Source organism: Amphiura filiformis, chromosome 4, assembly GCF_039555335.1.
Source record: "Amphiura filiformis chromosome 4, Afil_fr2py, whole genome shotgun sequence".
Classification (NCBI taxonomy): Eukaryota; Metazoa; Echinodermata; class Ophiuroidea; order Amphilepidida; family Amphiuridae; genus Amphiura; species Amphiura filiformis.
Window position 1 is genome coordinate 31,165,947 of NC_092631.1, and position 72,089 is coordinate 31,238,035.

Genomic DNA, 72,089 nt, shown 5'->3' on the forward strand with positions numbered 1-72,089 from the left:
AATTATTTTTTAAATGGGTGAAATAGAAATTGAATGTTGAACCACATATTCAAAGAATGGCAAGAATTTGAACTGCCATTGGGCTTGTCCAGTTGAAATCCATACACCCTCTATGGAAGACATGACCTTAAGGGCTGGGGTATGAACGTTTGGACAGTATTTATTTTAGGACATTAGAGCACATCAGACATATCAATTGCATTCTGAATACTGAAGAATGGCCTTCTGATATCAAATAATTTTGATTTTTGAAATTAGCAATTTAATACACATTTTATGGCAAATCATTAAAATTGATATTTTTGATATTTAACAGTACTTTCGAAAGTAAACTTTATAAATCTGATGATTTATACTTAACGTATATGTAGGTGGGATGAAATGCCGACGATCAATTGAAAATTTTGACCTTTTCGTATTGAAGATATGGATTTTTTCCCAAAACACCAAAAAAATTAGGTCTTTTGGGAAAAAATCTATATCTTCAATATGAAAGGTCAAAATTTTCAATTGACCATCGGCTTTTCCTCCCTGCTACATACACTTTAAGAATATATCATTAGATTTATATAATTTACTTTGAGGACTGTTATATATCAAAATTTGACAAATATCAAATTTTTATAATTTGTCATAAAATTTGTATTATATTGTGATTTTCAAAAATGAAAATTATTTGATATCAGAAAGACATGCTTCAGATTCAGAATGCAATTCGATAGGTCTGAGGTGCTCTCATGTCCCACAAAAATACTGTCGAAAACATAATAAACGCTCATTTTAGATCCCTTAATCTCTCACACAGGGAGTGTATAGATTTCAAACGGAGTAATCCATTCAGATAATCCCATTTGAAATTCACACTCCTATGGAAGATTCAGGTCATGTCTTCCATATATAGAGGTGTATGGATTTCAACAGGAATAGTCCATTTCAGCTAGATGCTAGTTAGGGAACAAACCAAAAGATCGATGACATCCTATAAACGTAATTAGTTTTGTTTCATAGCCGACCCCCTCCCTCCCTGCCAGAAACGTAATAATGAAATGTTTGAAATTTTGACATAATAATAATAATGACACATTCTTCAGACCGATGTTTTTGTACAAACGTAATCGAGTATTTTTACCCCCTCCCCCCTAAACGAAACTAGTTTCGTTTATAGGACGTCATCAATCTTTTGGTTTGTTCCCTTAACAGTAATAATTTAGAAGGCAGTTACAATTATTTCAAACTTTTAGAGTGGCAAGACTGCATTTTATAGTTGTTTTTTAAGCTACACTAATTACAAACGAGTATCCTACTGTTACTCTGCTAGATGTAACTAGTAGTGAAGACACTGGCTAAACTTCTTGATAAGCCCCTTCTGTTATCATAACTATTCAACAGCAGTGAGCAGTACATTTGATAAAATTTGGCAAACTTATTGTTACTAAAAAATTGAACAACTACAATAAATAAAAACTTAACATTGGTCAAAAAACAAAGTTTGTCTCCCAAACATTTTGCAAATAACTATATGCGAAGCTATGCATTTTTTTTTTTAGAAAAACAAGTGAAGTGCAATGTGGGTTTTTTTATTATTGTGTTAGCCCACTTGTTTTTGCTGCTACAAGGCCATTGTTTGTTCGTTTTTTGTTATAAGTAAAAAAAACCTTTCAAATTTATGCCCAGCACATAGGGCTATGTGCCAGGATGGCCTTCACATACTTATTTGCATGGGTTTGAGAAATAAACTTTTTTTTTGCCTTACACAGGTCATAATCAAAGTTGCATTGATACAGAATAAATTGGAAAGAAAATACATACATTGGTCTATATACAGGAACTTACATAATTATTTGCAGCATATTAAGCCTACGAAATGCATACTAGTGCTGTTATCGACATGTATCATGTCGACATAACAAATATCGCGACATGTCAACATAAATTGGGAGATGTCGCTATAAAAAAGCAGAAGTTGGGTAAAAGTAAGAAGTCCTAAAATTCTCAGATTGCAGTGTTGTATTGCATGGACCACAATGACCTCATCCCTCATGAGTGTGACTGCATGCCTAAATTGAGGCCCACAGCTTTGTATATACACCAGATATTAAACCAAATTATTTAGATTTTAATCATTTCATTAATTTCCTGATTATTAAATGTGAACATTTCTGAATGCACTGAACATCAACAATTAATGTTGACACATGACACATAGAGTTTAATTATTCCGACATGTCAAAATATCATCTCGATATGAGCACTAATACATACCATAATAGTTTTGCATTTATGTCAGTGTTTTGTGAAACTTCTCTACCAGAAATCATAGTGTAGTATACTCTGTGACCAGCTGTAGTGATTATATGTACTCATGTCTCCCCAAAAGACCCCACTCCCTTTATGCATAAGTTTGGAAAATTGTTAATTTTCCATTGTCAATATTATGATTTGAAACCTCATGCCTAAGTTTTCCTATCTTCCCTCCCTCCCTCACACAAAAGTGAAGTACTCCCTCCCTCCACCACAAGTCAAAATTACGAGGCATTTGGATCCTCAGATTAAACGGGTTTCATTCCCAATTATTACATTTAGAGCCTCCAATTTCATTGTGAGCATTATATGGAAGACATGACCTTAATCTTCCAAACCAGGAATGTGAATTTTGAATTGGGTTACCTGAATAGCAGGTGTATGGATTTCAAGTGGAATAGCCCATTTCCATACTTAAAGCCATACTATAACATTTGCTGAGGAGGACGCCCTCACTGATTTTTTTAAAATTCATATTTACACGATTATATTGTACTTTATTAAACCAATATACCCTGCAAAAATCAAGACTCTAGGTGCTGTAGTTTTGTCAAAATCCGAGATTTTGAATAAAACGCCGGAACCGGCGTTCTATTATTACGATGGAATTTACAGTCGAACGCATACACGATGTTCATAACACACAGTACGTACACGGCGTGCGGGACGGTGATCTACACAACAAAGGGTCGTACCATAACGTGACCGAAGGAGTGGTACGTATTGGCGACATATCTTTGCTGGTAGTAAATTCAATTTTCTTTGCTTTGCCGTGGTTGGTCGGCTCAAAAATAAAAGGGATATATCTGACAGTATAAAACTAACATTTTATGGCAAAGAAATGCTAATCTATTTTGTATGAAAATGTTATAATATGGCTTTAATTTTGCATCCAAAGCAAGATATGACATAAAATGGCAATTGTATTGACTTTCCAATATAGTGGTTGCATTATCTAGTTGATTTCATACTTACATAGCCAGACACATATACAAGATACAAATTATATACAAGTAGAATACAACATCGACTATGTTCTAATACAAAGTATATAGCATAAATTAAGAAATAATTAAATACAAACTTTAAAGGTTGCATCTGTACAAATGGAATGCATGGTCAAATCTACATGGACCACTCTCTTTGGAGCTAAGGCAAAAATGTCATATTGAATTGTATTCAACAGCAAGGGTGTATGAATCCAGGGGAGATGCGGTTGTTTGATGTGATCATATATTAGTTTTTTTAAACAAAACATGTACAATCCAATTTTAGGCTTAAACAGCTTAAAGCTGTATCATGCTAATGTATACGGATGCTTTTGAGTCATTTTCAACTTTAATTTTCCATCATTTACAACATTATTCACTTTCACAGCATTTTTTAACGCTTTTTCGGATATAAAATGTATCTATTTATGAAAAGATTGGTAGCGCTATTTAGATACTGAAAACTACTCTTTCGGGCTTTTAATACAAATAATTCCTTTTATTTTTTGATGAAATGTGTTTATAAAATTTCTTTGTTGCTTGTTTCACCTATTTCACCTGTTTTAATGCCAGTATTGATTACCTACCCCTTGCAACGTAAGAAATAAGATTTATGATAAATAGCGCTACCTATAGTTTGCATTTACTTAATAATGAAGCCAATTCTATATACATCAATCAACCGTGACTTATATTCTATGCTACTCTTAAGTGCCACTGAAAATTGATTTTATCTTTAGATATTTGGCGCTATATAAATTATTTTGAATGTTGCATATATTGTTGGACATGCCCTTGTCAGTAGCGTGGCTGGCTTACTAGTATTGCAAATTGTGGAACAGTATATATTACAATTTTACTATTTTGAGTTCTGTTAAAAGTGACATTGGGTCCGAATGGCCCTGGAAGATTAAGGCTTGTTTTGAGCATTGCATAGACCCACAAAATGGCCACTACCAGTGATATTTGGTTATAATAAATACAAGAATTGGTACTTTTTAATATTCAATCATGACTACTATGTAGGTTAGATGTAGCCTTTGCTCCAAAGTCAAGTGACCTACATGGTAATTATATACATCAGAAAGTGGTCCACTACTTCAGGTGGGTTCTATATGTGACCCCTCAGCACAACTGAGCCCGGAAGTCGCCAATCATCATTTTTGAGATATTAAACCAAAATATTCTGCTTGAAATTAGCTTTAAAATGATGTATATCATGTCTATAGTACTTGACATTTAAGTAGTGAAAAATCAATAAAACAGTCAATAAATCCTTTGTTTCCTATTGTTTATTGTTAAGTTCAATGGAGCATATCTCAATAGTGGCACTGGCGACATCCGGGCTCAGTTGTGCTGAGGGGTCACATATATTCTAAATTGCCTATACCGGTATGTACATTTGCATATATATGACAAGTATACGCTGAGCTCATGTGATGTCAATATCACATCAACCTCTTGGCATCTGATTGTTACTCTCATCCAGACATCCAGCTAGCTATTCCAATTGAAATCCATACACCCCCCTATGGAAAGCATGACCTTTCTCCTACACAAGGGGTGTAGATTTCAAATGGGAGTCACCATTTGAAATTCACACTCCCTGTGTAGGAGATTAAGGTCATGTCTTCCATAGGGGTGTATGGATTTCAACTGGAATAGCCCAATGATACCCAGCATTGCCATGGTGATTGTTAGTTTCCCATATTGTGCTGTCCACAGCACATACTATCATCCCTCAAAAGGCTGCATTGTGAGATTTGTTTCATTATCATATAATTGTGATAAGATACACTGTAAATTTAACTTGATATATTAATTTTGAGGTATTATATTTAATACAATCACATATCCATTCATAAAAGAAGAAGCATGCTTATTAAAATAACATGATGAAATACAACAAGGATGATAAAAATCACACAAGGCAGCTTTTTGAGATGTGACAGTATGTGATGCAGACGACGCTATGTGATAAAACTTATGTTATCTCAAAATTTTTAGGACATTGATGGTTCAAACAACAAAGTTTGTTTCATTCTGAAATTGTTTGGGCCTCAGATTTTTGAGTTTTAGCAAAATTCTGGGCCCTTAATTTTGAGTGGATTAGTTGTAAACTGTCAAAATGTGAAAATGTCAAAAAGTACCAAAATGGCACTGTGTATTTACAATCACATTGGTGCTGGTTAAAAAAACCCAGATGTGCGAGGTTTACAGTCTGGGAGGACTTATGGTTAACAGCTTGGTGGTCTAGTTGTTCTCATATAAAACTGCAAAGTAGTTATATCAAATTTTTCAAAAGATATGTACAAACATGTGTTGGTAGAAGATGGCAGCAGTCTATTATATTAAGGCAACCATGCTCAGAAGATGGTCAGTAACAACATGGAAGCTTGGAGCTGACGAGTTACAGCTTACTTCAATGTTCTGTCCTAGGTGGCCAGGCTAAAAACTTGCTTCACTGCTTCTATATGGTTTGCCGTCTGGTGTGTACAGAGACTGATGGTGGGAAGGATAACCTGTAAGAAAGAAAGAAGAGAAAAAGAAACTATTATTAACGATTTTATGTGTTACCACCAGCAAAGAGGATGATTGGATACCAATCACTCTGAAGAAGTATGTCATCCATCCCGGGAGGGTACTCAAGTTTGGTTTTGGTAGGGACGTGCCGCTGAGATTTTGGAAGTGGACCCATAAATATACCAATTTTTCAAAAAATTTGGACCCATTTATATACCAAAAGTCAAATTTTTCGGCCAAATTTAACCAAAATTGTCTTAGTTTTTACAAGTTTTCCAAAAATTTGGGGAAAATTTTGGCTAGATTACGGAAAAATTGGGATGTTTTCCGAAAAAATTAAGAAAATTTTGAAAAAAGGACCCATTCATATACCAAAATAGGCTTTGAAAAAGGGGTCATTGATATACCAGAAGGCTGAAAATGCTACCCATGTTTATGCACGTCCCGTATGGTCATTTGTACTGAGTACCCCGGGTCATCCATGACATACAAAACTGTCAGGTCAGTATCAAAACATTTTGGTTTTGTAAGATGAAAACTACAAATTATGATATGAATGTATAATGTAATCTCGTTTTGGGGCTACAAAACATATATATAGCCAATTAGGGAATTCATGGCCATTGATATACAGTAAACCAAAAAATTAAGGTACCAGTTGTGTTCACCCCTGTATATCCTAAATAACGACAAATGTGTCAAAATTAAAACAAGCAGCCGATGCCTCTGATTCAAGACCTTATTTGTTAAAATTGGTTGAGAATTAAAGAAACGGTAGTCCAAAACCTGATGAAGATACGTAATAAAAAGGTGCACTTTGTGTGTTCTATAAATCAATGAAAGCATGACACTAGTTTTTCGTGCTAATCAATGAAAGCACAGCGCTAGTTATCTTGTTCGCGAACGATTTGTGTACAATCAATAGGGCATGCAATGTGGCAAACTGCGACTTTTAAATTAGCATCTTCCTTGGGTTTTTGGATCGTAGTGTCTTTATTTTTTAAACAATGTCAACGAATGAGGTCTTAAATTCGAGCTAAAAGATGTAGCTATTGGCTGTAGGTTCCAATTATTACATATCTGCCTTTGTTTAGGATATACAGGGGGTGAATGTAACTGGTACCTTAATTTTTTGGCTTACTGTATAGTGTGAAGCTGTATGTTTAAAAGTAGATATGTTGTAATTTAATTAATTTACAAGTATAAGTTACCCAGTATGGTAGCTCAAACAAGTGTGTGTTTTGTGTATAATGATCAGTCTTCCAGCTCTACATCAGGATATTGGAAAATATATTGGACTTTTTAAAAAATGCTGATATATTTTAAAGATAGTGACAACTTATTTATAAATATGTTTTTATCCATTTTATTTATTTATTTATTTATTTATTTATTTATTTATTTATTTATTTATTTATTTATTTATTTATTTATTTATTTATTTATTTATTTATTTATTTATTTATTTATTTATTTATTTATTTATTTATTTATTTTCCCCACCTCATACTTGATAAGAAATCCTTCAGAATATGAAATAATAACGAATTTATCTCATCTATTAACCACCTGCAGCAAATCTTTTATTTGTGAAAAAACAAAATGCAGAAATCAATCTTATGCTTCCGATACAGACAGCTAAAATGCAGTAAATACTTGCACATACTGGGAACCATGGCAACTAATGGCAGGCTTAGATGAATGTTTCATTATAAGTATGATATCTGTATCGGATTTTGGGATTTAAAACGTCATTAGTCTTAAGATTTATATATTATACAATCGCATTTGCACATCATACAGACAATGTCAAGGTTCCAAGAACTGTACATATAAATTTATAGGGCTTGTTATTCTCTAAATACAGGCTAAAAACAGGGTTGTTGATTTTTTTTATTAAAAAAAATATATTAAAAAATCAGATTTTTTTTTATTTAAATCGGGATTTTTTTTATTTAAATCGATTTTTTTATTCCAAGAACTGCTATACCCCATGATAAAGTCAAAAGAGTACCAGTGGAATGCTAGTCATATGCACAATCCTACCAGGTATTTACAAAAAAGGGGGAATTTCTTTTTTTCTTTCCCCAGTTTCCCCTCCCCACACATTTTAAAGCCCAACCTCAAAAGTTACAAGAGTTTCCACCTTTTGCGGCAATTTTGTGTAAAATTTATTGATTTTGCCCACCAGAAATTAACTTTGCCCCCCCCCCCCCCATGCATGTTTTTATATAGACATGAATTACACATAATGGTTTTTAACAGATAGCTTTTTATGTGTGCGGGTGTATTGGGTCTGCTTTTAGCATACATGTAATACTGCAGGAAGCTGGACAGAGGTAGATCTCAACATGCAAGCCAAAGCATGATTGCAATGGCTTTCAAATGGTGCAGAAGATACCTTTAGCATTTATGGTTTAAGTTTTGGTTTTAGAATTTGGAGATATATTCAAAATTTATCCTTGGGGTTTTCATTTTTTCGTACTGTTTTCGTACTGCCATAATTTCAGAATAATTCGGCTCTCATATAGCTCACATTTTGTTGGCCGCATTCTAGCAACATCAAACTGCACTCCAATGTCAACATTTCAAAATTTCAAAAACAGTCTTTTGTGTCTTGTTTAACTGTGTATTTACCTCTTCTACCCTTCCCATAATTAAAAACAATTTTTATTGAGACACTTTGTAGTAACTTTTGTGGAAGGTGATTAATCATCAATGTATATATGTTAACATATCCTGAAGCGTTTCAATTCTAAATCTTATACACTGTTAAGTCAATCAATTATTCATAATATTACATAGCTTATTACACCTCGGACTTAACAGTATATATATTTTGTTGGATATGTTTAATGTATACTGATATGCTAATTAATGCTTGGAATTTTGTAAAGATGCAAAATAACTGTAGGCCCCCGAGTCGGATTAACCGTCCTTGTGGATGAGAGGTAATCCAACCCCGGGGGGGGGGGAGGGGGGCACTTCAATATGAAATGGATATAGGTGTAGGGCTGGCACTTTCGCACCAAGGGGCATTCGGTGAGAGCAAAATGTAAAAAATATGGGGTCATTGGGTGAGAGCGTGATTTTTGGCATTTGGTGAGAGCAAAATGTAAAAAATATGGGGTCATTGGGTGAGAACATGACCTTTTTTTTCAATGGAATCTTTGGGTGAGAGCCGAAACAGCGCCACAAAAACCTTCAAAATCGAAAATGGCTTCAAATGTCATTGTTTTCTCAAAATAAGCAACAAAATCAGTGAAAAATGAAAGTTGCTGTTCAAATTGAACTTGTAAGGGTCTTTGGGTGACAGATCAAATGGAAAAATAGGGGGTCTTTGGGTGACAGATCATGTGTTCATAAAATAATATGGGGTCTTTGGGTGACAGCGATGCTAAAAAAGGGGGTCTTAACAGCCCTACATACGCGTCACCTCCAAAGTTGGAGTGCCCCGGAATCCAACAGCATGTATGTCATCCAGCTCCCTCATACACAAACACAATTGAAGAATAATTATATCATTTGCAAATTATTTCACAAGCATAAAAAGAAGGGAATTGAGTGCTTCAGAAGTAATATGTTATAAAAGCACTTTTTATAGAGGGAAAATCATTAATACTTTGAAAATAATACGTAATGAAATGGTTTTAAATTTGACCTGCTGTACGTATGTGACCCATGCCCATAAAACCTGGAACATTGGCAAACATTTCATGATTTATATTTAAAAAATTGTAACATTGAATTTGGCATGTTTTTGGGTGTGTAGGCATACACTACCCATTACTAGATCAAAGCAGAACATTAATTCGTAAAAGTGTCAGTATTCACTCTTAGAACAAAAGGGTTCTAAATTGCGCCTCTGGGAGAACTCTCAAACCTGAACACTCAAAAGGGTCCTGAACATTAAGAACCCTTTGTATGATCATGTCCTTTATTATTATTATGTTTTACTATACATGTGAAGTCTATATGACACACAATCTGATCCATGGGGGCCAAAGGAGGCATTTTTGACAATTGAGTTAGGGCCTACTATTAATTATTATTATCTTAAACATCAGGCTATCATAAACTGAAAACACCAAAGGTCTAGCATACTTGGTTCTAAAGTTTTGAAGTTTTGTGATGTCTATTTTCTTTTGTATTTTATTGTGTTTTGCTCCATATGTTTTGCCTTTATCTCAATTTCAAATTTGCCACCTTGGCCCCCATGGACCAGAGAGCTGACCAGATTGCGTCACATATATGCTTACTTACCTGAAGGTTGTTGTACAGCGTATTTTTGCCCACCCCCTATTGTGTGATGGTCTCCTGATATGTACCCCCCAGCAGTGACCACTGTCAGCTGACCAGACCTTCCTGGCACAGGGTAATCAATCTGAAAGTTAAAAACAATATCTCTTTTCAGTTCAGAACTGGAGCACAGGGTTGATCATGCACTAATGTTGATTCCATTTAAAATCCATACACCCGCTCTGGAAGACAGGATCTTAACTGGAGATCTGGACGACTGATCACAAGCCAGATCCAGCCCTTGCCGTTTGAGGCGAGTGATCGCTCTCGCTCGCCACCGCTCGCCCAAAGTAATTCTAGTGAGCGAGAGAGAGGGTGCCAACAGTAGGTATAGGCCTAAAGTGTTGCATTGGTATGAATTACCTTTTAGACCTAGAGAATGATACAACCTTTACACACTGGAGAGTGACAGCTCTGAGAGTCATTCAACCACTCGCCTAGCATCATGCTAGAGAGTGATTGACAAATAGATCCATGTAAAGATGCATTACATCAAGGCTACTTTCAGTAGTCCAGTTGCTGCGATTTTTTCTCCATAGTTAAGAATTCACTTAGGAAACTTGAGAACAGAGGGAGTCAAGTACGGTCAATGAAAAGATCGGATGTGGAAAATCTATCAATTATGCAGAAAATAATTGAAATCAATGTGTATGATGGATAAGTGGAGAAACACAGAGAGAATGAATTTCAAATGGTGTTATGGGGTTGCCCCAGGTTTTATAGGTTTATGGGCACACCCCTGATTTCAGCACCTACCTTCTCATTGATTCATATAAAGTCCTAGATATTAATTTGTTGACTGCTATCCTTACCAGCATTTCCCTTGTTCTCAGCTCCTGTCCACATATTTCCCACCAGCAGAAACCAACTGCCACAAATGCGGCAATCAATTCAATGAAACCAACCACAGCAGCAAGACCATCAACTGTCTCACGACGTGACTGAAAACAAGATACGAGTAATAAAAAGTTATGCAGGATGCAACAGATACTTGAATTGATGTTATCTAAAAACTTTTAAAAAAATTGGAAGGGCTGACCCTGATTTTGGCCAATTTTGGGTCTGTCGGTGGAGGGCAAGCAAACAATTATTTTTGGAGGGGGGGTAGTGTTGTTGCTAACAATTTGTATCCAGATAGGCCTATATATTATTGACAAACCAAATTAAAGACCCGTTCAGTGATCCCAGCGCAAGTGTAAAAAAATTAAAATTGTTTATACATTGCTTAAAAAAGTGAAGGATAAGTCATTCAAATTGTCATTTGGTATTTTTGAAATGACAAATTTGGCAAAAAACGAAGAAAACAGCAGTACTGACAAAGTTGAAGCCCCATTCAAATACATGTAGCTAATTTAGATACTGTCAGTATCATCTAAATTACAGATTTGTGTAAAATGTCTTATTTTGTCTTATAAACACGGCTTTCGGCAGAACTACTCGCAGGCTATGTTAGCACATCTATGACAATGATAAAGGTACCAAAATCTGATTCGTCCGGATGAGCAACTCACTGAATGGGCCTTTAAGCAAAAATAGAATAAATAAATAGGTAAACAAAATGATACAAACTGCAGCTCATACACACTGTGGTCAAAGGCAAGATGATTAGAAAGGTAAAGACAGGGGAAAGGGTGGAGTTTGAAGATAACAGAAAACAGTTAATAAAACTTGGCATAGGTACAGGAAAGAACACTTAATTTTGAATGTACAATGAATTATAAACCTGTTCTAACTCTCTCCCCCTCTCCCTCCTCTGTCAGGTCTCCCTTCCTTTCTCATTTCTCTTGCTCCCCTACACCCACACTCTCTTTCTCTGTGTCTATCTCTATCTTTCAGAAAAATATGTCTTTAAGCTTCTTTACTGATCTCCAGCTGCGCACACAAGTTGGGAAGTTTTCACCCCCACACAAGTTTTCACCCATGCAGGGTTTTCACATACAAGCACACCTCATCTTAAATCACTCACTCATTCACTCAACTCACTGATGGATCACTCCCTCCCTCACCCACCCATCTCTACAAGGTATACAGCTAGATACTATAGCCTACAGTTAGACCAGAGTAGTCCCCACTTATGAATGGTCATAGCATTGTGCACAATAAACAATAAGCAATAAAATGTGTATGAACCTTTGGATAATTAGCTGCTGTATGATGTACTGCATGGTGAATCGGAATGATTGAGATTTGATGATTGAAATTTGTGGGATTCAAAAATGTGCAGTATCCTCTACTATGCAAACATGGTAAAGGATACATTTGAATGAGTGTCAACCATGTATAATGCTCTCCAAATTGAAAAGATTGCATATCAAGGTGTGTTCTGATCAACTGATGACACACGCTGACTGGCGCCAACTTCAGGTGAGCGGAACATGTCAGGCTATACAAACACTGCGTGATATTCAACTTTTCAAATTGCTTCAAATTATGTTTATTTATTAATTTCTTGACTCATTCCAATTTGTTTTTACACAAGTGTGGTATCATTGCTTTTAATTATGTGCTGTTATGACCACTCAAAAAAGTGGCTGGGGAATTTTGTGATGTGTATATTTAGATACTTGCCATATTCTGTTAATCCAATGCATGCGGATAGATTGTGCAAAAAAATAATAAAATAGCAGTGATATATTATATAAATTTGTAAGTTTCTTTTAAAAGGTAGGCCTTAAATTGATAAAAAGCCATGCATGATGCATGCAGTTGTGACACTCACTGACAATTTATGTGGCGTTTCCAAATTCAGTTCCCGGCAAAGTAGCTGAAAGTACTATAGTATCTGGGGGATACATGCAAGTGCTTCATGCAAGCTTCCAAGAAAGATATGGACCCTTTACTACTTTTGGGTCCACAACGGGATTTTAAAAGGTAGGCCTTAAATTGATCAAAAGCCATGCATGATGCATGCAGTTGTGACACTCACTGACAATTTATGTGGCGTTTCCAAATTCAGTTCACTGCAAAGTAGCAGAAAGTACTATACGTATCTGGGGGGATACATGCAAGTGCCTCATGCAAAGCTTCCAAGAAAGATATGGACCCTTTACTACTTTTGGGTCCACAACGGGATTTTCAACGTTTTTATGTCACAGAGGCTCACTTTTAGGAGAACCCGGGCATGATGAGCATCATGACATGTGAGCCAAGTTAAACACCATTTACATTACTATACTTACCACATCATTTATACATGTTGCGCAATACTCCCAAGACCACTCAACTGAGGTTGCAATTGACAGCAAAATACATTGGCCGACAGATAAGCATATAGACACCACAGATAGCACTAAATACGTCACACCTGCATGGAAGATATAGTAGATGATTGATAGGTTAATCAACAGGGTTGTGATTCAAAAATTACCATGGCAATAGGAAAATGTGTACCAGGGAAGTGAGATATTACTTCCTGATATAACAAAAGCTCCAATAGATAGGCGTATTATTGTATACTGGAGGTAGCATATTCCGCTCGAAGTTTACTCGTCTGGTATAACCATCATACATGTCATAATCATATGACCATAAGAAACCTTTTGTAATTAAGTTCATAATATGGATGATATGATTTTCAGAAATAGTTGCTTTCTACTGACGATAGCAGATATGTACTGTTATTCCATGCCACACACATCTTTGTAATATCAGATTGAGTGATCGTCATTTAAGGTTAGCAACTATTTTACACTCTTGCGATCTGGTAGTTCACAGCATCTTGCGAATGGTAGTGAGCTTTGGCAAAAATTGCATTGATCATTTCATAGCGAGTGTGTAGAAGAATTCAAATATTATAGATATACTTTTGTAGGTCATATGTTCTTGAGTTATGTTGTAAAGAGTGTTGTAAAGACACTTTTACGTACATAACTCATTAACAACAATAAAGCAAGCAAGTTTTCAAAGTATTATGATTTGTAGAATGAACTTTTGTAAAACATCAAAGTGTAGTTGTTGAGAGTTAACTCATTTTTATAAAACCAACTAGCAATATTCTTGAGATAAATAAATAAAGAAATGTTATAAACACAATTAAATACCGGTATATTAAAAAAAATGATATAATTAACGGATACATATCTGAACATATATTATTAAAACTTCAAATTTCAAATAACAATTGAGCTACAGCGCCATTGGTGCTCTTGTTCAATAATATATTGATAGCTGCTTCGACCAACAATACCTACAGTCTGTCTTGTCTGAAGTACAAAGTACCGACGCGGACGCACACATTGTGCCGACTTTGAAGGCACGCATACCTGCAGCAGAGACGCAGCCATGCGCACTGTGTACGCGCGCGTTGTCATTTTGTACTTCAGAGTGGACAAACTGTAGTCTACCCTGAAAGGAACCACTTGGGATTACGACATTATTAGCAGATTGCACATCACTAATATACATCTGTTTGTTCTGCTTGCTTGATTGATTGGTTGATTGATTGATTGATATGATAGATTGATTGATTGATAGAAATGGAAAGAGATACGACAACAGTAGTCAACAATGTACTTAAAAAATGTAACGAAAGCTTCCACAAATAAACACTTATACTATCTACTGAAGATAGCAAATACTGTCCAGCAGTTTCCATTAGAATCTGTGTAATTACAAGGTCACATAGGAAATATCAAGAGTTTCAATTACTTAGGTTTGAATGTAAGCACGCTGGCATGGAAGAAATGAATCACTTTACATTTATTCCAACGTTTTCTTAACCTTTTCAAATGCTCGTATTCTGTACCACTTGAGAAACAAATCGTTCACGATCATCATTGGCTTGGCCAAGTTGGCTTAGCTGATTTTTTATTTTTACGATTACTATAATCATGATAATAATGAGCTAAATATTTGTCTGTTTTTCTTGTATTTTTTTACATTTACATGATTGTTTTACATAGAGTGTTAATTGTTCTATTCTTTATTTTGTTTTATAATAAACCCTATAGTACAAATTTGCTGGAATATAAACATCTCAAAAAAAGTAACTAACCCTCTTAAATAATGGCCATTATTCAAAAGCGGCTATTATTATTACAAATCTGTAAAATGCGTTGGAAGCAGAATTTATTTCTGCGCATTTTGACACCTCATTTGATACGATAGCCCGGAATACAATAAAACACCTTTTAATTTAATGGAGTGAAGTCCTGATTTGAAAGTTGCACTTACAACAATACAAAAACACTCGGATATCATTACACAGATTTCCTTCCATTATACTGAATACAAGTCAATAGAATTTACTGGAACTTTCAAACTTTGGGTTACATTGATTTAAATATGTATACGCTGTGACGTCAATATTTAGTCAATTGCTACAAATGAGGTGTCAAAATGTGCAGAAATAAATTCTGCTTGCAACGCATTTTACAGATTTGTAATACAATCGCCTGTTTTTTAATAATGGCCATTATTTAAGGGGGTTAGTTACTTTTTTTGAGATGTTTACTGTATTAAGTTTACTTACCCCACATGTGTTATCCCCATCAACTTGAGCTAAAACTCCAAACACACCGGTCAGTAGATACACCTGAATATTGAACAAAGTAAAATAATACAAAATTAAATATAAGAACATAATTTTTTATTTTCCATAGATAAAACATTTGTTTTACCATGGTTATACATTTGGGGTCAAATCTCAGATGATTTTGTTATGTTTTGTTTTACTGTGTTTGCCATTATCCATCTATAAAAACATTCGTTACTATGGTTACGTTGGGGCGAAACTAGTAGATATGATTTTATTATGTTTTTTGTATTTTTAGCTTCGCCTCTCTGTTTTCCCCCTTAAAGGCCAAGATACCGTAGTCTGAGCGACGTCTTTGCGGGCAACGTCCAGGTCTCCCTTCAATATTTACGCCAGGAGGAGTTGGAGTTTTAAGGGGGAATCCTATTTTTTTTAGGGGGATCTTGAGAGAAATTTGAACTTTTTACGAGAACCATGAGGGGTAATGTTAAGTTTTAAATAGAGAAAAGGAGGGGAGTCTGAAAATATTTAGCGGACACGAAAGTAGCCCCTATAATAAATAAGAGCCGCCGTGCTGCTTCTGTCGCAACTGACATCGCCCTCAAGACGTCGATCTATTTTTATTCAGTCTGCATAATCTAGGCATGGTCGTCATAATATGCAGTCACCACGTCGGTAGGGGCGTAGCCAGGCTAATTTTGAAAAGGTAGACGTTTTGGGCCGTTGGAGTCCATAGAGGACCGTACCCAGGGGTGTTATTTTTTAACACTTATGGCTGTTACTTTTACACTCTTGGTGTCATTTTTGACACCTGGAAGGTATAACAATAACATCAAAATTGTTAAAAAATAACACCCCTGCCGTGCAGTCCTCTATTTACTCCAGAGGATGATTTAAGGAAGCCCCATCATGCACTGTAAAAGTGTCATCACTAGAGTTTCAACTGCCACTTTACTTTTCAAATCCCATTGAACTCTGTGCAAAAGATGTTGTTTTAGAATTGCCCGTGTGTCATTATTAGTTGGTCGATTTCAGATCTAAAGTGATGTATGCATGAAGGATAATTCACACCTTCTGTAGATAACATAAAATGTGAAATCGACCAACCTTTAGAAGGTGTTTTTATTGTAAATATATCTGTCCAAATTCAAATTTAACCATGCACGTGTGTATGCAGTGGGCGGCAGTGGTGTGTGTTCACTCACACAGCTGTGCTAACCGCAAGACTTGCTGGGAAGTGCTTAAATCATCCTCTGTATTTACTCCAACCGGCGTTACTTTTAACACCGGAAATGTTGCAGTGTAACGATTTTTTTCCAGACGTCAAGGCATTAATACTATCATTATGGTAAAGCTGACGGGTTGGCGCCTAGATACTGTAAACTCAAGTTCAACCTTAAGCGGAATTAAAAGGGAAATAAACAATAGGACTACGTGTATTTCAAAACATAAAAGTACAACTGAACCATCGATCACTTCAGTTCTTCATCTTGAATATTTTCCTACAAACGTTTGTTGTAACTCCGACATGTCTGAGACGATACATTGTCATTTGCACTGAAGATGTTCATCTTGAACTAATTGAACGTGATTATAGTATTATGTTATTGTCTCATTTTTAATCATCTGGGCCTGATATAGCCAACCTTGCTCAGCGGCACTGCCAGGTCCAGGCATAGGTCTATTTCCTAGTATGTTCTGTCTTTTTTATTCCATTGTGACCGATTGTACTTTTTGGGTCTTGACAAAAACAATTGCCTGTATTCCTCCAGTGTAATCACGTTAATAATTTCCTAATTACATTGAGCAAAATCACTACAAAGACACAAGTTATATCATATCCATCATACTTCGCTTATAAATACAGTATCATCCCGCCCTGATTTTCTTGTTTGTTTGTATGTTAATGTCATCTTTATTTTATTGCGTGAGAAGTGCGCGATTTTGAAAATGCGATATAGAAATCAATACATCCAGGGATTTATTCGCATGTGCCCAACCCAACCCTAATTAATAGGGCGATAGTATAGCGCGCTGCCAAACTCATTGGTCGCACACTTGGCCGAAATCATTCTATAAACCGGCATTCCAGGGATGCGCAGGTCGAGATCAGCACAAACCCTATTCGACCTTCATATAAACCATCGCAACCAGGATCAGATCCCGCACGAGTAGACTGGGACAATTAGCGTTAAGCTTTCGTGGTTTAGGGGAATTTTAATCTGTTTCAATTTGCCACGAGAACAGAATTTGAAACTGCGGTAGTTCGACTGCCGTTGCGAAAGATGCAGCGACTAATTTGCCGTTGCAGTTAATATTCTCGGTAGAGTCTTCCGCTGAAGACGTTGAAGGCGGATAAAGCCTTGAAAAAAATGATCAGAACAGCGGACAACCAAAAGTTGCTGCGAAGACGTTTGTGGCAACGGGAAAAAAGTCAGAGTAGTCGCTGGCCTACACGTTCTAAGTTGAAAAAGCGAGTCAATGTACTTGTTTCAAATGTTGATCTCGTTCAGTGAACTGTTTTGTCTGCAGTTTTGTCTACAATATATCCAAAGGATGCTCAATAAATAATACTGACTTGTCGAGAGAGGATAATATGAATTTGCTATCTGATAAATCAAAGTTAGTTCGTTCCATTAGCTGCAAGATTATCTATATGTTTAGATTTATTGAAACGCTTGTTTTTAAACCTTTTTAGCAGGGGCGTAGCCAGCTTTCTTGGTCAGGGGGGGCAAAATAAAATTTTGGGGGCACAGACGAAAAAAATTGCAGTTGCATCATACAATACATAGAGACTGTATGTCTTCGAGCTTCCCGAAAAGGGCCTTATTGGGATGATGTGCGCGCGTAGCGCGAAGAAAATGGTATTTTACACTATTTTCGCCCATTATCCGGCTAAAAAAGGGCTTTATTGTTACAATTTGCGCGCGTAGCGCGCAAAAATTTTGTATTTTACACTATTTTGGCCCTGAATTTTGCTAGAAAAGGGGCTCCTTGCCCTTTTTCTTTTCCTTTGCCCTCCTGATTTTCTCTCTCATTTTTGTCAGAGGAGCACTTTTTCTTTCATTTTTTTGTCAGGGGGCACTCTGCCCCACCTGCCCCCCCGCTGGCTACGCTACTGCTTTTTAGGAACCTTTTATAATATGGTCTGCACTCACTGGCAGCATGATCTCATCTGTACGTGGTTCTCAAACCATCGAACGTATTTGGTCATGTTGGTCTCCAAGTTCGACTTGCCATTCTACTTTATGCCATGACTATTTTTTTTAAACTAGTAAATTTGTGACGTTGCTTTTGTTATGCGTTAAAATGTCCATGAATTGTCTTGGGTAGTTGGGTAGGCCTGGCCTACTTATTTTTTAATTGTTTCATAGAACTGTTGTTCATCTCACTTTGGCAACAGATCAGTTTTGCCGCATACTTGCCGAAACGTGAGACATGCAGTCAGGTAAAAATGCTGGCTTCAATCACCATGTCCATGTTTTCAACCTTTGTACGCCCTAAGTTATAGTCAATTTGTCCAAATTGCGTCACGTTGTATACACTTCACTGTGTTTTCTTCTTTGAAACATCAAAGATATGCCTATACATATAAACACAAATGTGTACAAAAGATTTCATCACGTTAAGTTCTGGAACATTTCCAGGGATTTCCAGGTACTGAGAATTCGTAGAAATGACGAACATCAATTAGGCCTACCGATGACAATTTTATCATTAAAGGTTTATAGTAGGCCTATCTGATATGATATATAGGCCTATATTATATACAGGCAATTTGTCCTAAATTTAGAATGGTCTGTTATCAAGAAGATATCCACGTGGAACATATGGATGAATCTGACAATTGATTTCCCACAAATATTCTGTTGAGCCTAGACTGCTTTGTAGTCCCTTTTATAGTTTCCTCCCGGGAGTTTCCTCGGCGACAATTCTCTAGTCAGGAGATTCCAGTCCAAAGGCTCCTTAGTCCGCAGGTTCGCTAGTCCGAACACGTAACTTACCATTCGATAGTCAGAACTTCTGAAAAAGGTTCGCTAGTCCGAATATCGGGTTCTCTAGTCCGAGGGTTCGCTAATCCGAATAATAAATAAGGTTCTCTAATCCGAATATAGAATAAGGCTCGCTAACCTTAATATAACCCTAACCCTAACACTAACCCTTATTCTATATTCGGACTCGAGAACCACTAGATTAGCGAACTTTGATTTGGTTTCCGGAATAGCGACCCTTCAGACTAGAGAACCTTCGGACTAGCGACCATTCGGACTAGGGAGAAGTCACGCGGTTGCCTCAACATTGATTTGAGGTGGAATGGAGTGGGGTTGAAGGGGAACGGGGAAGGGCACGGGGAGAGGTTTGTACTTCTCATCAACATGATCAAGCATATAGCTCTCTTAAACTAGCAGAGCGTTAATGAAGAGTTTCGACATGCGACATATTGTCCAAATGTGCCAACTATATTTTTTTGTCCACGAATGTCTGAGGAGCAAGTTATGGAAAAATACCGATAAAATGTTGGAACAAAACACCCAAATAGGCCTATATTCCATTTGTCAAATCGCAGATCATTGGTTGCGGGAAGTCTGTCTGCATGGCACACCCCCGACACGCCAACATTTCGTTTCCGGTCGTGAATTTAATTTTGGCGGGATCCGATCACATGGAATTTAATGTTCCGTGACCAAGTTTTGTGCTTCGAACACGTAGCGTCTGTGAATGTCGTGTCTTTTGCGGCATTCGAATCTATTCAGTCTTAATTTTCTTCTTAACGATCCGCCCAGGAATTGGAAGAAACGTCGAACATGAATTAAGCTGTCTTAGAGATAGTTCAATCGGAGGATTTAAGTTCAAAGAACTTTGAGAAAATAATTATGTTCCTGTTATGTTTGGAAATGGGTCGACTGTGAACTACATAATATTTTGATGGGAATTTTTGTCCTATCGTGTGTAGGTTTCAAGTGGGTATTTGAAGATTGATGCATATAAACCGCAAAAGTATCGGTTGTAAAACTTTTGAGCGTGTTGAAATGTTCTGTTAACAACTTATTTTTATTCTCCGTTTCAGCTCGGGTTCCAGCTACATAAAATATGCAACGAAAATACCCTACTCTAGTTACCGACCACACCCAGCAGATATCAGTGACCATGCTAAAAATACGCCAGACCTGCCCTATAGGCCTAGGCCTACTTCAGCAAGTCCATCCACCCGTAGAACAGGATTTTTTCGTACGTCGCCTATGACGCGCTAACTTTAACAATCCGTCATGCAAAAAAAATTGTTAATTTTGAGGACGAATAATTTAAAACAAAAAAGCCGAATTGTTGGCCTGGAGTCCAGGTCCGGGTTTGCTGTTGACGCGGTTGGACATCACCCACGCGCCTAATATGAACTGGATGTGGAACTTGGCTAAATCATATAAATAGTGGACTCTGACTTACTGTCACGTATATATAATAATTATTTATTTATTTATAACATTCGGCCAAGCCAGGCTAAGCCCAATAGTGCTCAGAGGCTACTAAATTTAAGGGATGCCATCCGGATATGACGGGACAGGGATATGGGAAGAGGTCCGATTTTAAATGCAGGAGGAAAATCGGAGCACCCGGAGAAAAACCTGCGAGGACGAACATGGATCGGCAACCAAACTCACAAGTGGCACCGCGGGGAATTGAACCCCGGCCACAACGGCGAGAAGACCAAACACTACACTAACCCGCCCTCCCTCCCCCACACTGATCAACGACTATAGGACGTGATGCGGGCTTTTCTTAGAATCCAATGTTTTGGGCTTGAAGCCGATCGCGATCGACGTGCAGAGTCGAAAATGAAATCAAATGAAGCCTGTATACATTTCCCGCATGTCCTGTAAGTAAGTACCGGTAATGTATGAGAATGAGATAAATATATTTTGATTTAGGGATTCAATCATGTTTCACCGTTGTTCATCACCGTTTAACAACGATGCGGCCCCGTCGTCTGCGTGGTTTACTTCGCGAGGGCAGCTTTAGCTGCCCGAGCGTAGTAAACCACGCAGACGCGCTGGACGCGAGTTGTTAAACGGTGATGAACAACGGTGAAACATGATTGAATCCCTTTCAACAACGAAAAGAAGCTAAATATCGTATAATTCACGATTATTTTACGAGGAATGTCAGCTAATCATTGCCACTCAGCCTTACAAAAACTTTGATGATTTCTCTTTTGATATCAGCAATAAAACTACAGAATAAAATGGCAATGTTTAGCCGCTACCTGAAAAATACTGAATTTAACTTGTAAGCTGGCATACGCACAAAGGTTCCAGGCATGACGAATTTTACGCGCTCTCGCGTAACCTCGCTCGCGTTCGCGTATACGCTACAGTAAAAGTGTGTGTTCATCACGGTTTAACAACGGTTGGCTCCTGTACAAAGGTATAGGAAGAGTTGTTGAATCTCCCTTCAGTTCAGATCTAATGCATTTCAGTTACACTTCGAGGATCGAAGCAATGCAGTGATCAGTCTAAAACACAAAGGAATCAACTTGAAGGGTCCAATATACTACAAAGAGCAAGGGTACCCCTAAATATAGGCCTAATACTTGAAAACATTTCCCTCTCTTAAGTCTAATGAGATTGCCCAAATACAGCGTTAAACGAAAGTCCAATGACCGCCTTGCCAGTGAACTCGTCACCAATTAAGTCAACTAATCGTGTAAATGAAAGTCCAGAAACCGCTCCTTCCAAATGCCAGTGACCATGCAACCGATACCGGTATATTGCATGGTTTCTTGATTGCAACTTAATTTACAAGTAGCCCTATGGCCTTTTGACCGCGGCAATCCCTAAAAAACGCTATATCCCGTGAACAGATCATATCCAGTGAGTGGCCGCCATGCCACCCCCGCCCCCCCCAAAAAAAACGAAAAACACCCGCGGTGACTGGGTTTTAGCGGTTCTACGCATCAAAATGTATATTTCAGGTTCATTACTTAAACAACTTATTTAAAAAACCTATATTTCAAACAACAATTGTGTACAACCGGGTTGCTTAAAATATTTTTGCTGTGTAGAGTATTAATCGTGTTTAAAAGGCCCTAGTACTAGCCTGTAGGGCTAATGAGGACTCATCTGCATAACTATGCAGGGACTATTATAGAAATACGCCCTACTTGGACAATTGGTGGCCGCGCAATTTGCGTCATTTAACGATATAGTGAGATGTGGATGGACTTTTGCTCGACTGGGAAAATGGACAAACATGTCTGTCTGTGCCGTAAAAGCTTTCTACCCTGCAGATTTATAAACGCGCGTATTAATATAAAGATCCCGGGATAAAGATTGATATCGGATCGGCGAACTTATTTTAATTTACTATATCCCCGGCATAGTTTGCCCTCTCCTTTTCTTAGTTTCCTCTTTTTTTCTTTAGGAAATAGTATTTTCAAAAATACGTATTATAATTATATAACATGCACTTCTATATCCCTATTCAGTAAAATGGTACACTTTGTTATGAAAGGCGGAAGACTTTTGAAACTACCCAAAATTAATAGGTATAGGAGCATCATTTTATTGCTGTTATTCAGGGGTCACGTAGTATTAAACTTTTACGTTTTCATGCTTTTAAAGCATGGCCGGCCCTTAACTTGGCATAGGCCTATCATTTTATTGAGGCCATTCATAGGGTCAATTATAGTAAAGTTTATACGACTTTCGCGGAATTTCATCAAAATAAACAAAAACCAAAACAAACCAAAAGAATGTGTGACCGGGGTAAAGTAGAGAGTGATTGTACTTAACTTGCACCCCAGTTTCAAGTCATCACCCCGTGGGGAGTCGCGAACTTTTTCTCACATACCTGACCACAAAACGGCGGGAAAAAAGAGACTGAACTGAATATTACTGGGTTATTATCAGCCGGTTATCAGCTCAGCGCTGTAGGCATCACGATACTTATCAAAACAGTCAGTTGACTGATTTGTCTTCAGACTTCAAGTAATTAAGGCGTCAATCAGTGGGTGAAATTTAGAGAGGTTTGAACCCGGAACCTCCGATTGCTGTATTGGAAGTGTTTATATTGACCGTCTATACAGAAAGGGCAGGAGAAGGGTATAGATTACTTCATGATATCTGTAGCATTGGGTTAGATCTAACAGACTTCCCTTGTTGTTTTTGACAAAGCTTGACAATGTGTAATCGGCATGTCACGCCCGTTGAAACTCGGCTCTAATGTACGATTTCCATCAATTTTTTTTTTTTTAAATTTTTTATTCTTCATTCAAAATGTTGAAATAATATTAGTAATAACTGCCTAGAAGGGTTGTTGTCCATTTAAGTTGAAATAACAAGGTAAAGTGAATGAAACCCCACTGTTTATTTTGGCCATTTGACATGCAGTTCTGTAGGAGGACATATCATAATTTTTAGATTATGATAATATGTCGAACTTTGCTCTGTTGACCTACAAAGACAACAAATTTGGCCGATTCCATTTTGGTGCAAATTGGGACATGTGTAAACATTACAAATATGCAAAAAATCAGGTTTAAAAAAATAAACCAATTTCATATTACAAGATCGTACATTATGGCTTTAAACAAGAGTTAACCAAAACAAACCAAAGCAAAACAAAACAGAGTGTTCTTGACATATTAATTTACGTTATATAGACGCGTCTCATGCACGCATCAACGTCGTAAAATTTGGTCTGCTATTACATGCTACATTAAAAGGTCGGTATTTGGCAGAACTGTGACGGATTTGATTTCCTCGTGTATTAACTACAATGTAGGTAGATGGACATTATAGTAACAGACTAATGTGTGTTCAGAAAAAAAAATACCAGACAGAAAATGAAAGATAAACATAACAAGTGAAAAGGAAAGACAGGAAGAAACTGAACGAAGAGGGTATAGGATGAGTGATATACAATTATTTATTAGCATTTTGTTTTGTACTTTGACCGACTTGTTTGGGCTGTGTTGCAACTTGTAGTATAGACCCTCCCTCGGGTCCGTGGAGAACGACTGGTAATGTAGATTACATAGCATTGAAAATCAACCCAATACACGGACCCTCCCAGTCTGTAGGCAATTTGACTTCCAGCTCCCACAAACTGCTGGAAGTTCACTTTTACGGATTTGGAGTCACGCAATCTTTCAATATACCACGTCCATGTTTTCACTACATTAACGTTTGTGTAAGCGACTAAACAACGATATTGTATCCGACCAATCAACGCAGCTTGGCAGCGCGGGGATATTTGAAAAGGCTTCCCTAGCTAAATAATGTGCAAACATTTGCAAACCGCACGCGATAATGTACGCAATATGGACAATAGGCCTAAGTCCGAGTCGAGTGGTTGCCTTTTATTATTGCGCGTACCATGGGTCTATCAGACGCGTGCCACTTGAGCTCAATACCTCTCAGTTGTTGACAAGTGTCCCATCCGATCTTGCGTCACATCCCGCGGCATAGCTTTGTGCTACCATATTTGAATTGAAACTGGGGCGGGGCTTTCGTAATTGACATCGGAATCACCGTGCTTCGTTGAACGAATATTTGGAAGTGAGATCTCTAACAGATTGGACCAGTCTCGGAATCAGCGCTCAATGGACTTTCGCGTTCACTTATAATACGAGTATATTTCTATATTGCTGCATGGTTGACTGTGGTGGGTGTAATTAGTGGCGTCGATTTGTGGATGAAGAGGAATGGGTTTTTGGCATTGAAGAAAATAAGGGGGGGGGGAGTTGGCATTTTTTTCATAGGGCATTACGTAATTATTTATTGTTACATTATCCAGAGATGGAACCGAACCGAGACTGGGGGCCAGTCTACTTGTAGTACGCTTAATACAACACGATAACTGAACGCACAGCAACCCTCCCCAGTCAGGAACACCTGATGGAACAACCTATACCAATAGGTGTAACCGGCTAGAAACCGCCGGCTTCGCCGCAGATGGATTTTGGAATACTCTCTATTTTGTAATCGTCTATTTCGTGCATATAGGCCTAAGCATGCCTTAAGCGCAATTTGTTATCACACTCTGCAAGTAAATTATGTACGGAGCATCCCCGGTCCCCGCACTCCGTGCATCCCCGGGTATTCATGCTCGTCGAAAATTTTGCGAAATGTGTTTTCAGATGAAGAAACGTGATTCGTAAAACACACAAAAAAAGGGGTGTTTTTTCAAGCCACATGTTCGCGAAATTGAAAAAAAGGGTATTTTCATCGAAAAGGGTATATTAGAAATATCGTTCGCATTTTAGCGATAATAGGGGTATTGTCGAAGGGCAAATAATTCGCGAAATCGCTAAAAAAAGGGGTGTTTTTCCCCTAAAATCTTCGCGAAATGAGTTGCAAAAGGGGGTGTTTTTAAAGTTCATCGACAAGCATGAATACCCGCGGATGCACGGAGTGCAGGGACCGGGGGAGCATCATACAGGCCTATCGACCAGATTATCTCAAAGTGTATCATGGCAATTTTAATATTGGAACTCATCAGTCAAACTCGGCATCCCATAAAAATATTATAACAGAACAAATGGGGAGTATTTTTCCAGAACATACTATGTGTACTTGTGTTGACTGAACTGCGTGGGTCCGTATCTGTCTAGTCTACGAACATAACTGGTGTCCACCCAGGACCCACAAATGCATTGCAATAGTTCATGCACATAAATTTCTCAATCCCTATGGTCTTCCGAATGAGAACACCCAGTATATTATCAATGATATAGGGCCTACTTCAAAAGTTCCTTTAAATGCATTCTGAATTCGATTAGACCCAAGATTAGCTTTACATGGACTACTTTGCTAATTTCTTTGAGTTAGAAACTGCAGCAAACACAAGAATTTAAAACGCTATGAAACGTGCTATAAACAATGATAAACACGTGTTGGGTTTAGACAAAGTTTTAATAACATTTAAATGCCGGGTTATACAAAGGTCATGAAAACATTTTTAGATTTTTTTTTGAACAAGTAGTGATGAAGTAGCCGTCTACTGCTGATATGTTTGTTGATCAACTTAAGTATAGCTGGCAGCTGCTGCGGCTGCTGATATGGGTGTGGATGAAATAGCCGTCTGCTGCTGATAGTGGATGAAGAAGCCGTCTAATGCTGATATAGGTGTTGATGAAGTAACTGTCTACTGCTGATGAGGGTGCCGATGAAGTACCCGTTTGCCGCTGATATGTGTGTTGATGAACTTAAGTAGCTGGCTGCTGCTGATGGGTGTTGATGAAGTAGCCATCTGTTGATGATATGCGTGTTGATGAAGTAGTTATCTGCTGCGGATATAGGTGTGGATGAAGTAGCTGCCTGCTGCTGATATGGGTGTTGATGAAGTAGCCCGCTGCTGCTGATATGGGTGTTGATGAAGTAGTTATCTGCTGCTGATATAGGTGTGGATGAAGTAGCTGTCTGCTGCTGATATGGGTGTGGATGAAGAAGCCGTCTGCCGCTGATATGGGTGTTGATGAAGTAGCCATCTGTTGCTGATATGCGTGTTGATGAAGTAGCTGTCTGCCGCTGATATGGGTGTTGATGAAGTAGTTATCTGCTGCTGATATAGGTGCGGATGAAGTAGCTGTCTGCCGCTGATATGGGTGTTGATGAAGTAGCCCGCTGCTGCTGATATGGGTGTTGATGAAGTAGTTATCTGCTGCTGATATAGGCATGATAGGTGTGGATGAAGTAGCTGTCTGCTGCTGATATAGGTGTTGATGAAGTAGCCGTCTGCCGCAGATATGGGTATTGATGAAGTAGTTATCTGCTGCGGATATAGGTGTGGATGAAGTAGCTGCCTGCTGCTGATATGGGTGTTGATGAAGTAGTTATCTGCTGCTGATATATGTGTGGATGAAGTAGCTGTCTGCTGCTGATATGGGTGTTGATGAAGTATAGTTATCTGCTGCTGATATAGGCATGATAGGTGTGGATGAAGTAGCTGTCTGCTGCTGATATAGGTGTTGATGAAGTATAGTTATCTGCTGCTGATATAGGCATGATAGGTGTTGATGAAGTAGCCGTCTGCCACTGATATGGGTGTTGATGAAGTAGTTATCTGCTGCTGATATAGGTGTGGATAAAGTAGCTGTCTGCTGCTGATATGGGTGTTGATGAAGTATAGTTATCTGCTGCTGATATAGGCATGATAGGTGTGGATGAAGTAGCTGTCTGCTGCTGATATAGGTGTTGATGAAGTAGCCGTCTGCCGCAGATATGGGTATTGATGAAGTAGTTATCTGCTGCGGATATAGGTGTGGATGAAGTAGCTGTGTGCTGCTGATATGGGTATTGATGAAGTAGTTATCTGCTGCTGATATAGGTGTGGATAAAGTAGCTGTCTGCTGCTGATATGGGTGTTGATGAAGTACCTGTCTACTGCTGATATTGGTGACGATGAAGTAGTTCTCTGTTGTTGATATGGGTGCTGATGAAGTAGCTGCCTGCTGCTGATATGGGTGTTAATGAAGTATAGCCCGCTGCTGCTGATATGGGTGTTGATGAAGTAGTTATCTGCTGCTGATATAGGTGTGGATGAAGTAGCTGTCTGCCGCTGATATGGGTGTTGATGAAGTAGTTATCTGCTGCTGTTGAAGTAGCCGTCTGCCGCTGATATGGGTGTTGATTAAGTAGTTATCTGCTGCTGATATAGGTGTGGATGAAGTAGCTGTCTGCTGCTGATATGGGTGTTGATGAAGTAGTTATCTGCTGCTGATATAGGTGCGGATGAAGTAGCTGTCTGCCGCTGATATGAGTGTTGATGAAGTAACCCGCTGCTGCTGATATGGGTGTTGATGAAGTAGTTATCTGCTGCTGATATAGGTGCGGATGAAGTAGCTGTCTGCCGCTGATATGGGTGTTGATGAAGTAGTTATCTGCTGCTGATATAGGTGCGGATGAAGTAACTGTCTGCCGCTGATATGGGTGTTGATGAAGTAGCCCGCTGCTGCTGATATGGGTGTTGATGAAGTAGTTATCTGCTGCTGATATAGGTGCGGATGAAGTAGCTGTCTGCCGCTGATATGGGTGTTGATGAAGTAGTTATCTGCTGCTGATATATGTGTGGATGAAGTAGCCGTCTGCCGCTGATATGGATGTTGATGAAGTAGTTATCTGCTGCTGATATAGGTGTGGATGAAGTAGCTGTCTGCTACTGATATGGGTGTTGATGAAGTAGGTATATGCTGCTGATATAGGTGTGGATGAAGTAGCTGTCTGCTGCTGATATGGGTGTTGATGAAGTAGTTATCTGCTGCTGATATAGGTGTGGATGAAGTAGCTGTCTGCTGCTGATATGGGTGTTGATGAAGTAGTTATCTGCTGCTGATATAAGTGTGGATGAAGTAGCTGTCTGCTGCTGATATGGGTGTTGATGAAGTAGTTATCTGCTGCTGATATAAGTGTGGATTAAGTAGCTGTCTGCTGCTGATATGGGTGTTGATGAAGTAGTTATCTGCTGCTGATATAAGTGTGGATGAAGTAGCTGTCTGCTGCTGATATGGGTGTTGATGAAGTAGTTATCTGCTGCTGATATAGGTGCGGATGAAGTAGCTGTCTGCTGCTGATATGGGTGTTGATGAAGTAGTTATCTGCTGCTGATATAGGTGCGGATGAAGTAGCTGTCTGCTGCTGATATGGGTGTTGATGAAGTAGTTATCTGCTGCTGATATAGGTGCGGATGAAGTAGCTGTCTGCTGCTGATATGGGTGTTGATGAAGTAGTTATCTGCTGCTGATATAAGTGTGGATGAAGTAGCTGCTTGCTGCTGATATGGGTGTTGATGAAGTAGTTATCTGCTGCTGATATAGGTGCGGATGAAGTAGCTGTCTGCTGCTGATATGGGTGTTGATGAAGTAGTTATCTGCTGCTGATATAGGTGCGGATGAAGTAGCTGTCTGCTGCTGATATGGGTGTTGATGAAGTAGTTATCTGCTGCTGATATAGGTGCGGATGAAGTAGCTGTCTGCTGCTGATATGGGTGTTGATGAAGTAGTTATCTGCTGCTGATATAGGTGCGGATGAAGTAGCTGTCTGCTGCTGATATGGGTGTTGATGAAGTAGTTATCTGCTGCTGATATAGGTGCGGATGAAGTAGCTGTCTGCTGCTGATATGGGTGTTGATGAAGTAGTTATCTGCTGCTGATATAGGTGCGGATGAAGTAGCTGTCTGCTGCTGATATGGGTGTTGATGAAGTAGTTATCTGCTGCTGATATAGGTGCGGATGAAGTAGCTGTCTGCTGCTGATATGGGTGTTGATGAAGTAGTTATCTGCTGCTGATATAGGTGCGGATGAAGTAGCTGTCTGCTGCTGATATGGGTGTTGATGAAGTAGTTATCTGCTGCTGATATAGGTGCGGATGAAGTAGCTGTCTGCTGCTGATATGGGTGTTGATGAAGTAGTTATCTGCTGCTGATATAAGTGTGGATTAAGTAGCTGTCTGCTGCTGATATGGGTGTTGATGAAGTACCTGTCTACTGTTGATATTGGTGACGATGAAGTAGTTCTCTGTTGTTGATATGGGTGCTGATGAAGTAGCTGTCTACTGCTGATATGGGTGCTGATGAGGTTGCTATCTGCTGCTGATAAAAATTATGCGTGTGAAGTAACTGTCTACTGCTGTTATGGGTGTTGTTGAAGTAGCTGTCTTCTGCTGATATGGGTATTGATGAGGTAGCCCTCTGCTGCTGATATGGGTGTGGATGAAGTAGCCGTCTACTGCTGATATGGGTGTGAATGAAGTAGCTGCTTGCTGCTGATATGGGTGTGGATAAAGTAACTGTCTACTGCTGATATGGGTATTGATGAAGTAGCCTTCTGCTGCTGATATGTGTGTTGATGAAGTAGTTATCCGGCTGATGGGTGTTGACGAAGTAGCCTCCAGCTGCTGTGGATGAAGTAACCGTCTGCTGCTGATATGGAATTTGAGTTCATTTCAGGAGTTCAGGAATTTGATGAAGTAACTGTCTACTGCTGATAAGAGTATTGATGAAGTAGCCGTCTACTGCTGATATGGGTGTTGATGAAGTATATAGCTGATGCTGCTGATATATGTGTGTTGATGAAGTAACTGTCTGCTGCTGATATAGGTGTGGATGAAGTATTTAGCTGATGCTGCTAATATCTACTGCATCTATTGCTGATAAATGGGTGTTGATGAAGTAGCTATTTCCTGGTGATAATATATGTTGATGAAGTGGGTATCTACTGCTGATACGGGTGTTGATGGGGTGGTTATATAATGGGCAAAATGGATATCTTCTGTTGATACAGATGTTGAAGAAGTGTAGCTATCTGTTGATGTGGTGCATAAACTCTAATTACTGTAAAATTATATAATTTATGACAGTCACAGTCTCGATCAATTTATATATAATTTCATTTACCAAATTAACAGCATTAACCCCATTCCAGTCATAATTTTAAAACGCTCTTTTTTCCATCTTTGTAAATACAGACGGTAAAAGACCTTTCAACCCTCTTTATAAACCATGTTAACAGTCATAACAGTACCTGTACTGGTACGTGGCTGCATTCAATAATGTAGCGACGAAATTATGTTTTATTGAATTTTGTTACTAATTGAGTTGTGTTTAATTATACTCGGAACAGAGTCAAGCGAACTATCGATTTGTTGCCTGCATTTAGACAGGTATTGCGTACATGACGAGGTTTGACCTTGATAAATTGTATGTTAGGCCTAAAGCCATAATGCACGATCTTATAATATGAAATTGGTAAACTATTTTAAAACCTGAATGTTTGCTAGATTTTGTAATGTTTTCATCTCCCCGTCAGTCCGAAACACCGTCAGTCCGAACCACCGTCACTCCGAATTTTTAGGTTTAGCGTTAGGGTTAGGGTTAGGAACTCTAATCCTATCCCTAAACCATGGTGTCAAACATAAGAGCGATATGCAAAAGCCATTTTGAGATCTTGGCCTATACTTCAATAACAACTTGCAATTGATCGTGTCGCATTAACTGTAAGCAACGTTTGTTAACGCAAATCCAATGTCCGAATCAACAGAAATTTTGGAAATAAGTTTTTCCTGGATATCTGTTGAGCCATACCCTAAAAAGAGGATCAAGAAATACCGTAAGTCTTCCTTAGAACCCATTTAAGCGGCCAAAATTTATTCAATGGGGTTTCTTTCGCTTTACCTCTGTATTTCGGCTTAAAATGGACGGAAACAGTTAGGCTATATTACTAATATTAGTTCACGATTTTGGGTATTGTATAACAACATTTAAATTGAACGGTAATCGTACACTAATACAATTTAATGATAATTTATGTTGAAAGGTTAAAAAAATAACCTTTTGCAATCAGGTCCTGTGTATGTTTCCACATAGAACAATCTGGTTAAACAAATATTATTATGAAATTTTTATTGCAGTAGTACCCTGGAATATTATATTTTCACGCCAAATTACAGCGGATGTCATGCATGCCATAGGTGAAATGCATTCACTAAGTGAATCCGAGTGAACATGCATATACCAAATGGATATTAAAATGTGCGATCAAAAACAAACTGAAGCTTCATGGAGTGGAACTTAAAGTCATAATGAACGATCTTTTTTCAGAATTTACCGTTATTGTTTTCAAAACCGATTTTTTGGCATATTTGTAATACTTACACATGTTCTAACTTAAATCTATGAGCAAACTGTCAAATTCGTCCTATTTGTAGTAAAACGGGACGATTTTCTGTTGGTCCGACATAAAGCCATAATTTTTTAGATTATGACTTTATGTCGGCCACGATCGCAAACCGTAGTCTCCTACAAAACTAGCTTGGTTACGCTCCCTCCACATGTGGAGGGAGCGTAACCAAACTGGCCGCGTAGGAGACTAACTTTGAGGCCGCACTCGCTGTCCTAATCCAAATAGTGCGAGATGTTTCGAGTGTAGAGGTTAAGTTTATGATGTTGTTTCTTTGCAAATTCCCAATGTTTTTCGCGTCCAAATGTATTGGGAACTTTCATAACGATTGCATAATATCATTTTAGAAGAAGAAAAAAATCTAAAAATTTGAAAAGATCGTACATTAAGCTTTAAGGCTATTTATCATGCTCATAAAAGAAAAAAGTTAAGTCCTATTATAAATGGCCTATCCGTGACGATAATGATATACACGAACAAACATGCACATTCCAAAATCAGACGTCTATTTTTCAATCGTAGGCCTATTGTATAAGCCTAGTATAGGCTTGAGCATTACATCTTACAGACCCTAGTAAAAAAATTAAAAAAACATCATGTCTATTAACACAAACATGTGTGGGCGTCAATCCTGGGCGTATACAGGGGAACATGTCCCCAACGCTTCAAAGAAGGGTAACACAATATCTAAATAAAATCCCCCCTCCCCCATGCAAGGTACATATCATTTTGATTTAGAGAAAACACAAAATAATAGCCAGCAAACACAAACAATGTTCTTAAACGTTAATTCAAAACGTTTTAATAACCTTTAAATGTCGGGTTATATAAAGGTCATCCGTTTTTAAAACGTTATTGTAAAATATTTTAGGCAAATATTTTGTCGTCACTTTTGAGACTCCGTTTAGAATATTTTGCATCAAGTTTTTAAAAAGTATTTTTGAATGTTATTAAAAGGTTTTATACCCTTTATATAAGCCGACATTTAAACGTTTTTTGATCTATGCTACTCCAATTTCTGAGCGGCACATCCAGACGCCTCAAAGGCAAAATATATCTGCCCCCCCCCCACACACACACGCCCCTACCCCCACACACTTCGCCAAAGGCTCTTACACAAACAAAATCATACTCACCGCCGCTCCACTCCAAATCGGCCATGCTATTTTAGCAAATGCACACTTTAGTGAAATTGCTATGGATCCTAAAATAATGGAAAGTAGAGCACATATAATCTGTACTGTGCCTGTGATAATGGCTGGTAATGTCGACATCTTGAAATGTGTTACCTGAGAAAATAAGCAGATAAATGAATTGGAATTACAAGAATGAAAAACATATAATTGACATGTGCAAAAACACTATTTTTAGCACTTTTATTTGATAACAGAAGGACATTCCTCGCATCCAGAATGCAATTTGATGTGTCTGATGTGCTTGCTCTCATCAGTCTCATGTCCCACCAAAAATACTGTACTAGAAACGTTGCTATCCGATCCCTTAAGTCCTTACATTGTTTATCTTTACAGACACGAGCACCATGATGGCTCACCGTGGTTGTTTAGAGCTTTAATCCGCATCTCATATGCCCAAAAATAAGCGAATTCATCTTTGTTTCACATGTAAAGCAGCATTTTACATTACTAATTAGTAATTCTTGAAATTATTTCATACTGAGTATAGTGAATCTCGATTTTGCATAGATTTTCCCAATACGTGTGACATAAAGAGGGCATATGAAATCAAAACATTAATTGACCACATCACCATGGTAACGAATCATTGATAATACCCTTAATGCGACCCCGGTAATGCAACAAAATACACCATAATTCAACAACAGTATATTTGAGTTACAGGGACATTCGCAGATTCGTCAAGCCCAAACTATCCCCATCCCATGTCATTACTTTGCAGTTTTAGAAGTAATGTACTACTTCATCAAAACACAGATCTGCATTCTTACACAATCATGGTGCTATGATAATCAAATAAATATGTGCTAAATCTACAATATTTGACGTTTTGGTGTAGAGGTTCGACATGTTTTGTTTTTTTAGTGAAGACGTTTAATAACATATATCATCAATTCATCAACAATGATCTACAACAAATGTGAGTAAATACACTACTTCATCAAATAAAAATACAGATCTACAGAAAATAGCTGAAAATGTAGCAATACACTATACTCATTAAATATGTCAACATGTTGATAAGGCCGTATAAAATTAATGTTTTGGTTCTCGTCCAGAGGATTTTCATGAATTGATGAGGGAGGGAGGTTTTTTTTTTTTTTTTTTTTTTTTTTTTCAATGTAAAATTAGCATTGTCAGTAGTTTTCGGTCTTCTCCAACAGTGCTAGAGGAAACGATGAGGCCCTTTTTTTTTTTTTTTCAAATGTGAGATTCTGAGGATAAACCCCTAGAGTACCACAAAAAGACTTGGAAGTGATGCTTGTTCTCTAATAAACTTATTTATATGTATGAAGATTTCATAAATCATTCCAAAGTCTAAAAAATTGAAAAATCTAAAAAAAAAAAAAAATCTGACAAATCCCAGAAATTGAGGAGGAGGGACGAGAACCAAAATATTAATTTTACACGGCCTAATACTTACAATATACCTTCACACTAAACTAAACCCCTGCATCACTAACCAAAAACCGATAGCCCTTACCCCATGGGCCAACCTTAAACCCTAACTTTAAAGCAATATTATAACATTTTCAAACAAAATAGATTAGCATTTCTTTGCCATAAAATGTTAGCTTTTACTGTCAGATATATCCCTTTTATTTTTGAGCCGAACAACTACGGCAAAGCAAAGAAAATTGGAATTTACTACCAGCGCACATGTCGCCAATACGTACCACTCCTTCGGTCATGTTGTGGTACGACCCTTTGTTGTGTACATCACCGTCGCGCACGCCGTACATACTGTGTGTTATGAACATCGTGTATGCGTTCGACTAACAATTCCATCGTAATAATAAAGGGCTGAATCAGCCTTTTATTCAAAATCTCTGATTTTGACAAAACTACAGCACCTAGAGTCTTGATTTTTGCAGGCTATATTGGTTTAATAAAGTACAATTTAATCGTGTAAAAAATGAATTAAAAAAATTCAGTGAGGGCGTCCTCCTCAGCAAATGTTATAATATGGCTTTAAACAAGATTATTATTGACCTATTATAATTTTGTCAAACAATTTTTATTTAACAAACCGTTCCTAATTTTAAAAATTCAGATCAAGTGAAGTAAACATAAGTCATTTGGTAAAAAGTGAGAATGAAAATACATTTTGTTAAGAATTTTCAATCAACTTTTAGCATGCTTGAAATAAAATAACACTAACATCCTATTAGCTCTTGTTGAGGTTATTTTGGTATCTTATTATGCTTAATATAGACGTTATAATTATATTCAAGTAAGCAGAAAATCATACCGAGTATAAACAAGCGATCCCACACAAAAGGAGAAAATTGGATGTCAACCAATTGATTGGATTTGTTCGAGTTTTGACAAGCCTGGATAACGCAAGAAAGCCATTTCCATTGGGGTCCATTTGAAAACCGGGACGGGTTGGGAACAGACAGTGGTTAACACCCTATACTTTTCGAGACTGGCTGTGAGATGCATGTACAGGTATGCCTCGTTGATCTCTGCACACGGGACCGACGGCTTAACGTCCCCTCCGAAGGACGGAGTACTTTCATCCAATTCTTAGTGAAACATGGGGAGAGCGGAAGTCTGATATTTAATAATCTACAGAGGTTGCCAATCAATTTCAGACTTTTTTTCCAAGTCAATATCCCAGCAAATCGCCACCGCCTGGAATTGAACCCGGGAACTCATGCACTAAAGACAAGTACCCAAACCATTGCGCTACGATCTCCATAATCGGATTGTTTCGAATAAAAAAAGGTGATAAATAAAAACAAAGATAAGTAAGTTAACTAAAGAGATTTTTCACCCGTTTCTTTCCTCTTCCTCTTTTAGTTTTAGCCCAATTTATTTTCAGAAGATAATTACATTTCAATCATGTTTGTATACAAAAAAATAACGTTTAATTACTTCGCGAACATGTTTGTAAACAAACAAGCGAACGGAAAACAATCCGCCCCAACAGGCACAATAAGAAAAATTCAACTGAATAAACATTAGGGTACATATTGTTTTTAAATCATCAGATACAATGATATCAAAACAAGCAATAAAAAAAGAAATAAATAACGTGTACTTCGCGAACATGTTTGTAAACAACGGAAAACAAACCGCCTCAAAAAGCACAATAAAATATTATATAGACTATAAACAACGTATTATAATTTATTTAAATCATCGGATACAACGAAAACAAAACAAGCAATAAAAATAAACAAACAAAAACAAACTTACGTTATGCCAAATTTGTTTGCAAATTCGTTGCACAGTATGCGGCATTGTGATAACCATTTTTGTACGTCTATTGTTTTGAGCTGTTTGACAATTAATTTTAGACATGCGTCCTCGACAGACTTCTACACAATTATGTTAATGTTAATGCAAAGGCAGACATTGTCTTATAAAGAGACTATAAAGTTTGAGCACCCCTAGCTTGGTAGAAATTTGTCACCATGTCCCACCCCTTTCGATAAACATGATAAAACATCGATGCACTTTGAGTTGGGGTGTGGCCACAAAAAATTCCACCATGACTTTTGGTGAACCTTAATGTGCACATGGGCACGCCGTGTTTAAATCACGTGAAAACCAAAGCCTGCATCTTCGTTGGCACATTGCCACTCGTATTTTCTCTCTACTATATTTCATTTGTTTTTGTATACCCATTATCTCCTTCTTAATTTTGGTTCTTTAGGCCTTTACTTTGTTGCTCCAAGAAAGTTGTTCCGAAACTTCCCCTTTTTTCAAAGTTTTTTTGTGTAATCCTTTTGATACGAATTTGAAATGAAATGAAGAATTAGGTTACTGGTTACCGTGGTTACCAGGTGTACAGAGGAAAAGCTTGATTGTTTCTTTTGTTTGTTTGTTTGTTTGTTTATTTATTTATTTGTTTGAATTGCTCCATGCGTAGACACACTCGGGTCCTGGTGGGACCAGGCTCAAACAAGACGCTTCATAATAACATCTACCCTGTATAGCAAACACACAAATGTTTTAAAACGTTCTAAACAGTCTGGTCCGTCCTGGTTTTCCGCGACCGCTTTGGTCACTAATTTCCGTGATATTCGGGCAGCGACATCTACCGGTTTTCACTGACCAATTCAACGTGGGATGCGGCTGAAGGTCACCAGCGTTCATTACAAGTCAGAGTTGGGTCAAAGGGCGATCGCGGAAAGTAGTGACCGCTCGTAAAATCAGACGAAACCGTGGAAACGAAGCATGATTTAAATGCAAGGCCGATCGAATAGAAATTTTATCATGGGAAGTTGCTTGAGTGTGAAAACAGCACGGCCGATTCACACTACTCTTGTTATCGGCCTTAATGAAGAAGTTTCATTTGATATACCCCGGTCAGATCAGAGCCCCAATTGCAATGATATTCAACATCATGTGGAAAATATGAATTTTAAATTAATGAGCATATTTTGATGAAAAAAAAATGCGTGAATCAAGCCGTAGGTCTACAGGAGATTGCAATAAAAATCGGGGCGAAAAGTGAAACACGACGGCCGGGTGTCTTGTTTAAATCCATCAGTTTTTTCGTTAACAAACCACCGGCCGCGTACAATGTGAAATCTACAGAATATAAGATCATTTTTTTAAAGGTTTGTCACACCAATACCACGAGGAAGCAATACAGATTGGTGTAAAAATCCACATTTATTATTATTTATAGATTAAAAACAATCTGTTCAATAATGCCGGTCTTGGCAAGAAAGAGGCGTGATTCGTGTATTTTTACCACGTGACTGGCCACAACCATATTTGGCGATGTAAAGTTGGATTTATACTCTATCGCTGAGCAAAGAGCGATTGATATCTGACCAATGAAAGTACCCGCTTTTCCTCTCCAACAAAAGCGAGCTTCCTCATCTGGGCTAAAAAATAATCGCTCGTCGATCAGCGGTGGAGTATAAATTTATTTTATGTAAACAAAGCCAGCCGATTTCCAAGGTCGAGTCGACGTGCGTAGAAATTATTCAGACATAGTAAAAATCTATCAAAATGCATGTTTTTCCTCATCATGATGTCCAGCATTCCATTTTGAAAGTCGAATATTGTAGATGGCGCTGCCGGATCATCACGGAAATTAGTGACCAAAGCGGTCGCGGAAAACCAGGACGGACCAGACTGCTAAACGTTGGGCTCGGTGGCTCAGTGGTACGGCCTTGGACTCATAATCTGAGAGCTTGCTCGACGTGCGTGGGTTCGAGTCCCCGTCCCACCTCCGTGTTGCGCCCTTGGGCAAGGCGCTTTGCCTCGCTTGCCTCACCCCACCCAGGTGCAATGGGAAGCTGTTATAGGGGTAGTCACAGTCGTTGTACTGATGGACCCTGCGCCACTTATAGGCTGCAAACGTGGTTCCGGCATATTCTAATGACGGCGGAATAAATGTAAAGCGCTTTGAGGCTGTTTACGGCATAAAGCGCTATATAAATTTATTTATTTACATTTATTTATTTATTTTATTTATATATAAACGCGTTATGGTTTGGTCAAAACATACGAAAAAACATTAAATTAACATTTTTAAAATGTTGTCAACATGTTAGTGCAAAATATTGTTTGACAAACATTTGTGCAAAATATTCATGTCAACGCATAACATTATGTTAGATTGTTTTGCAGCAAGTTTTCAAAAATATTTTCTGAATGTCATTAAAACGTTAATATAGCCTTTTATGTAAACCCGACATTTAGCGTTTTATGTAACACGTTTTGTGTTTGCTGGGACTGACTGCATGTCAATATTGTGTTAAAGATATTCGCAGCTTTTGCTTTGCAAAACTTGACAACAATCCAACTTGCATATTTTTGCGTTGAACTTTTTACACATGCACTCGGAAACACTCCCTTACCTCAGCTCTGCATACATGAGTGATGGGTATGTGCCTATCGGCGTCGGGAAGCAGGGACATATGGGTAATGTTGTTTCAAAGAGGTCATTGGGTAGAAGTTTTTTAAAAAGGAGACCACTGGGCAGAAAAGGAGGTTATTGACATTGCAGGCAATTTCGAAAAATGGAGCAAAATTCTCATTTGTTTCCAATTTTGCCAATTTATGCTAATACAAATGGCTAAAATAACAATATTTTTGTGTCATTTTGAATCATAGTGTAACGAAAATGTAAAAAAGGGTGGGGGTAGAACCAGTAGCGTAGTAGCCAGTACTTTTTCAGAGGGTGTGCAAGGGGGGTGCAAGACAACTTTTCAGGGGTGCAAACTTTGACGAGAATTGTCAACATGGGCTAAAAAGTCGGGTAAAAAGTACACAAAGGGCTTAAAATCAGCATATCAGGGCGGCCAGCATCCCACAGGGTCGACAAGAGGGGGGAAAGACTTCTCACAGGGGGGTAACTGCCCCTTTTGCCCCTGGCTACGCTACTGGGTAAAACGTTAAAAAACGGGTCATCAGATAAATTCGACTTTAAAGAAGGGGGCAAATTACTTACTCATCACTTCCATAGATGCGCCCGGACTCGCATTCCTTACTATCCTCTACTTAGAACACTACAAGAAACCGGTTGGGTAAAACATGTGACACAAGATGTAGGCCTACCCAGTGTTCTATAAGTAGGCGGAGCGAACATAGAAGAAAATGCACCTGGTAAAAAACTTGCCTAAAATAATATGGAAATGGCTAACATGACAGTGCTTAGAGTAGCTGCAAACATATCCGAATGAGATCATTCTGCTTGCTATGCCCCATATCGACGCGACAGAATGCCTGCAAGAGGTGCCTGCATGCAGCACCCATTTGGGTAATGTCAGTTTTTGTGTGTAGGGTACCCCCATGTTTTGGTGCGCATCATTTAAATATACCACACGATGTGATTATCCATTATAAACTTCGTCACACTCGTCATGTCGGGAAACCAAAATGTGTTATTGCCATTTATTAAACATAACAAAAGATTGTAAGTTTTACCCTGAAGTTGACGAATATGACAGAATATGCACTTTCCATTGCAAGATTTACTTTATAAACAGTAAACAAAAAATCAGCAACTTAAAGGGTCCAATGATAATCTTGAATGGCACACGGTGGACATAGCACGTGAAATACTATAACATTCTATCCAAGGGTTAATAAGTACACCGCGGAGGCACTAAAAGACCCAAATTACCCTCGAATTAAACTCTCACCTTTAAAACGTCTGTTGGGAGTCTAGGAGTTTGTCGCGCACCATGCCCCTTGAGTGATATAAAACCTAACTCCCGCCGACCAAACGATCACGACGACCCCCTATGACTGATAAAATTACCACCATTTTGCCATTCCAGAATTTCTTTTTGCCATTCCAGAATTTATACATATACCCTCATAACATTTGAGCAGATATTATCCAATTAATTTCTTGTTTCATCCATCCTTCCGTATAATTCATTCATTCATATTCTCCCATTAATTCGTTCATTTATTCGTTCATTCGTTCATTCATTCATTCATTCATTCGTTCGTTTGCTCGTTCATTTCATTCATCCATTCATTCATTCATTCGTTCATTCAATCATTCATGTGTTCATTCGTATTCGTTCGTGTAAATTCTCTTGTTTAATCGTATGTGTAAGCTCGTTTCTTTCTTTCTATTCTTTCCTGTCTTTCTATTCTTTCCTTTCTTTCTATTCTTTCTTCCTCAACACTTTTATATGTATGTGTAAGCTCGTTTCTTTCTTTCTTTCTTTCTTTCTTTCTTTCTTTCTATTCTTTCCTTTCTTTCTATTCTTTCATTTCTTTCCTTTCTTTCTTCCTCAACACTTTTATATGTATGTATAAGTTCGTTTCTTTCTTTCTTTCTTTCTTTCTTTCTTTCTTTCTTTCTTTCTTTCTTTCTTTCTTTCTTTCTTTCTTTTTTCCTTTCTTCCTTTCTTTCTTCCTCAACACTTTTATATGTTCCTTCAACATGTTCAATCAATGTCATTTGCATGGAATTTCCTTAACAGTGGGAGTAGTGTCACCTAACTTCAAGAGCCTCTCATGTATTTCACAGCGCTGGTCAATCAGCATGAGTTACATCCGATCGATATTCTATTTCTCATTAATGTAATCATCAATTAAATTGGTCTCAATCAGAACATCAAAAATAGATTTGTGTCCTCTTTTTTCTTTCTTCTCACAGAAATATATACGGTATCTGTAATATTGACCGCATTCATGATATCATACAAGAGTTGCCTTTAAAAAGTACAATTACACAAAATATTTGAAAACGAACTATACGGTGAACCTGTATTATGATATTGATAAATTCCTTATTTCATTTACAAGAATGAATGGTATATCTGAGTGAGAAGGATTTTACTTCAATAATTAACAACTCATGATATATGCCCACAGCTCTCGCAGCCTTCAGGACTTTTAAGTGTTAAAACACAAATGACCATAACTTAACACAAATGATCGGGTATACATGCTCCCCGGGAAAGACCCCCTCTTTGGATTTCGCAGCTCCGAAAGACCCCCTAAATTTGAACAAAATAGAGCTCCGAAAGACCTTTAATTTTGATCAGCCTAAGACCCCTAGATTGATAGCTCATTCCTCACATTTTCGTGATTTTTTTTCAGCCAATTTTCATCCAGAAAGCCTTAAAAAGACTCTTGAATTTGACTGTTGGTAGCTCCAAAAAATCCCCTTTGATCGGTACGCCGCGCCGTCAGCTCCTTAAGACCCGCCACCCCAAAATTCCGGGGGAACATACCTGCCAAACATTTATGGGCCCCTCCTCCCGGTAAATATCATCATTGCCACCTCCCTCCTTTACGCATGCCAAATTTTGACAAGTGATGAGGAGTAGAAGCGATTGAAGGCCGAATAAATGTTTGGACATTTATTTAAACTATTTATTTATTATACATGTGTATGCAAAGATTGACTTTGACCATTGAACATCTCTGTCCCTGTTACGCTTGAGATAATAAACCGGAGACCTGCACTAAACTTGAACTTCTATTGACTTTTATTTTTGCCACAACATAAAGCCTATTAATGTGTCAGGTGCCTTGCTTGACTCGATTATAAGATGAAACCACTAAAAGTTACAGAGGGTACAAATCTTGTATATACATGCGGTTCTTGAACTCTCTAAATGTAAACAGAATGAACATGATGAAAATCACTTTTTGTGGATATATTAATTCACTCCAACGAAGAGTGAATTTCACAAGTGAACTCTTAAGAGCGAAATGAGAGTGAACTTTTGCTATTATATAAGAGTGATTTAAGGGGAGGGCCAAGATTTGTTGGCATGTCGAAAGGTGGTTTTTCTGGATGTTCTAGTTTAATCAAAACAACATTTGTTCCTTATATTCATGAGGTACACGAATGTACCTAATATGACATCCTTTTAATGTTATTATTATTTTTCATTGATACATTAGTTCATTTATTCAAATTAAATTATATTTTCTGATTGACATCTATGTATTTTTTTTCTATTGTCATATTTTGTTGTAACTTTGGGTGCCAACAGCCACACGCCTAGCGTTTTTGATGGTATCTACATCTCATGTATTTAAATTGTATTTGCAAAACTTTAGATATTTATAAAATTTTGTATTATTTTGTTAAACTCCTTCTATATATATATATATTTAAAATATGATATCTTGTAATATGATATATATTGTTATATGAGATGCATGGAAACAAATTAAATTGAATTGAATTAAGATGCTGTAAACTACCAAATCACAACAGTTTAAAATAGTTGTCATCACCATCATCATCAATATCATCATCATCATGTTGCCATCATTATCATCATCTTCATCTTCATCTTCATCTTCATCTTCATCTTCATCTTCATCTTCATCGATATCATCATCTTCGTCATCTGCAGCTACTAATATCACCATAATCTTCATCTTCTTCTTCTTCATCATCATCATGGCATCATCATCAGCTTCGTCATCTGCAGCTAGCACTTAACATCATCGTCATTTTCCAGCAGTTTCTTAATTTTACTTTAATTTCCTTCATCCTGCTCTCATGCATAAGTTTACATTTATCATTCTTAAAACAACATGTGGGTGTTATCGTGTTTTGGGTGTTTAATAAAAATGAATTGAAAAACAAAGAATAACACCAACCGGTGGAGTATTGTAATAAAAGCTTCAATTGCAAACCTCTTTCTTTTGACAGTCCATTCATCCATCGTTGATCCCTCGCAAGGGTAATGTTACGGTTATTTGCTATAGGCTCTTGCAAGCTTGTAATCATAGTAATACTGTATACAGATTTTTGCTATCAATTCCATAAGCTTCCATAAACGTGACGTGACTAAAACAGCGGAAAATTGAGTAAGAATATCCCACCCATAAAATCGCGTCATTTCTAAATTCACGCAGTACCAATGACCATTACCAAATAAATCTTGCTGCTATATACCGAATTGAATTGAATAAACTAAATTAAATCAGGGAAGACGTTATACATCTCTGATTGAATCTAATGGATGATTTATAATGCATTTTATACTGGGTTTCAGTTTCCCCTTCTCAGTGTAAATTTCAAGGGTTGTTTATAATATAATGAAAAAACAATCCTGCAATGTAATTGATGTATATCGAATTAGTTTCATTAGAGCAGTTCTCTGAAACATAAATATAATACATCATTTTTGCAATGAGCTGCTATTTCTGGGTTTTATTTATTTATTTATTTATTTATTTATTTATTTATTTATATTATTTATTTATTTATTATTATTATTTATTTATATTTATTTATTTATTTATTTATTTATTTATTTATTTATTTATTTATTTATTTATTTATTTATTTATTTATTTATTATTTATTTATTTAATCATTTATTTATTTGCGTGTGTTTTCTAATTAATTTTTTATCTAACATTTTCAAGTAAAAAAAATCGGGGGAGGGGGCAAGCACGGATGAAAAAAAAACCCTTGGAAATTAACACTTTCCTAAATAATCGACTGAGTAGGCTATATCGTATTTTTAAAAATTAGATCTTGTAAAATGTCAACAACTGCTTCAAGAGCCCACCACCGTGACGTCGTATATAAGAAAACTCTGAGCAAGCTCATTGAAACATTTGCATATATTATAATTTTACGTCACAAAACCTTCAGGAAGGGGCCAAATAACAGATATTTCAATTTAGTCTTCAATATTATTGGCAAGTGAACTGTTTATATTGGCAAGGAACGTTCCTATAGATTAGATTAGCTTAATTATTAGGCAAGTACGAAATTACATTGAACATGATTTTATTTAAACCGTAATTTAGGGACATGGTTGTATAAACTATAAATATAATACAATAACGTCAAATTACTTGTAAGACATACTAGCACTGACCTGTTCATCCGCGTCTGTCAACAAAAGCGTATTTTCCATGCATCCACCTGCACGAATTTCCTTAACAGCAATGCCTTAGTCATATATGCTACACGTAATTACGTGCAAAATTATCTTAAGACATAAAAAACAATACGGTTTTCTTTTACCACAACTGCCAATTTAGCTCAATTTCATAGTGTAGACTAAAACAGATGTATCATGATGTGATGAAAATTAATCGATTAATTAGAAACGTAATCGATAAAAGTACAGGTCCATTATGATTCCTTATACGGCAACGATTACCAGGATTGATTTATGACGTTGCGAATGTAGTAGCCAACTGGTGCAATGATGATAACTCGCATTGTAAAAATACGCTGCGTACTCAATGATGAGATGAGGAGTCGAAACCTTTTGTCTGCTGTTTGAAAGCGATGGAAGAATCATGATTGAGAACTGTTGGATGAACTTTGAAAAATATATATGAAAATATCCGCCTATTACACTGCAAAAACAAGTGTTTATATTTAAACACCATATTGTGTTTATCAGAGCAACACTTAATAAACACATAATTCATGTTAATGGTCAAACACTAATGTTAATTTTTTAACACTAATGTTCATAATTAACACTTGGTGTTATATTACAAACATTAGTGTTTGTAATATAACACCAAGTGTTAATTTATGAACATTAGTGTTAGACCATTAACATGAATTATGTGTTTATTAAGTGTTGCTCTGATAAACACAATATGGTGTTTAAATATAAACACTTGTTTTTGCAGTGTAGAATCTAGATATTGTTAGTATTGTTAGAATTGTTAGTTCACTATATATACTAAAATTACAATTATCAAAACGATTAAAAAATTACAAAAATGGGTAGAAAGGCGCATGCATAACATTCAGAACTTTTCATTTAAATTTATCGATTTATTGCAATGATTGGGGAGAAATATACCACGACAAAAATAACATTAATTTTGTCATTTGATGGCTCATTTCTACTGTGTATTTATTGTTAGAAATAAATATTCATATTTTGTTATTTTGGATGATCGTGACCATAACAAATTGTGTCATTTATGTTTTACGCTAATCATGCAAATAATAAGACGGTGACAGTATATAGCGCAACAATGAAAGCAAGTGACGGCAGAAGACAAAGAGTGATTGTATTGAAAGGAACGAGTTTCCATGATGAGCAAACAAATCTCAGCAACGTCATCCAATAACAAAGAGACGAGACGCGGCGTTTCATCTGAATTAATGGGTTTAATCAATTTTGTGAAACGAATTTTGACTTTGCTCATTTTGTTTTGGTAGCAGAATTGGAAGCATTATTTTTCTGAAAGGCCCATTTAGTAATCCCATCGTAGTGTAGAAAAATTAAAATTGTTTATAAATTGCCTAAAAGTGAAGGATAATTCATTCAAATTGCCATTTTTGAAAATGAAAAATTTGGCAAAAAACGAAGAAAACAGCAGTATTGACAAAGTTTAAGCCCCATTCAAATACATGTAGCTAATTTCTGTAGGCTATTTAGAAAGTTAGGCCAAAGAAGAAAAATGACAGATTCGTTTAGCTTCGTGTAAAATGTATCTACCAAAAAAACGTTGACAACGTAAATAAATCAGCAAGTTTAAAAAAACCCACCTCGGCTCACTTTTTGAAACTTGGTCCCATTTGTAAAAGGTACTGATTTAAACTTTATCATATTTATATAAATTTAAAACATTTCCAGAAGTGTTATGTATCTTTAATGTGCAGATGCGATATTAATTTGTAAGCTTTCTGGAACGACCTGAAAGGTTATTATCTTGTTCTTGCACGGTAAACCAATATCCTATTGTGTTTTGTTTTATAATAATCATGATTAATGATTAACAAATAACACGTAGGCTTGTAATCTTGTTGGAAACGCTGTGTTCTGTTGAAATAAAATAAAAACACTGATTTGCTGTAGGTGTTTAAAATGGGACCAAGTTTCAAAAAGTGAGCCGAGGTGGGTTTTTAAACTTGCTGATTTCTTTACGTTGTCAACGTTTTTTGGTAGATTTCTTTTCTTTTATGAATGTAGCCAAGCAGCTCCAAGCTTGGAAAGTCATCAGGTTAGGATGTGCTCCATAAAACAAATAAAACGAAAAATAGATGTTTGAAGTTGCAATTCTGCATTCATGACAATATTAATAAAACAAAACGTTAAGAGGCGTACACAATGATCAATATACATTTTAATATACTTTAATTATTCAAGGCAACGTAAATATGTAAAGAAAATTTAAATATGAACAACACACACCCAATGTTGACAATGCCAGAGAGACACAGAGAGTAAGTCCGATTTAGGCCTACTTCAAGTCGGAACTGGTAAATGCGCATTATATTTAAGCCTATACTACGGAAGCGTCAAAATGCCCCGAGTAGGCAATATAATCGTGTTTTAATGTATGTGGTTCTTTGTAGCCTAGTTCGATATTCCTATACACCTATCCGACTTCGCCATTACTGCGGTGTCCCCGATGTAAAACTGCGGTGTCCCGAGGTCGGGGGTTCCATCCATTATTTATTGTGTGCTATACAGAATTGTACCCGGAATTGTACACAACAGTGATATTCAATACACAATCATGAGTATTGAATTACGAATTAAATCTCCCGCTCTGGTACATCTGTGTTGCCGTCAATAGAGGGCCAAATACAGTAAACGCTTCTCGGATTGGTGTATTAAGCGGCGGTTGTCGGCGATCTTTCTTGTTTTGTGATTTTCATCAAGCCCTGCCCTCTATCGGGAGCTAATTTATAGTTTAAGCTTGTTGGATATCCATATTTCGTGGTTTCTGGTTCTTTGTAGCCATGTGGGGCAATCTAGTTGCATATCCAAATTTCGCTGTTTTTGGTTCTTTATAGCCCTGCGGGGCAATCTAGTTGGATATCAATATTGAGCTGCAGTTGTTGTTGATCATTCGCGGTTTGTGGTCTTAATTTGTTGGATATCCATATTTCGCGGTTTGTGGTTCTTTATAATCTGGCTTGTTGGATATCCATATTTCGTGGCTTGTGGTTCTTTGAAGCCCTGTGGGGCAATAGTTGCATATCGAAATTCCGCGGTTTGTGGTTCTTTATAGCCCTGCGGGCAATCTAGTTGGATATCAATATTGAGCGGCAGTTGTTGTTGATCTTTCGCGGTTTGTGGTCTTAATTTGTTGGATATCCATATTTCGCGGATTGTGGTTCTTTATAATCGATAGGCCTGTGGGAAATCTGGTTGGATATCCCAATTGCGCGGCAGTTTGTGGTTCTTTGCAGCCCTGCGGGGCAATCTAGTTGGATATCCCTATTAAGCGGCGGTTGTCGGCGATCTTTCGCGGTTTGTGATTTTAATTTCCCTTATCAAGCCCTGCCCTCTATCGGGAGCTAATTTATAGTTTAAGCTTGTTGGATATCCATATTTCGTGGTGTGTGATTCTTTATAGCCCTGCAGCACGTCTTTAGCGTCCCGTAATAAACTTTTTAGGCTTCTTGTGAGAAACACGCCATCTCGCGATGACCTCATGGCATGTGAACCAATCAAAATCCAGCTACTATCCAACCTGAAAAAGGACGTGCGCTTGATTTAAAAAGGGATAAAGTCAATACGTGATTCTGAGAATGTGTACGCATGGTGGTGATTGTATTAAAGTATATTGTAAAACGCCGTCGCAAATTCGACGTTGCCAACATTATAGGCTATCAGTAGTTTTGCGTCTGCCTGCATTATAACAATGCATAGCAACGATTATGGGACTGGCTCAACAAATCAGATACCGGTACCATAGGATTTAATAAAGTTCAAAGTTCATACAAAGTAAAATCGTTCGACGATTGTCATGGATAAGAATTCACGCACTGGAAACATACATGTAGGCCTATCATAGCTGAATAGCTCTCAAAAATGATGACATGATAATCGATAATTAGCATGATCAAACTCAGAACTGCAAAAGTCAGATAGGCCTATCTGATAGTAGGCCCTATGATTCAGCAGCAGGATGTCATGACTTAATTTATTCTTTATGATTACGATTTAAAAAATAACAACGAAATAATAATTACAATTAAACGATGATAATATTATATACTATAATGTATAGGATTTTGTTTTAAATTAAAGAAATTATAAACATTTTTTTTTTATCATAGGCCTAATTTAACATGTTAAATATAGGCCTAGGCCTATAGGCCCTATATCATTTCGCAACATCTTATAGGCCACACAAACAGCATGAACATGATGAATATTATAAACTTGTCAAATAACTTAAAAACACTCAGTTGAAAACGTTTGTCATTTTGTCTTTATTTATACAATATTGCTTCTCGTATCATTTGTTTTTGTGTAATTATTTTAACAAAACAATAGCCTACCAATCCAATTTAGCAGAAAAATGTTATATTAAAATGCGCTTTGCGATATTTGTAGGCCCTAAATTCAATTAAAACGCCATATAGGCCTAACTGCACGCGGTTGGTATAGGCGGAGAGAGAAACTTTTTCAGCCTACAATGAAATTATTATTATTATTATTATTATTTTGGTTAAAAAAGCAGGACAATAAATCTGAAGTGTTTTCCAATTTATACAAATACATTTTTGTAGTAGGCCCTAACCCAGCGAACACAAAACATTAATTTTAAAACGTTGGAAGCAGGTTGTATTTTGGGTTTTGGTTTTGGTAAAAACTTTTTAATAACATTAAAGGAGTATTTCGTGATCATAGCACTGATGATCCTCTTTTTATGACAATTTTCAGTATAGATATCCACGAAAAAAGCTTATTCCCAAAATTTCAGTTGATTCCAATTTTGCGTTTGCGAGTTATGCATGATTTATACTGCTCCATAGACTGTGTTGTAATTTCGTTCTGGTATACCAGAATGAAATTCATATCTTTGCTAAACGAATTAATCTGCATGAATTTTTTTGTACATAAACATTATGTAAAAGTCTCAACTTTTTTTTGAAAAAAGTGGGGGAGATGATGCTGTGGCGATGCCCCTTTAAATGTCGGATTATATAAAAGTCATTAAAACGTTTTAAAATGTTTTGTTATGAAAACACACAACAACAATATTTTTAAAATGTTTTCAAAATGTTATTTTAATAAAAATTCCAAACATTTCTTTTGTGAAATATTTTGTCAACACTTAAATAACATAATGTTAGAATATTTTTGAATGTTATGAAAAACGTTTTATATATCGTCTGTATACCCTTTATATACCCCGACATTTAAACATTTTCTGACAACCTTTTCTAACCGTTTGCGAATGATCTCGAAAATGTTTTGTGTTTACTGAGAAGGTTGCTTCATTTTAGTAATACGTTTTATTTATTTTCATATATTTAGTGTAGCAACATTGAATAGTATTGTTATTATTTTATATTGTTTTATTAAATTTTGAACTATGTTCAAAATCTCACCTTCTCTGGTTCAACTATGGTCTTTCAGACTTTCACATTAAAATGTAGATTATGTGGTATCTTTATACTATAGGCTATATAAATAAATGGCCAATGATTTAACATAAAAGTGGGAATATTTTAATTTTATAACATTAAGTTTTAAAGTTTTAATATTTATTTAATATTATTATTATTGTTATTATTATTAGTGTTATTTTTTTAGCTAATGAGTTAATGACCATAGGGGTAGATCCCGGGGAGATGGGGATAAATCCTCCTAATATTTTAATCATCCCCCAATGTTGTGGCCTGTATATGGGTTTCTAACCAAAATTAACCCCATATTTGGTAATTTTAAACTAAAAAGTGCCAATTTTTTGCGCTTTTTTTAAATTCGTTCCGGTTTTGTACTATATTTCACCAGTTTAGCTTCAATATAGCAATTTTTTGCGCGCTTCGAGCGCATTTGTACCATAAACTTATTTTGTCGGCAAAAGGTGCTGCATTCACTAGACTTTAAGAAATTTTCTCCAACCCCAAAAAGAAATCTATGCTACTGTTAGTGATGCATATTTTTGGTTTCTTTTTAGGACATGAAGGGGGATCAAAAATTTTAGACCATAAAAAGGGGAATAAAAAATCCACCTTTTTAGGGGGATCAAAAAATTTGACGTCCGAGGCTCCAACTTTTCCAACCATCCCCTCCCCCACCAAAGTATTTATGAACACTCCCTAGACTGGCACAAGTCTCTGGCACAAGTCTCTCTTGTTTTAGAAAAGATGAATTTCCGGCTTACGCGACACCACCCGGATTTAGAAAATTCCCAGGAAAAAATGGCCTATTGGCATTTCAACTCAAAACTTGTCATATTATCTTTCCGATTTAAAAGCACCTATCCTAAAGAATATGATCCCGAATCACACATAAATTCGCCTAGTCCCATTTCCCAAATATGAAAGTGAAAAAAAAAAGTGAATTTCAGTTTGGCAGAGGTGGGCCTCGAACATACGCCGCAGCTGCATACAGTATCTCCAAGTCCAGCGCGCTAATCCATTAGACCACATGAGTTGCTGGTAGCCATATTGAATTTTAAACATATAGCTTATAGGCAACTCCAACATTTCTGGGTATAGAATAGAAATACAACTAGTGGCAAATGGTGGTCATAGACCACAAACCTAGCTGGGGCTTGTTGGTGTTGTGGAGGTATCTGACCCCTGCAAAATGTTCCAAAAATATTTCCCTGGTCATGAGGTTTGTTGTCACCGAGTTTGAGTCCCGTGCTCCTTACAGATGTCCAGAAAATGCAATTCTAAGATTTGACGCCAGATGACCTTTGACCTGACCCCTGCAAAATGTTCCAAAATTTTCCCTGGTCATCAAGTTTGTTGTCACGCAATTCTAAGATTTGACCCCAGATGACCTTTGACATGACCCCTGCAAGATGTTCAATAATGTTCCCCTGGTCATGAGGTTTGTTGTCACCGAGAGTGAGCCCTATACCTCTTACAGATATCCAAATAACACAACTCTAAGATTTAGCCCCAGATGACCTTTGACCTGACCCCTTCGAATTGTTCCCCTGGTCACGAGGTTTGTTGTCACTGAGTTTGAGCTTTGAACCCCTTACAGATGTCCAGATAATTAAATTCTTCTAAGATTTGACCTAAGATGACCTTTGACCTGACCCCTGCAAATGTATCAAAATTTTCCCCAGGTCATGAAGTTGGTAGGCACTAAGTTTGAGCCCCATACCCCTTACGATTTCCAGAAAATGCATTTCTAAGATTTGACCTCTGAGTGACCTATGACCCGACCCCTGTAAAATTTCCCCTGGTCATGAGATTTGTTGTTAATGAGTTTGAGCCACATATCCCTTACATATGTCCAGATAATGCAATTGTAAGATTTTACCCCTTTAATGACCTTTGACCCCAATTCTGTGTACAAGTTATAGGCACTGGGTATAGTCGATGCATATGTGCAAGTGACGTCATTGTGCTATGTAATTTGTGGTCGAAGAAGCATTTTGAAGGTATTTGGTTATATACCTGTAATGCCCCCTTAATGACCTTTGAACCCAATTCTGTTTACACACTATGGGCACTGGGTATAGCCGATGCTTATGGTCAAGTGACGTCATTGTAGAATGTTACATGTAGGAGAAGAAGAATTTTTACCTGAAATCACATTTTTAGCCTATTTGACCCCTCTGTAACCTTTAACCTACTAAAAGTCAGGTGACGTGTATGGTCGTGGTCAATGATGGTTGTGATCAAGTTAGGTCAAAATCGGTCAAAGCATGTCTGAGCTAGAGCAAAAAATGTGCAATTTGTTGCCAGAAGAAAGAATGGATAGCATTACAGTACCTAGCTGGGGGGTGTAAACCCCCAGCTAGGTAACAATACGTGTATTGTGCTGAGCACAATAGATAATATCAACTTTGACTGCATCGTGCATCATGGTATTGATATATCGGCCCGTACAATGTAGGCCTATAGGGAATCTGCCATTTTCTTGTAGGCCTATAGTCCCCGGAGTATAGACGTTGGGTTTTCCCCCAGTTTATTCAAGATTTTCACATAGAACCCTCAAGATGTTTTTTAGAAAATAGAAGATTAGATTACCATAAAAACGACACAGTAATCTTTATCGGGGTTCTATGTAAAAATTACATTAGATTTTTCATCATTTTTTGAGCGTTTATTTTCAGTAAATTCAAAAAATATTTTGACGTATATAAAATTGAAATAAAATTCTCCCCTGCTAAACAACACCAACTGTACCACAATTGGGTATCACGAATCGTTCTACATGTTGTGCAGTTAATATTCATATATTCCTTTATACATAGAATGCTGCAGTTTTTACACAAAAAATATTTCAGCGAAAACCCGCCCACTCGGCTATTTTATAATGATAATCAGACTTCCTTGGAACATGCAATAATTAGCATTAAAACCAAGTTGTTTTTATGCATTTTAAAAACACTTTGGCTGGACGGCGAAGGCCGCTGTGATCCCGAATATAGAGTGCTTGCACGAAAAGTCATTAGTTCAAATCATCATCCAGACACGCTCCAGAAGATATGCAAATGCATGGAGTACAAAAGAATTACTTTGATCAATACCAATTAAACAGGCAATTGGTATTATACTCCATGCATTTGCATGTCTTCTGGAGCGTGTCTGGAGGATGATTTGAACGAATGACCTTCCGTGCAAGCACCCTATAATTATGATAGGGTCACGCATAAATTCAGCGCACACTTTAAATTTTCGTCTTGGGTAAAGACTATGCTGCAGGGATCGTTTTAAACGTAAATACCTAAATAAATCATGCAAGTGGCCATATTTTTGGGAATTTGTTGTGACGCACCATGATCTTTGCGAAGGTTGCATTCATAGAACACCTCAATGAAATATGATATGTCCCATATATATGTTTACTTTAAAGTCGAAACTAATTTATAGGCAGAAAAAATTAAATTTACTGGCCAAAAATGTGATATTTTTGGCATTTTTCTAGTAACATTTTTATGGAAACAAAAGTTACAAAAAACCTCGGTAAATCTGTCAATTTACAACCAATTCTACCACCCGAAAGAAAAAACTGTCCGTGTTATTTTGCTCACACAATAGTTCTTGTTCAAAAAAGCAAAACAGCAGAATGCGTGTTATCTCTAATTTTAAAAGAAATGTTCGGGACTTTTTATCACGATTATTGTAACACGACAAAAGAAGTACAGTACATACATCCGACACGTAGCATACATCCTTTTGGTCTGATAACATACCAACATAGCACCCGGCTATATGGCCACATAAATTGTTTAATTCGTTTCGCATCCCAGTTGGAAAAGTGAGGAGGGAGGGGGCTGTTGATTTTTGTTTTTGTTTTTTTGCTGAATTGACCAAATAAAGCAGTTTTCATGTAAAATTTACATTGCTAGCAGTTTTCGGGCATTTCAGCATATGCCATGAAAACGACGAAACCATCACTAATGAGGCGTAAGATCCCTTAGAGTTCCACAAAAACACTAGCAAGTGATTCATGCTGACTAATAATCTTGTTTATACGCATTAACATTTCACTCATGTATTGAAACCTTTTAATGTAATATGAAAATTGAAAATGAAAAAATATAGACTGATCCCAGAAAGTGAGGAAGGAGGTGGGCGTACAACAAATGATTTTTTTATTTGGCTTAGCATGGACTAACCGGTGTATGTCTATTATTCTTAACCGTAACTGCGGGGTCAACAGTACATCCGATTTATAGTGATCTACAATCAGTCGCCAAGCTGTGAGTTATTGATTAGCAATCAATCAAGTAAAAGCACTTTCCTACAATAACAAAAGCTTCTAGTCCTGTCTCGCAGTTGAAATCGCAATAATCTTAAGCGACCAGTAAGTATAAACTCAGCGCCATGGGTTGTTCCTGGGATATTATATATAGAGGAGACATTCCAAACCCAGAAAGATTATCGCTGTAGGACCTATGCTATGAAACACTTGTGGCAGGGCAATCTAGTATATATCCAAATTTCGCGGTTTGTGGTTCTTTATAGCCCTGTGGGGAAATCTAGTTGGATAACAATATTCAGCGGCAGTTGTTGGCGATCTTTCGCTGTTTGTGATTTTAATTTGTGACAATTTATAATATTTATTCCAAATATAATTTCAGTCTGAGCTGTGAACAGAGCCACTGATAAATGTGATTCAAATGACGAAGATATCATGATAGTCAGGCATGGTGAAAGCATCTGGATGGTGAAAGTAGGCCGTAGGCCTAGGCCTAAATGTGAATAAAAAATCAAACACGTTTGTTTGATGAAAAAAAATATAATATCACAATAGCAATGGATGTTCGAAATGGTGTTATTCTTGATTTATGACAATAAATTGGTTAAAAAAACATTTTAAAAAAGGCGGTGGGAAGTTTCGAACTTGGGCAAAACTTCATAAGCGGATTAGAAGTCCATGGCCTTAACCACTTCGCCACGGGGACGTCCCGATATAATGACGTGTGAAAGTGGAGTATTTATTAATATGAATGTATGCTGTGGTCCGGAAAGAATAAAAGAATTGTGAAAACTTGATTTTTTGGCGAATGGGATCCAGAATTTGTATGTATGGTATCCAGGAAAATGCTAGAGTATATTTTGAAAGTGAATCTCAACAAGTAGTGCGACAGTGACAGCCATGTATGGCTGTAGCAGTGACGAAAGATTCTGGATATCAGTATGATTAGCTATGATTTTACACTAATTTTTGCTATGAAATACCGCGTGAAATAATACAAGAATGTTTGTTTGTTATCAAACAATTGGATTGACTGTAAGATTGGTGTAACTTTTTGAATTAATGAGTTATTAAAATATTACACTTTGGACAGTAAATAAGATTTAGCATGGTTTTAGATATATTTTGTACCCAGCGAAAAATATCACAGAACAATAGCGTTTTGTTTCGTGTAAATATAGTCCGCGGTGCATCTGTTTATTCTTCTTTATCAGTCGGGTTTTTTTAAACTTGCTGGTCATGCTACCGCTTGACTCTAATGTTTATTCTTCTTTATCAGTCGTTTTTTTAAAAACTTGCTGGTCATGCTACCGCTTGACTCTAATTCTATTTTCTTAATTAACACTAGCAGACGGTGTTAACACATCTATGACACTAACAAAGGTGCCAATATTTGAATTTTGATGAATTTCACTATCCTCCCGATGAACAAATCATTGAATAAGTCTATAACCATTATCATGATTATTCAGCCATATCCAGATTTAAAACATTAACTACAAGTGTTCTCTCTTATGATATCATATATAAGATGAAAATGAAATACAGGGTGTCCCAATAAAAACGCAACCTAAGTTGGACCCATTTATACTCTGGATTATTTATATATATAGTAAATAATCAGAAGTATTCGAGAAATGTCTTTGCAAAATGTTTACCGAAAAAAAATTATGAAATTTGCATCTTACGCGTTGTTGAGATAACATGGCAATTTCGGCAACATGATCAACCTTGTCCATGAAATCCATACCTGCACTTGAATATGATTGGGTTCATTTAGTCCAATCGTGACTCAGTGTGTTGAAACTTCTGCGACAGTCATATTATCAATACGAGGGGGTATCAAAAAGTTTTAGAAATCGCCCAGAAGTGAAAGAGCTATATCAATGAAATTTTGTCAGTGCAATCACTGGTCCTTATGTACACTATGATGCAAAAATGGTCTCATAAGAATGTTTACTTTTTTACAGGCGCTAGATGTCAGTACCTGCCTATTTAACCGTATAACCAGCAAAATGGAGATAGTTGAGGCATGTAGCATGATTAAGTTCCATTTTAAGGGTTACAGTGCCCAACAAATCTGTGATGAAATAAAATTCATTTTCCAAAAAGCAACAGTGACAATATCACAATCACCACCGAAGATAACTTTCATTTCATCATCGATTTTCTAGGCACGGCAACCCTTCAAATGCAGGATCTTAATAACGCTGCTTGCCTCAATTTTCTCAATCTTGCAGTTGATGCACAGTAACTGGGGCAGCAGGTTATTAGCATCTAGCGCCGCCTGTAAAAAAAGTAAACATACTTATGAGACCATTTTTGCACCATAGTGTACATAAGGACAAGTGATTGCACTGACAAAATTCAAATATAGTTTTTTCACTTCTGGGCGATTTCTAAAACTTTTTGATACCCCTCGTACTCTTTGAAAAATATATTTTGAGATTCGTTTAATTAAAAATACAAATCATAGAAACTTTGATTTGATTTTTTTCGCGTTAACTATATAAATAAGCGGCAAATCGAAGTAATCTCGTTTGCTTCAATCGAAGAATATAAAGTGGCATTATTGAAATAAATATGAGCATTATTATGATTCCATAAACTGGAAAAACAGGGGTTTTTTTCACTCGAAAAAGTTTTGTCCCTTCGTTTGACTCATAAAACGAGTGGATTTCACTCGTTTACATTAGTACCATTTTGTGGAATGCGCGACTGATGGCTCATGTTTCAGGACGGCTTGTCAGATCCTCCGATCACGGCCTCAGTCAGGGATCTCGGGTTTGCACAGTCTGCCTTTACGCAATCTGCCCATTTCTTGGGTCTTCCATATAATAGCTTTACGATTTCCAGAAGAATATCGAAGAGTAATAGAGTACATCTCTGAGGTACACCCTCCGTTGTTCTAGACCATTCTCTCAGTGCAATTCGCAGTTCCCTCTAACTGCACTTGCAGACTATTGCTTGTTTGAGTATACCCAAAGAACTGCATCGATTTTTCAAAGACCTTTCCAAAAGCCTTTACAAAGTCGATGTAACAAACAGAATAGACTTTCGTCTTCTCAAGATATTTCTTTGCTATACTGTCTGAGGTTAAACAGTTGAATGTTGTTGATCTTCTCAGTCTGAAGCCTGCACTCTGAGAATTTCTTCTGTCCTCTTTATGATTCTGCTTTGGAGAATTAAAATAAATACTTTTCCTACGTGGCTCAGAAAACTTATGCCCCTGCCCTGTAGTGTCCCCAATCAAGCTTATCTTTCTTCTTGAAGATGGGAGTTATATTTGATTTACCCCAGTCGGCTGGGAAGACTTCTTCCTTCCAACTTTTAATATTAATGAGAATGTCTATGCCCGTTTCTCCTGATGCTTTCAGTTTTTCCACTGTTATACTATCATAACCCGGTGCCTTTCCATCGGTTAAATTCTTAACAGTACTTATCACTGAACATCTCTTATGCCTGGTTCATGTTCCAGCTTAGGCACAGTTCCTCGTAATTTTCTCCCCATCTGTCTTTCTCTCCATCGGTCTTTCTGTGATAGTGTCTTTGCTTATTTTGTCCGAAATCTGCCGCTGTGCTATGTAAGTTGGATTCCTTGCGTTATTTCCTTTCTGAAAATGTATACTTATGCATTAAATAAATAACTGTCTTTATCATCATTACTTTTAAGAAACAATACAAAGCAACAGTGGCTTTTTTAACGTGGCTCCTGGCACGTTTGTGCAGTGAGACTAAAATTCCGTGCAGTGAGAATTAAAATTCCGTGCTTAAAATATTTTTATGCAATTCGACAAACTCAATGGGGATGCTTTAATAGCACCTACAGTATGGTCACTTTCAATGAAAAATTTCAAAATTTTCGCGCTGCACTCACTTAACATTTCTTCACCTCTTTCCTCATGTTTCTCATGTTTCTAGAAAACTTTTCAAAGGGCCTCATGCATATCATATATACACATAGTTTGCGACCCGCTAGTATCGTCACCCCCCCCCACACACACACACACACACACACACACACACACACACACCCACACGCTTTGCACACGACGGTGTTTACAACCTAAACAAGGTCTGACAGATTTGGTATACATTTTATTGCATTTCCAGGACGCAAACATTTAATATATTTCTTTTACTGAACTTTAATTACTCCTAGGGAGTGTGCACTTATTTTCTGAAATGCAAGAAAAAAAATGAAAGACATGCAAGATTAAGTGGGGTATATATGAAGATCAGCCCCTAGCCAAATGCAAGATGGCCATGATGACAGATGACCCAAGGTTAACTTCATAATATAGTATATACAAATACCATGTACACACATCAACAGTTTGTATTCCTCGGGAACAATGTCCCATTTTTTTTTTGCAGGATGTTGCTGTTGTTTTCACATAATATTTTGTTATTAAATATATTTTGAATGCATTCTGTACGAATGTCGGAGTGCCACAAGGTGATTGTCGTAGTCCAGTTTTATTCACCCTTTATCTTGCCGCAGCACTTGATGACAATAATAAATCAGCTACGGGAGAAGACTTACTTCCTAAACACCTGAAAGATCATAACTATACAGTAAATCGTGACATCTACCTCAATATAAATCTGCAGTATGCAGACAATATCAGCTGGATCACAAATGCTGAACACATAATAGAAAACGTTAAAAAACATCCCTCAGCAGCTGAAGAACTATAACCTAAATGTAAATGCAAGCTCTTCAAGAATACGAACGACACGTAAAACGACCAAGAGGAAAAGCAAAAACTATGTGGATATCAGCAATTCAAAAAAAGCTGAAAGAAATCAATGAATACTTAACCATAAAGAAAGCGACTGAACTTTCAAGAGAGAGACCTGCATGGAATCACTTTATTGATGGCGCTATGTCAAACTGCTGACGAGAAGCGTTTGATTATGATGATTTTGTATGCAAATTAAATATATTGTGTATGCAAATTAAACCATCTTGGTGTCCGGGGACATTTACTGTCACCGAAAGAATAGACAACGGGTGATTTTAAGAAATGGAGTGTCTAGTTGGAAAAAAGAGTTACCAGTGTGGTCCCTCAGGGATCGATACTGGGTCCGGTGTTGCTTCTCCTCTTCATGAATGACATCCCAAACATTATTTCATCCTGTATCGCTAAAATGTTCGCCGATACCAAAGTATATAACCTGATTGATGTACGGCAGAGCCGATTGTGGCGAATTGCAATTTGACCCCCCTCCCAATGTTATTTCTGCCTGGTCCAAGATATGGGTTGGACTTCAACAAATCCAGTTTGCACTCAATGGTGTCTACCTGCATGAAGTGAGCGACAAGAAAGATTTGGGGATCACAGCACTGAAAAATGCAGAAATAGCAACACCCTCACCCCGGGCCTCACCCCGCCCTCACCCCTATACATGCATGTTCAAGATCTTATTAAAATTTTAAAAAGGCCCATCGGACGATAGCGATGTTTCGGCGCTGTTTCACTGGATTAGATGAGAATAAAGTCTATATTCTGTACGTACCAGCACTAGAACTCAGACGCAAGTGAACCGACTCACCCTTATGCATGTTATGCACAAAATCATCAGTGGTCATGCAAGAATCCATTCTGGAGGAAAAGTTTCTGCAACCTGTCAAACGTCACACCAGAATTCTTCACACCAAAGCTTTCCACAGGGAAGCAGGACTGTTGGGTGTACTCATACTTCCAAACAACACCAAAGATTGGAACCAGCTTCCTCAAAGAATAGTAGACATAAAAGAAACCAAAGCATTCAAGAAAGAAGTCTTATAGATCCTACCAAAACACAGCTCAAAACAATTAAATCTTGTGATGTATTGCGCACAAATTCCTTCTCACCTGGTTTCGAAGCGTTGGGAAGTATTATATAACCAGAACCAAAACCAGTCCTTAGTACATCCAGCTTTGGAATACACCAACCATGTGACGTCCATAAGAAAGATATTGAGGCAATATAAAGTGCAGTCCTGCAGCCTCTGCCAGAATAGCTAAGAATGATATCCAAATGGAATCTTTGGAGATATCGAGAGCAGAGGACTGAAGACAGTTCTGATATAGATACTTACAAGTTCCGTCATGGTCAGTAAGGTCCGTATGTACAAAGGAGTTAGACCGGGTCTAAAGTTAGACCTGGTCTAAGTGGAATTTAGTCCCAGGAGAAAGGACATGTTCCTTCAAATTTGCTTAATTTTTTTTGTATAATTTTTGAACTTTGCATTTAAATCTTTAGAATTTGCTATACCGTATAGGTAATCTAGGAAGGAAATGAGAGTAAAGGACCATTCCTACTTAGACCAGGTAGGGCTAACTGACCCAGTCTAACTCTTTTGTGCATACGGGCCTTGAATTTGAATTGCCCGTCTAAAGAATATCAGCCACAACTCTCAAAGTCTGAGGTTAATATTATAGCATGCTTCTTTCGGCTCCTCGTTTTGTTTTGTTTTTTGGGTGTTTTTTTCAGGATGTTGCTGTTGTTTTCACATAATATTTTGTTATTAAATATATTTTGAATGCATTCTGTACGAATGTCGGAGTGCCACAAGGTGATTGTCGTAGTCCAGTTTTATTCACCCTTTATCTTGCCGCAGCACTTGATGACAATAATAAATCAGCTACGGGAGAAGACTTACTTCCTAAACACCTGAAAGATCATAACTATACAGTAAATCGTGACATCTACCTCAATATAAATCTGCAGTATGCAGACAATATCAGCTGGATCACAAATGCTGAACACATAATAGAAAACGTTAAAAAACATCCCTCAGCAGCTGAAGAACTATAACCTAAATGTAAATGCAAGCTCTTCAAGAATACGAACGACACGTAAAACGACCAAGAGGAAAAGCAAAAACTATGTGGATATCAGCAATTCAAAAAAGCTGAAAGAAATCAATGAATACTTAACCATAAAGAAAGCGACTGAACTTTCAAGAGAGAGACCTGCATGGAATCACTTTATTGATGGCGCTATGTCAAACTGCTGACGAGAAGCGTTTGATTATGATGATTTTGTATGCAAATTAAATATATTGTGTATGCAAATTAAACCATCTTGGTGTCCGGGGACATTTACTGTCACCGAAAGAATAGACAACGGTGATTTTAAGAAATGGAGTGTCTAGTTGGAAAAAAGAGTTACCAGTGTGGTCCCTCAGGGATCGATACTGGGTCCGGTGTTGCTTCTCCTCTTCATGAATGACATCCCAAACATTATTTCATCCTGTATCGCTAAAATGTTCGCCGATACCAAAGTATATAACCTGATTGATGTACGGCAGAGCCGATTGTGGCGAATTGCAATTTGACCCCCCCCTCCCAATGTTATTTCTGCCTGGTCCAAGATATGGGTTGGACTTCAACAAATCCAGTTTGCACTCAATGGTGTCTACCTGCATGAAATGAGCGACAAGAAAGATTTGGGGATCACAGCACTGAAAAATGCAGAAATAGCAACACCCTCACCCCCGGGCCTCACCCCGCCCTCACCCCTATACATGCATGTTCAAGATCTTATTAAAATTTTAAAAAGGCCCATCGGACGATAGCGATGTTTCGGCGCTGTTTCACTGGATTAGATGAGAATAAAGTCTATATTCTGTACGTACCAGCACTAGAACTCAGACGCAAGTGAACCGACTCACCCTTATGCATGTTATGCACAAAATCATCAGTGGTCATGCAAGAATCCATTCTGGAGGAAAAGTTTCTGCAACCTGTCAAACGTCACACCAGAATTCTTCACACCAAAGCTTTCCACAGGGAAGCAGGACTGTTGGGTGTACTCATACTTCCAAACAACACCAAAGATTGGAACCAGCTTCCTCAAAGAATAGTAGACATAAAAGAAACCAAAGCATTCAAGAAAGAAGTCTTATAGATCCTACCAAAACACAGCTCAAAACAATTAAATCTTGTGATGTATTGCGCACAAATTCCTTCTCACCTGGTTTCGAAGCGTTGGGAAGTATTATATAACCAGAACCAAAACCAGTCCTTAGTACATCCAGCTTTGGAATACACCAACCATGTGACGTCCATAAGAAAGATATTGAGGCAATATAAAGTGCAGTCCTGCAGCCTCTGCCAGAATAGCTAAGAATGATATCCAAATGGAATCTTTGGAGATACCGAGAGCAGAGGACTGAAGACAGTTCTGATATAGATACTTACAAGTTCCGTCATGGTCAGTAAGGTCCGTATGTACAAAGGAGTTAGACCGGGTTTAAAGTTAGACCTGGTCTAAGTGGAATTTAGTCCCAGGAGAAAGGACATGTTCCTTCAAATTTGCTTAATTTTTTTTGTATAATTTTTGAACTTTGCATTTAAATCTTTAGAATTTGCTATACCGTATAGGTAATCTAGGAAGGAAATGAGAGTAAAGGACCATTCCTACTTAGACCAGGTAGGGCTAACTGACCCAGTCTAACTCTTTTGTGCATACGGGCCTTGAATTTGAATTGCCCGTCTAAAGAATATCAGCCACAACTCTCAAAGTCTGAGGTTAATATTATAGCATGCTTCTTTCGGCTCCTCGTTTTGTTTTGTTTTTTGGGTGTTTTTTTCAGGATGTTGCTGTTGTTTTCACATAATATTTTTTTTATTAAATATATTTTGAATGCATTCTGTACGAATGTCGGAGTGCCACAAGGTGATTGTCGTAGTCCAGTTTTATTCACCCTTTATCTTGCCGCAGCACTTGATGACAATAATAAATCAGCTACGGGAGAAGACTTACTTCCTAAACACCTGAAAGATCATAACTATACAGTAAATCGTGACATCTACCTCAATATAAATCTGCAGTATGCAGACAATATCAGCTGGATCACAAATGCTGAACACATAATAGAAAACGTAAAAGAAACTATCCCTCAACAGCTGAAGAACTATAACCTAAATGTAAATGAGACAAAAACGGAAGAATATAAGATCAAACGGAATGGTGATGACAGTTGGAAATCCTGCAAATATCTCGGATCACTTCTGGACACAGAATCCGATATCACAAGAAGGAAGCGTCTTGCCATAGCAGCTTATAATAAACTAAGCTAAACTAAATCGAGTTGTCAAAAACAAGAATGTAACGCTCAAAAACAAACTGAGAATTTTCAACACGTACGTATAGACAGTATATCTTCTTGTACAACAGCGAACTCTGGACAGTAAAAAAATCAACAGAGGAAGAATTGACACTTTCCAAAGATCTCTCCTGAGAAGGCTATTAGACATCAAATGTCCAAAGAAAATTTCAAATCAAGAACTTTACGAGAAAACCAAGGAAACAAAATGGAGTAATAAAATCAAGAAAAGCCTGGCGGCTCCTTTGGTTAGGACACCTCCTGAGACTACCTGATGATACCCCGTGCAAAGCAAGCTCTTCAAGAATACGAACGACACGTAAAACGACCAAGAGGGAAAGCACCAAAAACTACGTGGATATCAGCAATTCAAAAAGAGCTGAAAGAAATCAATGAAGACTTAACCATGAAGAAAGCGATTGAACTTTCAAGAGAGAGACCTGCCTGGAATAACTTTATTGATGGCGCTATGTCAAACTGCTGACGAGAAGCGTTTATGATGATGATGATGATGATTTTGTATGCAAATTAAATATAGGCCTAATTATTGTGTTTGCAAATTAAACCATCTTGGTGTCCGGGGACATTTACTGTCACCGAAAGAATAGACAACGGGTGATTTTAAGAAATAGAGCGTCTAGTTGGAAAGTGTGGTCCCTCAGGGATCGATACTGGGTCCGGTGTTGCTTCTCCTCTTCATGAATGACATCCCAAACATTATTTCATCCTGCATCGCTAAAATGTTCGCCGATACCAAACTATATAACCTGATTGATGTAAGGTATAGTTGCGATGATAGCCTACCATTTAAAGCAAGTACAGTGTGATTTGCATAAAAGTTTTCATCAGTTTTATAATAAATGTTAATTTTTACTGTAATTAAAGCACTTGATCAGGCTTAGTCTTTCACAGGGCACTTATGTACACCAATGACCATTTATACTATGCATGCACAAAAAGTAGAAATTCGAAAAAAAACTTGAGGGCCGAGCATGGATTAAAGTTTGCAAACTGAGATCCCAACAATTTGGCATGTGCAATTCGATTTTTGGCATGCCGAGGGGGTGGCAAGCATTTTTTGCACGCCGTTTGAAAATTCTATCCCCCGCCTCATAATTATTGCACAGCCCCTTATCTACCAAGTATATAAACGGTTCCAAAAGAGTAAGTCACCCACTAAGACATTTTAGTATAATCCAAAAACGGCTTGATCAATTCTCTTGTTTTAAAGTTTGGAACATAGACTGATTAGTTATGCATCAAGTGAGCGGGTTTTTGTTGCTATACTTTTTATCATCTTCATTGCAAAAAGCAGCCATTTATGAAATTTTCGGCAAAAAAAAAAGTTGCACTTTTCCACATTATATAGGCTTTTTATGCTTCAATTTGTGTTTGACAATTTTTTCCCTTTAAGGGATCTAGAATGAGCGTTTGTGGCGTTTCAGTAATATTTGTAAAAATTGTCTAGAATTGAGCAAACTTTTGAAAAAAAATAATTTGAAAATTAGTGTATATTTGGGTCTCTTTAAGGGATCTAGAATGAGCGTTTATGGCGTTTCGACAGTATTTTTTGTGGGACAGGAGAGCACCTCAGATATATCGAATTGCATTCTGAATACGAAGAATGTCTTTCTGATATCAAATAATTTTAATTTTTTGAAATTCACGATATAATACAAATTTTATGACAAATTATTAAAATTTGATATTTTTCAAATTTTTGATATATAACAGTCCTCGAAATACATTTTATAAATCTAATGATATATAGTGTATGTAGCTGGGAGGAAAAGCCGACGATCAATTGAAAATGTTGACCTTTTATATTGAAGATATGGATTTTTTTCCCAATTTTTTTTGGTGTTTTGGGAAAGAAAGTCCATATCTTCAATACGAAAGGTCAACATTTTCAATTGATCGTCGGCTTTTCATCCCACCTACATACACTTTAAGTATAAATCATCAGATTTATAAAGTTTACTTCAAGTAACTGTTAAATATCAAAAATATCAATTTTTAATGATTTGCCATAAAATGTGTATTATATTGCGAATTTCAAAAAAATCAAAATCGTTTGATATCAGAAGGACATTCTTCGTATTCAGAATGCAATTCGATATGTCTGATGTGCTCTAATGTCCCACAATAAATACTGTCCAAACGAGTAGGCTATAAATGTTTTGAACCATTCAGGGAATGACCAATGAAAAAATAAAAGATCTAACCAGGAATCTGTTGGTCCATTGGATCAATGAACAAGATTCATGATCATTGAAGTTACAGTTGTTCCTTCATAATCAATTTAATTAGAATGAAAAACTTAAATTTACGCATTTTAATGCACAAGGTAGAAAAGTGCAACTTTTTTTTGGCCGAAATAAACGGCTGTATTTCCCCGGGTGTATTTCTCAGTGAAGATGATAAAAGATAACAACAAAACTCCGTTCATTTGATGCATAACTAATCAGCCTATGTTCCAAACTTTAAAACAAGAGAATTGATCAAGCCGCTTTTGGATTATATACCAAAAATTCGTAGGGGGACTTTTTTTTTTTTTTTTGAACCGTTTAGTAAAATCCCAATTTGCTGGTGCTCATGTGGCCACACCTCTGGTTGATCAATTTTTTATTTTTACAGCGCCCTCTTGTGATGATTCGCTAATTGATTGAATGACCTGTGACCTGAAATGCTGAAAAAATGTTTTGGTTGCTACAACTGATTCGATCATCATGATGGTTTAAGATTTAAACCGGCATTTTGCATACATTTTACCTTACAAACACCATGGATGAATATGACGGTAAGTTAGCAGGTATCTGCGTTTTGAAACAATGATTGCCCTCTTTCATTTGTCCAAAAGTCAACCAGTTTTCTACTACTACGACACACACAGGCTCAGCGACTGTCAATTTCATGATTTTGACTTGAGCATGTTGAGCATTTGTTGAGTGTTGTCATGTCAATGACAACTTAATGTCATCATCATCGTCTGGCTTCACCTGAAGCGTTGAGCAGTATTGCTACAGATACAGATCATGGACATGGTCTTAAGTTAAGCATGATAAGGGAGTGTTCATAGAATATTTGGTGGGGGTGGAAAATATGGGAGAGGGATCAAAAAATTGTGGGTCCTAAAATGGGGATCAAAAAAATTCAGTCCTGAAATTAAATAGGGGGGATCTAGTCCGAATAATCAGACCCAGAACAAAATATTAATTTCTGACATGATCGTGTACTGGGTCTGAACTGTTTCCATATGAAATCTTGATGGCAAATTGGACAATAGAAGCACATGTTTCTACGTGACAGCTTTATAATCCCTATTCAGGTTACGTGAATCACGCTATTGTGGACCATCCTTCTGATACTTGAGTGTTTGGACAAGCGGAACGGTTTTTGTCTACCTCTCTGTTTGTAAACAAACCAGGAGGTCGAAATCGTCCTCCTCGCCGAATACGAAAGTCAGCGTAATAGTACGGCACTGGGGGGATCAAACAAATTTGAAGGTCTGGGCCTGGCTGGGGTAAAATTTCACGGACTGTGCAAATTAAATACCCCCTATTTTGCCAATTTCGCGTTCCTTGCTACTGGTAAAAATAACACCTTTTCTGTGCAATTTGGTAAATCTCATCATGGTTGTCAACTTTTGTGTTGAGTTGGGGGGCCGGGACCAAAACCCCTGAATTCTCATACATGTATTTACAGTGTTCAACGTAAGACTTTTTTTTTAAATGCGTAGCATTATCAGCTTGCAGTACTTGATTTTTGGTAAACCTTTCCACACTTCACTGTATAAGTCTATGGCATAAAATTGCTACACATTAATCGTGTAGCAAAGTGATAAAAAATGAGCAGCATTTTGATCCGCCATACCGCTATGGCAAGCGCTGCATGTACATTGTATGTCTTCTCAGATTATAAATATAAAGGTACTGGGTATAAAATATATTATAATAACATTGAGAAAACATTTTTGAAAACTTGATGCAAAACATTCTAACATAATAATGATATTGTTAAGTGCCTGATTAAAATTAAGCCCAAGGTTTATAAATTTTGGTGCAGCAAAAGTGCACAAAAATTAAAATTGTGTTTTAAAATAAATTACTGGTACCTAAAAGTGAAAGATTTTTTTAAGTCCTTAAAATTGTCATTAATTAGGTATTTATGAAATGAAGAAATGGCAAATATGTTTTTTTTCTCATCAGTGTGGGGATTTTTTTCTGTCTTACTTGTGGGGAAAGATTTTCTTTCTCTCTTTTTTTTCAATTTTCATGCCCTCTGGAATCTGCACCCCTTCACTGTAACCACCAGTCTGTGGATAGCCACTGTGTGTGAGTGTGTCCTCAAACACAGACTCACATTTGATGGGAGTACCTGTGTTGAATTTCACTAGATTACATTTTGGCTGACACACAATATATTTTATGACTTTTTTCATACATGTAGAGGAACCACCTCCTGCATTAAACTTGGAACCATGTCAAATATGTGGAAGGACATTTGTGCCAGAAACACTGGTAAGTTTTGGTGTAAAAACTGGACTCAATTTTTAATTATGATCAGTAATGTTTTACAAAGAGGAGGTCCAGATGTTCGTAATTTGGATTGGGTATAGGGATGTGCGACTTGAATTCCAGAAGCACCCAAAAAAATATAATTTGACAAACCTTTAAGGGAAGGGGTATGAGCGTTTGGACAGTATTTATTGTGGGACATTAGAGCACATCAGACATATCGAATTGCATTCTGAATACGAAGAATGTCCTTCTGATATCAAATAATTTTGATTTTTTGAAATTCGCAATGTAATACACATTTTATGGCAAATCATTAAAATTGATATTTTTGATATTTAACAGTACTTGAAGTAAACTTTATAAATCTGATGATTTATACTTTAAAGTGTATGTAGGTGGGATGAAAAGCGACGATCAATTGAAAATGTTGACCTTTACAGTATTGAAGATATGGATTTTTTTCCCAAAACACCACAAAAAAAAAAAAGGTCTTTTTGGGAAAAAAATCCATATCTTCAATATAAAAGGTCAAAATTTTCAATTGATCGTCGGCTTTTCCTCCCAGCTACTGAGCTACATACACTTTAAGAATATATCATTAGATTTATAAATTTTATTTCGAGGACTGTTATATATCAAAAATTTGAAAAATATCAAATTTTAATAATTTGTCATAAAATTTGTATTATATCGTGAATTTCAAAAATGAAAATTATTTGATATCAGAAAGACATGCTTCAGATTCAGAATGCAATTCGATCGTCAGAGGTGCTCTCATGTCCCACAAAAAATACTGTCGAAACGCCATAAACGCTCATTCTAGATCGCTTAAAGAGACCCAAATATACACTAATTTTCAAATTTTTTTTTTTCAAAAGTTTGCTCAATTCTAGACAATTTTACAAATATTACTGAAACACAATAAAAATATATGCACTTTTCCAGAGTTTTTAAAACAATTTTGAAAAAAAACCACCAACCCCAAAATGAAAATTCCCAAAGTTATACCAAAAACCCTGAAAATGCAAACCAAATATATGGAGTCCTACAAATGTATATGGCACACGTCCCCATACCCACATTTGCACTTAGAAGAAGCATACATGATGTCAATAGCAACAAGACTACATGTAAACATGTGTAAAGATAACGGTCATTATACTCAAAGACTAAATGTAAGTTTTTATTATATAATTATATTTTGTAGTTACTCTTTTTTTCCGTTTTATTGTGGCATTTCGTGTTGTGTTGTTTTACCCTGTAGGCCTATTGTCTTGTCTGTTTTACAAGAAGTTTAAGGGGGTACTACACTCCTGCCCAATTTTGTGCCTATTTTTGCATTTTTCTCAAAAATTATAGAGCATTGGTGACAAGAAAGATGTATATTATAGGGGCAAGGACTACAACTGCTACACTGGAAATTTTATTTCAGCACAGACAACAGTTGTGGAGTTACAGTCAAAAATGAGGGAAAACCAAAATTTGATCAATAAATCAATAACTACTTGCCTTGAGTTACTGAATTTTCAGTTCAGTAGTTGTAGTCCTTGCCCCTATAATATACATATCTTACTTGTCACCAATATGCGCTATACTTTTTGAGAAAAAGACAAAAATAAGCAAAAAATTGGCTAGGGGTGTAGTACCCCCTTAATAAAGATATATTACAAACTATACACTTGACACATTTATTTTTTTATTGAAAACAACAACAGACACACATTTTTTTTTTCTAACTATGTATTTTATTCAATTTTTTTTTCATTTATTTTCTTTTTATTTATGAAATCCTGTTTTCTGTTTTCTACCACAAATTCCGTAAACTTTGTCCATTTTCCGTATCACAGAAACTTATATGGCTTTAAATTTATCATTTTGATTATCATTACATTTTGTCAATAATTGGCATGAATTTCTCTTTACTCAGGTAAAACATACCAGGATTTGTGAAAAAAATTCCGCAAAGAAAAGGAAAGTGTTTGATTCCACCAAACAGAGACATGAAGGCACTGATATTACATCTGTATCTAAGTCAAAGCAAACAAAACAACCTCCATCGGTATGTATATTCAAACCAGTGCTGTAGACCCGGTGGGGTCACTCAACTTGCAATACTGACCGCACGATCGTTACCAAAATCGCGGAAAAAGGGGTCGTTTTTAGGGCTTGTCGGCGGACAAAATTGTCTGTGAAATTGGAAAGTAGGGGTGTTTTATCGCACAAATGTCCACGAAATTGAAAAAAAGGGGGTTCTTATTGTTTTCTCCCGATCACATGGATAGCTGGCCAGATAAATAAGGAATTTGGTTTTCTACTTCGTACTCACCCCAAATGTTGCAATAGCCAATTTATATGCGAGGGGTACTACATGTACTTGAATTTTGTGATGAAAAAAACTATTCATAAAATCCTCGTCCTTGAAATGTTGAAATAGGGTCAAAATAGCAAATGTGTCCTCGGAATCTAAAAAATAGGGGTGTTTCAGAGTACCATTTTGTCCTTGTTTTACATGTAGAGTAAAAAAGGGGGTAAAATTTCATGATTTGTCCTTGAAATCGACTGCAAAAGGGGGTAATTTGTACTTGTGGTAACGGTCCTATGTGTCCCCCCTGCCAGGGAGTGACCCCACCGGGGCTGTAGACCAGCTAGACCACCTCATCCAAGCCCGAGTCTCTGGAGACCATGTCCGAGCCCGGTGTCCGAGTCCCTTGCAACTTGAGTTCATTTTATTCTCTAAATACTGAATCTTAAACCACCCAGCATAATGAGCTGTTGAGAATCCATTGAATAAAAAATGAATAAACTGCATTTTATATTTAATTCTCACAAATCTTGGATGAAATTAAACCCAGTGTTGTACCGTCACACCAGGGCACAGGCATGTTGGTATTGAGTTCTTTTGTTGTCAGAAGGGACATTATTAAGTGACAATATTAGATCATGTTGTAATGTCCAAATGTCAGTCTATTTGAAATCGGCCAGAAACTTTTTAGAATTACTGTTATTACAGTTTAGATACACCCCTGATTGAATCTTTAGTAAAAAAGAAAAAGAAAAAGCGCAGTGATTTATAGTGCGCTACGCACAGGCACAACGCCTAGACGTTGATCCACAAGCCTCAGCACACCTTAGTAGACTATAGGCATGGGAGCACAAATCGACCTCACTAAGGTAGGGCCGGCATCACTCACTCCACATATTTTCTCTGACTGCATTACCTGACCCCATCAGTTCCCAGGTTGGACTCACCCTGTGTGGTTGGCTAGAGTGAGGCCATTCTGGCTGCATTACCTGACCCCATCAGTTCCCAGGTTGGACTCACCCTAGGTGGTTGGCTAGAGTGAGGCCATTCTGGCTGCATTACCTGACCCCATCTGTTCCCAGGTTGGACTCACCCTGTGTGGTTGGCTAGAGTGAGGGCTGAGGCCATTCTGGCTGCATTACCTGACCCCATCAGTTCCCAGGTTGGACTCACCCTGTGTGGTTGGCTAGAGTGAGGGCTGAGGCCATTCTGGCTGCATTACCTGACTGACCCCATCAGTTCCCAGGTTGGACTCACCCTGTGTGGTTGGCTAGAGTGAGGGCTGAGGCCATTCTGGCTGCATTACCTGACCCCATCAGTTCCCAGGTTGGACTCACCCTGTGTGGTTGGCTAGAGTGAGGGCTGAGGCCATTCTGGCTGCATTACCTGACCCCATCAGTTCCCAGGTTGGACTCACCCTAGGTGGTTGGCTTGAGTGAGGCCATGGGTAGTGGGGCCGATCTTGAGTTAGCCTACCTTGGCCTCACTCCCAGGGGGGTACTTAGTACAAATGACCATACGGGGACGTGCCGCAAATATGGGTAGCATTTTCGGCCTTTTGGTATATCAACGACCCCTTTTTCTAAGCCAATTTTGGTATATGAATGGGTCCTTTTTTCAAAATTTTTTTCAATTTTTTCGAAAAAAAACCCAATTTTGACTCAATCTAACCAAAATTT

At 37.2% G+C, this 72,089-nt stretch overlaps 2 protein-coding genes and 1 long non-coding RNA gene across 4 annotated transcripts in view; 1 reads left to right on the plus strand and 2 right to left on the minus strand.

The window, feature by feature from the left end:
* Nucleotides 1–4,567: 4,567 nt before the first annotated feature.
* Nucleotides 4,568–14,516, minus strand: LOC140149547 (uncharacterized). Its single transcript, XM_072171625.1, has 5 exons — nt 14,375–14,516; nt 13,292–13,416; nt 10,925–11,053; nt 10,077–10,197; nt 4,568–5,812 (listed from the first exon to the last, which is right to left on the minus strand). Exons 1-5 carry the CDS (start codon nt 14,514–14,516, stop codon nt 5,739–5,741), a joined length of 591 nt encoding a protein of 196 aa, XP_072027726.1. The 3' UTR covers nt 4,568–5,738.
* Nucleotides 14,517–15,581: 1,065 nt separating this feature from the next.
* On the minus strand, nt 15,582–45,106 carry LOC140150805 (uncharacterized). The gene is made up of 3 exons (XR_011858849.1): nt 44,745–45,106; nt 33,391–33,543; nt 15,582–15,645 (listed from the first exon to the last, which is right to left on the minus strand). It is a non-coding gene; the product is annotated as an uncharacterized lncRNA (long non-coding RNA).
* A 21,169-nt stretch (nt 45,107–66,275) lies between these two features.
* The window catches only part of LOC140150803 (zinc finger C2HC domain-containing protein 1A-like), a 12,924-nt gene continuing 7,110 nt past the window's right edge, over nt 66,276–72,089 (plus strand). For both annotated transcript variants that reach the window (XM_072172934.1, XM_072172933.1), the window contains exons 1-3: nt 66,276–66,388; nt 68,038–68,108; nt 70,036–70,167. In XM_072172934.1, the coding sequence (XP_072029035.1) occupies nt 66,373–66,388; nt 68,038–68,108; nt 70,036–70,167 (219 nt within the window). In that variant the 5' untranslated portion in view covers nt 66,276–66,372. The remainder of the gene's footprint in view (nt 66,389–68,037; nt 68,109–70,035; nt 70,168–72,089) is intronic.

Bases quoted from the DNA above. Each gene is read 5' to 3' on its own strand.
- LOC140149547 (XM_072171625.1), bottom strand. From the start codon at position 14,516: ATGTATATTAGTGATGTGCAATCTGCTAATAATGTCGTAATCCCAAGT. The intron at 10,198-10,924 runs GTAAGGATAGCA...TTTAACTTTCAG, and splicing joins TGAGAACAAGGGAAATGCTG to ATTGATTACCCTGTGCCAGG. The intron at 5,813-10,076 runs GTAAGTAAGCAT...TCTTTCTTACAG, and splicing joins CGCTGTACAACAACCTTCAG to GTTATCCTTCCCACCATCAG.